Source organism: Eriocheir sinensis, chromosome 48, assembly GCF_024679095.1.
Source record: "Eriocheir sinensis breed Jianghai 21 chromosome 48, ASM2467909v1, whole genome shotgun sequence".
NCBI classification, from domain to species: Eukaryota; Metazoa; Arthropoda; class Malacostraca; order Decapoda; family Varunidae; genus Eriocheir; species Eriocheir sinensis.
Genome location: NC_066556.1, coordinates 2455939 through 2527652, shown reverse-complemented (window position 1 = coordinate 2527652; position 71714 = coordinate 2455939).

Sequence of the window (71714 nt, the reverse complement as noted above, 5' to 3'; positions counted from 1 at the left end):
GTGAATTTTTCCACTTCCTGCTCGCGTGGTGTCATTGGCCGGCTTGTGGTCATCATGAGTGATCTTGGCCAATCAGAAGTGCCGGTTTGTCTTAGTCCCGCCCACCCCCCTTCCCTCCCCGGCCAATCATCGTCAAGTGGACAGCGACGATGACTCGACGAACATAACCGCTTTCTGACAACGCGCACACACACACACACACACACACACACACATAAGGATGAAAGTAAAAAGTATAGTGTGTGTGTGTGTGTGTGTGTGTGTGTGTGTGTGTGTGTGTGTTGCAAAGTGAGGTAGAAAGTAGCTTGATGGTACAACCTTCGGGGGAAATATTAATGATAGGCAGAAGGTGTTATCACTGTCTTGGCCTTGGGTTGTGTGTTGTGTCAGGGGGGGTGGGGGTGGGAGGTCCGGGTGGGGGGGTGGGGGGTTGTAAGGGGGGGGGGGGAAGAAGTGTCGGGTATTTCCGTTGACGGCGAAGCGGGTTGGTTTACGAAGTCATCCACCTGCCGCGTCATACCTGTCCGGAAGCCGTCGTCGCCTCATTGCAGGTGTTCGCCGCGTGTTTGCGAGTCCCCTGTCATCATTTTGTTTCAGGGTCAATTCGGGTGAAGCACATGAATTGCTCCTTCTTTTGTTTTCCGGTGATTGTTTTTGTTCCTCTTCTATTTCAACAGTTTTCTTTTCCTCCTGGTGACAAAATGGTCGGTTGTTTTCCTTCCTCCTTATTATTTTTTGTGTGGTTCCTTCTTTTCATCCTCTTTTTCTCCATTTACTTATTTCTTTTTTGTTGTTGTTTTTTCTTTCGTTTTCCTTTCTTTCAATCCTCCTCCTCCTCCTCCTCACAATATGACTCATTAATGTTTTATAGTAATGACTACCTTGTTTATTCACTACAACCCTATCGTATTTTTTCACACTTCTTTCCGCATACCCACAACTCCCCGTCACCCGTGTCTTCCATATGCTCCCTTCCTCTCTTCTTCCTCCCCCAACTTTCCCATCTCGGACACTTCCCGCATATAAAGGGAGGTTTGGTAATGCTCCGAAAACGTGACCAGATCGGTGTATTTTGGGACCTGGAGGGCTGGGTGTGGCTATGTAGCCGTGGAGGTGGTGGTGATGGGGGCTGTTATAGAGTAGATATGAGAGGTGGTCAGGATGTGAAAAGTCTATAGTATGGTCAGAGTGGTGTAGTTGTGTAGTGCTGGGTTTCATGGTTTGAGTAGGTGGTGGATAGAAGGAGACAGTGGTAGTGGTATCATAGTATATAGGAAGTAAGGTTGTGGTATGGTGACTTAGAAGGTTAGTTAGGGTGACAAGGCTGCTGTGGTTTGTGTTATAATAAGAGTTAGAGAAACAGAGATAGTGGTAGTAGAATGGAAAATAATAATGGTATGAGAGTAGATAAGGCTGTGGTATGATGACTTAGGTGATTAGTGGGAAAAGTTGCTGCGGTGTAGAATGTCGTGTTTTTTAGTTGTAAGTGATGGTGGTGGTGGTGGTGGAGGAGGTTGGAGACACTGTTGGAAAGTTGGAGGCAAGGAGAGGAGAGTGAGAAGGTCAGATTGTCGCGTTTGTATGTGTGTTTAGCATTGAGCGATTTTTTCTTTGGTTTTTGTTGGTATAAATTTGTGTTTTGTAACGTATGAAAATGATGAGGCCTTGTGTGTGTGTGTGTGTGTGTGTGTGTGTGTGTGTGTGTGTGTGTGTGTGTACATCTTTCTTTAATAATATATGTAGCAAAAAATACGCCCCCCCAAAAAAAAAAATATACGTGATTTAAACTCGTATTTATATATTAAAAAAAAAAACGACGCAATTTATCTCAAAAAAAAAAAAAAAAAAAAAAAAACTGGAGATTAATCAATAAAAGAAAGAGGAAAAAATATGAAGTGATAAATAGCAACACTCCCCCCCCCCTCCCCCTTCCTCCGCCTCTCCCCACCCCTCCCCCTCCCTCCTCCATCCCGGGATCTCATTGGTCGTTAAATTCCAGGTATCGGAGGACTCGTTAGACACAGGTGGTAACGACACGCTATCGACAGACAAACTAAGCATACATCACCCGAAACGCGCCCATTTTTATGCTAAGTTCTCCCCGGACCGAAAGTTTTACTATTCCCGAGCGGGTGAGTGAAGGAGAGAGAGAGAGAGAGAGAGAGAGAGAGAGAGAGAGAGAGAGAGAGAGAGAGAGACCCTTAAATGCGTGCTAGTTTGTGTCGCTAGTAAGCATTAAACGTATGTAAAAAAAAACCAGACGATTAAAACAAAAGAAAAAATCGTCAACTTTTCTTTTTTCTCGTTCCATAATTCACAGTAAAAAAAAAAAAAAAGAAACCTTCATCTCGTCGGTCCTTCTTTTTCTTTCGTATTTTTTTTGTTTGTTTATTTATTTTCTTGTTTACTTAAGCCTCAGTTTCATGTTTTTTTTTCCCTTTCTCTTTCATCATTCTTCTGTTTCTTGTTTCCGTCTTCCTCTTTCTCAATCTTCTGTGCTCTCAGATTCTGCCTCCTCCTCCTCCTCCTCCTCCTCCTCCTCCCCTTTTCACTGCTCCCTACCTCTTCCTCCATCTTCTCTATCACCTCCTACTTTGCTCTTCCTCCTTCGACCCTCGTTTCCTCCAAACTAATGGAGAGAGGGAGACACATGCACCAGGAAGGAAGAGTCTATAGAGGAGGAGAAGGAGGAGGAAAGGAAGAAGCTCGGGAAGTGAAGGAGGGCACGTGAAGGAGGCTTAATGGAGTTGAAGGAGCGTCTTGCCTCTTTATTTGCTATGTCTCCTTTTTATTTACTGTTACGACAAGATGAGGATGTCTTTCACGAGTACGTATTCATTTCCTTGTTGGTTGGTGACTGACTCGCTGTGTGTTCCTCTTCCCCTCTCTCCTCATTATCTGATTTGTCTTGGTTTTATTTTCTTATTCAATTTTTATTTGCTATGTCTCCTTTTTAATTACTGTTACGACAAGATGGGGATGTCTTTCACGAGTAAGTATTCATTTCCTTGTTGGTTGGTGACTGACTCGCTGTGTGTTCCTCTTCCTCTTTCTCCTCATTATCTTATTTGTCTTGGTTTTATTTTCTTATTCTTTTCTTTTCTTCTTATCCGTCTAATGTCTTCTCTTTTAATTTCCGCCTTCCTTCCTTCCGGTTCTAACGCCTAGTAGTCCTCTTCCTCCTCCTCATCTTATTTCTCTTCGTTTTGCTTTCTTTCTTTATATTTTTTTCCTTTTATTTTTTTCCCTTTCTCTTCTTTCGCCCCCTTCCTTTCGTCCGGTTCTTATGTTTGGTAGTTCTCTTTATTCTCCTCATCATATTTGTTTTCGTTTTATGTTCCTTATTCTTGCTTAGTTATTTTATTCCCTTTTCTTTTTCTTTCTTTATTTTCCTCTCTCCGTCTCCCCTTACTTTTTTTTTGCGTCCTTTCCTTCCGCCGCTAACGCATGACAGTCTCGTTTGTCACTTCCTCTCGCTGCTATCACCACCATCAGTAACATCATCATCAACAACAACAACAACAACAACAACAACATGAACACCATCTCTATAAACTCCACCACCACCACCACCAACAACAACATGAACACCATCTCTATAAACTCCACCACCTCCATTACCACCACCACCAACACCACCACCACCACCACCACCATAATTAAAAACCTCTGGTGGCTGTGAATTAAAGAAATTAACAACGCATTCTCCTCAAAACTTTGTTTTAAAAGTAGTCTTTTCCTCCTACTAAAATGAGAGAGAGAGAGAGAGAGAGAGAGAGAGAGAGAGAGAGAGAGAGAGAGAGAATGAAAGAAATACACAGTCACACACACACACACACACACACACACACACACACACACACACACACACACACACACACACAAAGTCTTCTCGCCTTCTCCTTCAGTTCTGAGCAAAGAAAATAATTAAACTTGAGTCGAGGAAATTGCAATATAAATTTATACACCAGAAAATCTTAACTACGAAGCAGGAATGTACACAAAAATGAATTAAAACGCTTTGCTTGCATATCTAGTCCTCCTGGGTGTTTCAAAATAACGAGAAAAGAAGTATAATATTAATGCAGTAGAAGACACAGAAATATAAGCATCGTTACTCACAAGGATATTTAATTGAACCCCCCCAAAAAAAATAATTAAAACAAAAATACATAGATACCAACATGGGAATGGCGAACAGGACGTAGAGGGAAAAGGAGGGGAAGAGAAAAAAAAGTGTTGACATTGTAGATAGAAAAGTAATGGGTGTAGGGGAGAGGGGAACATATGGGCATAAAAATGAAGAGTGTGTCGAGGGGAACCGTTTTAAATATCTCCTGTTTATCCACTCACTCCTCCTGATTGCCTCGCTAACCACGTCCGCCCTCGTCCTCCCCGTCTTAGCGCCCAGCAATTATAGGCTTATTATCAGACATTAGCGGGAGATCAATGCTTCCCTCGAGGGGTGATAGAGGACTCGATGGGGTGATAGCGCAGGGTGAGAGAAGCGAGGCCGGGACATAAGGTGTGAGAGGGTGACTTAGGGTGACAGCGGCGGGGAGGAAGGAAGGGGGTGATAGTGTGCTCGGGTTTTGAGGGTGATGTGGTCGTGGTGGTGAATATGCTCCTGTAATGGTGGTGATAGTGATGATGGAGGCTGTGACTATGATAACGGAGGTGGTGTTGTGGAAAGGAGTCAGCCTGGGTGTTGATGATGGTGTTGCCACGTGTGTGAAGATGATTGTGGTTGTGGTGGTGGTGGTGAAAATGGGTGCTGCTGTCATTGTGGTAACGGTGCTGGTGGAGGTCATGGTGTGATGGTTGTTATGTGGTGATGCTGTGAGGGAGAATATGAGGGTGAGCAGGAGAGAGAAATGAGCCACTCTCTCATATGGGAATAGCGACGCGGAGAAGCAACGACGGTGTTAGCAGTCGTAATAGCGGTAGTGGATGTGATAGCTGTATAGGGCTGTTGATGTTTGAGAGAGAGATAAGACAAGTAAAAAATGACTAGCAACTCGGCAATATGGGTGTAACTAGCATAGCATTGACCGTGTTCGTGAATCTAATGTTTTGTTTATTTTTTTACATCAAAGGACACGGCTCAAGGGCAACAAAAAGAGTACAAAAAAAAAAGCCCGCTACTCGCCGTTCCCATAATAGATAACAGTAAAGAGTTGCCAAAAGAGAGGTCAATTTCGGGTTGATAGTGGCTTAAAGATACGAATGTGCTGTGAGGGAGAAAAAAAGAATAACAAAGTAAGCATCTCAGTAAAGGGGAAGCGAGTACATGGAATAAAGATACAAACTCTTACCTAGGATTATCTTAAGCATCAACCGGGACAGCACTTATTTCTGTAGCGAGGCAGGTGAAGGAGGATGCTGGGAGGTGGCAGGTAGCGCGGGGGAGGAAAAAAAGTCACGTGCTGAGAGGAAAATCACGATGAATAAAAACGAGAGGAAAGGATCGGGATGGAGACAAGAAGCCGAGAACCCAAGGCGCGTGTGAGAATGTTGGTTTAGTCTTTGGTATCACAGCCTCGGGATAACAAAAGGAGGAGGAGAAGGAGGACGAGGAAGAGGAAGAAGAGGTGGTATTGGTGGTAGAGAAAAGATAAAATTCGTATGAGGAGAATGAGGAGAAGAACAATATCAAGAAGAATAGGAAAACTACGAAAAATAAGAAAAGGGAAAAGGAAAAACAGAATTAGAAGACTCAGTGTAAAAAGTGGAATCAAAAGTAAGATATTTTGCCTCCTTCGTCGCACAGATCTCGGTTAGACGCTTTTCTCAACCTTTCGTAACCTTCCAACACATTCCCTTATCTGTTTATCCTCCTCATACCATCTACACTGATTTTTCCTTCCCTCCCTAGTCCTCCCTGCCATCCAAGCCTATTTTAGCATCCTCCTTCCTGCCTCCCTCGCGTTTCCTTCAATTATACATGTTCCCGGCCCTCGTTTTCGTTGTTATGCGTCGCGGGGGAAACTAAAATGTGTTTGCCCGCAGGCCTATGTGAGCGCAAATGACTAATTCTGGAGGCTGGACCAGTTAAAAGCCCCCCGGGTGCCATGTATGCCGGTCCACAAAGGCAGAAGTGGCACTAGAAAAAATATATAAAAAGGGAGAACACTAAAATCGGACAATAAAGAGAGATAAAAGAGAGATAACGGGCGTGTCGGGAGGCTGAAAAGAGACGAGAAAAATGTGAATGGGAGATGAAGTGAGATACAGGGGAGAATGACATCACTACTCTCTCTCTCTCTCTCTCTCTCTCTCTCTCTCTCTCTCTCTCTCTCTCTCTCTCACGTGGCAGAGAGAGAGAGAGAGAGAGAGAGACCACGCCCCAATAAGCACTGGCGGTGTTGGTGCGATCTTTTTTTTCTTTCTTTTTTTCAACTGTCATGATACTAATGATGGTGATGATAGTGATGATGATGATGATGAAGATTGTCGTGGTGATGGTGAAGCTTACGGTGGATAATGCCTGCAATAACACACACACACACACACACACACACACACACACACACACACACACACACACACACACACACACACACACACACACACACACACATATGGCTGCTTTCATGGCGCTGTTTTGAAAGGCTCGCGGGAAGGCACTGTTTTGATGAGGCGCGGAGCTAAGTGCATTACCGAGTTTTATTATCCTGTGTTTCTCTCTCTCTCTCTCTCTCTCTCTCTCTCTCTCTCTCTCCTGTTCGATTTTTACATATTTTCATCCTTTTTACCATTCTCCTCCTCCTCCTCCTCCTCCACCTTCTTTCTTTTTCTTTTTTTTTCTTGTCTACTTTGCTTTTTTTCTCTCTCTCTCTCTCTCTCTCTCTCTCTCTCTCTCTCTCTCTCTCTCTCTCTCTCTCTCTCTCTCTCTCTCTCTCTCTTCTAGCTAGCTGCCATTTTCACTTCTCTTTCTCCAGTTTCTTTTCTTCCTCTTTTTTTAATTCTCTTGTCCATCCCAACATCATTTTTACTTTGCCTTTTTTCTTTCTTTGTCTTTTGTAGTTTTTTTATGGTCTACCCTCCACCTTCGTTTCGAGTCTCCTCCTCCTCCTCCTCCTCTGTCCCTTTCTTTCTCGCTTTTAAAGTTTTTTGATTTTGCCCTCGTGTAGTTTTTTTTTTTTCATTTCTCTCTCTTTCCCTCTCCATACCTGCCCTAATGTCGTTGGCTTTTGTTTGTTTTTGTTTTGCTCCCCGACTGTTGTTTTGTTTTGTTTGTTTTCTGTTATTTCTTTTGATGCGGAAAATGTGAGATAGTTTTCAGTTTGGTGTTCTTTATTTCATCGTTATTGTTATTTTTTGGTATCGATGTTCGTTGCTCGTAGATAACAAAACGTAAAAGGCTTAATTCATGTTTCCTGCCTCTTATAACCGTTCTGTTTTTGTACGGAAATTTGTACATCATATTCGTATATATTTTCCTTCTTTTCATCGCGTATTTTTCACTGCAAGGTCCAGGTTTTCTCTCCATTGCTCGCCTTTCATCCCTTATTCCCTATCTGATAACTGACTTTTCTTTCCTTTTTTATATATATTTTTTACACTGCACTTCCTACTTCACATTTATCTACCACTTCCAAGCTTCCATATTTTCTCCTGTTGCCCTTTTACAATTTTTCAATATTAATGTTTCTATTTTACATAATTTTTTTTTTCCCCTGTTTGATACCTGATTTATTTTCCCTTTTTTTTATATATATTTTTTACATTGCACTTCCTATTTCACATTAATCTACCACTTCCCTCTTCCGCATTTTCTCCTGTTGCCCTTTTACAATTTTTCAATATTAATGTTTCCTTCTGGGAATTTGTTTACCAGTTCTCCCCTTCTTGCAAATGCGCTTCTCTGTATTTTCTCGTTCATTTCCCACCAACAACGAATTCCGCAATTTTTCTTTCTTCCTTGCACGTTTTGTTCGCGTGTATTTTGCCTTCCTTGTTTGATTATAATACGTTTCTTTTTACCCTATTTTTTTTGTGCTTATTTTTTGTGTGCTTCTTCCAAACTACATTCCTCTCACGTCATAATTGGATTTGCTTATAAATTTTTCGTCATGTTTCCACCTTTTTTCAATCATTTTTCGTTGGTTTCATATTCTGGGTATTTTTCGGGGGGGATTAACTTACCTCGTTTGCATTTTTTCACACTTCCTCCACACTTAAGCTCCTTCCTTTTATGCCCCCATTTTATATTCCTTCAATAAAGTATCCATGAACATTTATTATTTTTAGGTTATCGCATCCTTTTCTCTTTTGCCATTTCCTCTTTTTCGGACTCTTTTTCAATTATTTTTTTTTGCTTCGTCAGTCATTCCTTCCATCTGATATTTCGTCTGTTTTTATCATCAATTTCCATTACTTTCCTACTTCCCTCTTTATTGACCACTTTTTTTTTCTTCTCATTTCACCTCTTTCTTCACATGTCCTGCCTCACCATATTTCTCATTTCTCATCACTTTCTCTTCGTTATTTATTTTGCCTTCGTTATTTTCCCTTTTATTTTCTTCCTTTTTCCCAGTTCATCCTCCTTTCTCCTTCCTAAAACCACTTCTTTTCCTTCCTTCCCATGTTTCTGTCCTTAATCTTATTCTTCCTCCATCTTATTCGGCACTTTTCTTTCTCCTCTCTCCTCCTCCTCCTTCTTAACCATTACTTTCCCTCCCTTCCTTCACCTCCTCTTCCCTCATTTAGTCAGTTCTTCTGTGTATGCATTTCCCCGGCGTCCTCCACCACCTTGGCACCGTCGGGGCGGCACCTCCTGCTCGGGAATAATAAGATAAGTGCCAGTAATTCCAATTCAGAGAGAGCTCGTCAGCCCAGAGGTACAACAACGATAACAACAACACACTCCTTCGATTCCCACTCCCTCATTCTCTCGCTCTCCCCCTCTCACACTCCCACCTCCTACTCCCTCCACGCTCGGTCCTCTCTCTCTCTCTCTCTCTCTCTCTCTCTCTCTTTCTCGCTTTATCGCTTGTATTTCCCTATACCTCCCTGTCATTCACTTTCTTATTCTCTTTCATTTCATTCCCTTCATCCCGAAATTGACCTCTCTTTTTGGCCACTCCTCTGCCCACTATTCAGGAGCAGTAAGTAGCGGGCTTTTTTTCTTTAATATTGTTTTGTTTTCTTTTTTCTTTTTTACGCCCACGAACTGTTTCCTTTGCTGTAAAAAAAAAAAAATCCCCGACGCCTTCTGTCTCTCTGTCTTTGTCTGTCTGTCTGTCTGTCTATCCGTCTCTCTCTCGGCCTCGTTTTCTCACCTGACATTCCCTGTTTTATCACCTGTATATGTTTTTTTGTTGTTATTCTTTATGCTTCCATTCCTCAGGAGGTCGCCCTGTTCCTTCACTCCCCCTCTCTCCTCCGGGAAGCTTCGCCCTGTCATATCTTAGTGTCCGTATAAAATTTCTCCTTTCCTTTTCTCTTATTTTATACACGAGGATTCACATGGATGCCTCCCCTCCGGCCTATGCCTCTTCCTCTCACTCTCCCTCTCCTCCCTTTCCTTCTCTTCCCTCTCACTCTCACTCTCCGGCATCATCTCTCCCAATTTCTCTCGCTCTCCTGGTCCCTTTCCCTTCTTTTCGGGGTCACAAACCAGCGTATTGTCAGGCCAGGGGGAGTCTTCAATAAGCATGAAATTCTTGGCGTCGCGCAGGTGTTCCTTCGTATCAGCAGGTGTCGGTGTCTTGGGAAATTGCAGGCCTTGGTAGGAGCCCCAAAATGTTTACTCCAGACCTCTATACTCCCCTCCCCCTTCCTCCTGGTCCTTCTTCCTTTGATTAGGTGCAGGGGAAGGGCGTACTGTGCTGCTCATGTAGGGGGGAGATAGGTAAATATATAAGAATTAGTATAAGTTGAGCTTCAAAATGTTTACTCCAGACCCCCATCTATGACCTCACCTCCCTCCTCCTAGTCTCCTTTCTTTTGATTAGGTGCAAGGAAAGGGCGTATTGTGTTCCTCAGGTAGGGGGAATACAGGTAAATATATAAGAATTAGTATAAGTTGAGCTTCAAAATGTTTACTCCAGACCTCACCTCCCTCCTCCTAGTCTCCTTTCTTTTGATTAGGTGCAGGGAGAGGGCGTATTGTGTTCCTCAAGTAGGGGGAATACAAGTAAATATATAAGCATTTGTATAAAGCTCTTGGGTTTGGAAAAAAGGAGGTTCGTGGGAGCGTCTGGGATTCCGAATGCCAAGAGGGTGCCTGAAACGAGCCGCTAATTCCTTTCCGATACTTTCCCGGAGTCTCCTTACGCACGCACACACACACAAGCTTTTCTTTGGTGGGTGTTTGTTTTCTCTCTCTCTCTCTCTCTCTCTCTCTCTCTCTCTCTCTCTCTCTCTCCATCTATCTATCTATCTCGCATATATCGGCTTTGCTTATAAAATCAGACTTAGTTTAAATCAGATTAAAAAGTTTATTTATTTATTTATTTATTTATTTATTTATTTATTGAGAGAGAGAGAGAGAGAGAGAGAGAGAGAGAGAGAGAGAGAGAGAGAGAGAGGGAGAGGGAGAAATTTTCAGCGCTGAGCCTTGAGAAAAAGAAAAAAAACGTATGGTTTTATATATTATTGCAGCGTCTTGTTCTCGTATCCCCCCGCCATATTCTTCCCGCCGCTAATGGTCCTCCCCCTGAGCTTGTATTTACGTTTTACCCGGCCACGGCTTTTTTCCGCGCTATTATTAACTCTAAACGTCCGCCATTCCCGCCAAATTGCAGATATTCACGGCTTTTTCCCGCGCGGTGCCGCAATCGGGCCGGCGCGAACAAGGTCGGGGCAAAGAGTGGCCGCTTTTGCACACCTTTACCGGCGGAGTGTCGTACGAGGAGGTGAAAGTTGTCGTATTTTTTTGAGTTTGAAGTCGCTGTGATAAGATGAGTTTGTTCGTAGGTGTGTGTGTTTTTCGTTTTAGTGTTCTTGTTACTGCTTTTAAGAGGGTGGGGGGGGGGTATTTTTCTTATATTCGTGCTTTTTATTTTTTATTTTGAAGTCGCTGAGGTAGAAGGAGGGGGCGGAGAAGTGGAGGTTGTTTGTTTGTTTTTCTTTTTCTTGCTACAGTTTTTTTTTTGTGGTGGGGGAAGGGGCTGTTTTCTTATAAATCGTGTTTCCCTTGAGTGTATGTGTATGTAAATGTGTACAAATGCGGTTATTAAAAACACAAGTGCCTGTTTTTTCTTCTCATCCTCTCCTCATGTAGTCTTCTGTAATCACATTGTTTTCTCTCATTAGACGCCATATGTGTTGTTATCTCGCAATTTTCTTTACTTTTTCAGCTCTACTTTCCTAATTTATTTCACTCTATATTCACGTATTCTCCTGTAAGTACATTGTTTTCTGTCATTAGACGCCTTATATGTAATTATCTTCCATTTTTCTTATTTTTTTTCTTTTCTGTTTTCCTTTTTGTGTATATTCAGCACTTACTCTCTTCGTATCGTCTAGTTTACGGGCTTATGAGGTGGTCTTCAAGAAACATCAAAATCTGACAAGGGAACACGATACCTATTTTTCTGACACTGTTCTCAAGTAAGCCCAATGTTTTCTCTCGTTAGTCGCCATATTTGTACTTTTCTCGCAATTTTCTTCTATTTGTGCATGTTCAGTGTCTCCTATCCCTCTTCGTATCGTCCAGTTTACCTGCCCGTGAGGTTGTCTTTAAGAAACATCATTTTATGCCAGGAGAACAAGATCCACCTCCCGACCAGGCTATCTCTTGGCCCTCAGCTTTTCCATTTGCCGCTTTTCCATTTCGCTCTCGCCCGTCAAGGAGTGGCTGGAGTGCGGTGGAGTGGGGCGGCCTGATGGATTAGCGAGAAGAGTGAATGGAGGAATGGAAAAAGAGGGAATGAGGAAGGGATGGAAAGGTGGTGGACATACTGAAGGAGGAGGAGGAGGAGGAGGAGGAGGAGGAGGAGGAGGAGGGTAATAAGGACGTGGTGGAGTACTTCAGGTGGATGGAGTTGAGTGACGGTTGAGTGGAGGAAAGGGCATGGATGAAGTGAGGGAGGGATGGTAGGGTTGTGAGAGTACTGAAAGGGAAGAGGAGGGGGGTGGTTTCGGGAGGTGGTGGGGGAAGCCTGAGTGGAGTAGAGTGGAGGGGAGTGGAGTGATGGAGGTGCTGTGAGGGAGAGCGTGGTGATAGGTGTTGCGTGACTTGAATGCGTAGGTGTTGATAGTGGTAAGATGTGTGTGTGTGTGTGTGTGTGTGTGTGTGTGTGTGTGTGTGTGTGTTTGCTTGCGCGCTCGAGGGAGAAATATCGCCGTAAAAAAGCAAAGAGCTGTTCGTCTTAATGTGTGGCACACGCGGAAAAAATTACCCCAAATTAAGCAAAATTCTATGCACTCTGCAATTTTTTCTCTTTGAAGCGAAGTGGTGTTTAAGGACCATGCACTTCACCTGTCATTACCCCGAACTCACCTGTCCGGCACTCGTTCCCTTCCATTACCTATACTCTAAAACCTATTAAGCGTATGACTTCCACAATAATTACAAGCCGTTCACAAAATGATTAAGATGACCGTGCAGGCGGGCGAGGAAGGGAGGGAGGGACAACTTGCTGGCTGGTCGGTATTAGCTTTTAGGGAGAGAGAATGGACCTGCTTCCCTTTCCTGCTTCTCCTTCCTTGTCTTTCCTTTCTTCCGGCCTTAAGTGAACTCGTCCCGGACTCGGCCCCTACTTAGCCCACCAGACCCTCGGACTTAATTAGTGAAGGATGATGGCTTGGACGCGAGGGGTTACAAGGAGCTAATTGCCACGCGTTACCTGTCGCCCACCTGAGTCTGTTCCTGTCCGGCTGGGTGTCCAAGGGCGAGGAGGAAGAAATGCGCGGTCGTGGTAAATAGATTTTTTTTTTTTTTTGGCAGCCACAAGTTCAGCGGAAAGTTTGTCTCTCTTAACTTTGCTTCTTTTGGTCACCACTTGGTTTCTGTGGGCGATTTTTTTTTTTTTTAATTTGTGTGGGGGGGAGGGGTTGTGTGTGTGTGTGTGTGTGTGTGTGTGTGTGTGTGTGTGTGTGTGTGTGTGTGTGTGTGTGTGTGTGTGTGTGTTTCTACTTTTTTTTTTTTCCACTAACGCACACACGTCCAGATTGTACGTGTCCTTTCTGTGTGCGTGTTCGTGTGTGTGTGTGTGTGTGTGTGTCAATATCCAGGTATTTAAGAGGCAATAGAGCGAAGAGGTAGAGGACAACTTTTTTTATTTCTCCTCCGCACCTACATAAATTCCCCTCCAAGTCGCCCTGAGCCTTCATTACCGGCGAGCGTTATTCATTACTTAGTAGGGACGCGGCGCCATAACGCTAACGAGTTTTAACGGAGCGGCAGCAGCCCGGCGTCGAGGGTGTTACTGCCGATATAAAACCCTTCGAGTACCCTTTACGTATACGCTAAATGTACACACACACACACACACACACACACACACACACACACACACACACACACACACACACGTAGTACAAGATTACGCCGCATTATGTTTGAACTGTTTTTGTGTTGCGCCTGACATAATTAGTTTGATGTTTTGCTGTACAGGAAAACAACAGCTTCCGTCCGACGCGTTTTTCTTTTTTCGTCGGTGTGGATTTTATTATTTTTATTTTTTTATTTTAATTTTTTATTTTTGTGTTTGGAAAGAAAATATATACAAAAAATAAAAGTGATATCTAATGCGTCTCTATCCATTTTCTCTCTCTTTATCCTTTCTCTCTCTCTCTCTCTCTCTCTCTCTCTCTCTCTCTCTCTCTCTCTCTCTCTCTCTCTCTCTCTCTCTCTCTCTCTCTCTCTCTCAGTCCTAACTTCGCGAGAAAACATTGCAGAAGATGAAGAGTAAAAGGATTAACCAGCATCCCTTGGCTTCGGTTCACAAGAGGAGGAGAAGGAGGAGGAGGAGGAGGAGGAAAAAATTAGAAAAAGAATTATCCTCAGGTAAATTCAGGTGTAATAGGACGCCTCTTCTTGCGCCACCTGTGACCCGCGACATTAATAAAAGGATTGACGATATTACGATTGTTTTGCTGAGAAGTGGGCGGCGCTGAAATGACGAAAGAGAGAGAGGAAGGGGAGGATGAGGAGGAGGAGGAGTAAGAGGAGGATAGGAGTTGCGAAGATGGAGGAGGTAGTGGAAGATAAACTGGTTGAGGAGACAGAGGAGGAGATAGAGCAAGATGAAAAGGTGGAGATGAAGGAGGAGATTGTGGGAAGGAGATGAATGGAGGTGAGAGAAGAACAAGGAGTGTCATAATTCAGGTGAAAAGTAACGAAGATAAACAAAGAAAGCAACGAGTGATAATGAACGAGTGTCAGTATTTCACGTAAGGCCATAAAACGAAGCCGAATTAACACACTCCGATGATTCTTGTGTTTACGAAATAAAGATGCGTAAACACACTAAAGGAACGCAGTAATTAGGGTATAAGGGAACGAAACTAGACAAAGAAAATAGACAAAACGGAAAACAAGATTAAGAACACATAAAGGACATAGAAAAACAGAGAAAAACACAAAAATGAAATAATGAAAAATAGTTGCTGGTTCTACGGAAAAGGCTTAGAAGATGACAGAAAGTTATTCATTTGGTAAAAAAAAGAAAACAACATATATATAAAATAGAAAACAATAAAGATGATAGAAAAGCATAGAAAGAAGGTAGAAAACATTGAAAACACAGAAAAAAATAGAGAAAGGTTGCTGATTCTAAGTAAAAGGTTTTGAAGATGACAGAAAAGAGTTAATTTTAGTTAGTGGTGCTTTGATAAACTCCAGTGAATTTTACGCCATATGAAAAAGTGATAAAAAATGAGTTGCAGAATAGTTGTGCTTTTTTCTTCCGCCGGTGATGTTTGTTTGGAGTGATTCTCTTTTTTTTTTTTTTGTCATTCTAGTGCGCCATAAAATGAACCACAATGAACGCACTTTTAATAGGCCAATGTAGTAGCTGTGTGTATCTAATTCCACTGAACTATTAATGAGTTAGAGAAGGGATACAATAACGCGGGTTGCCTACATCGTAACGCTATAATCTCGCATATAATAATAACTTTGGCGGAACTTTGTGGTTATCCCTCTAAGTTCATGGGGCTGATTTGCACGTAATTAGCAACTCGAGTGTTTATTGGTAAAGCGAGGTCATTAGGGATTTCAGGGCCGAGGTTATTATCCGGAATCTCAGGTAATTAAAGACTTCGTTATAGGGGAGCCTCGAGTTCATTATAGGATTTCGTTGTATGGGTTCATTATACGGTATCCGATGTGCCTGCGTTATCTCCCTCTCTCTCTCTCTCTAAGGGTTAAGTGGAGGGGAGGGACAGGGTTTCTCTCTCTCTCTCTCTCTCTCTCTCTCTCTCTCTCTCTCTCTCTCTCTTTTGTTTTTCATTCTCATTTTTTCTTTTGCATTTTCTTTCATTTTTCTTTCTTTTTTGTTTATCCCTCGTTTTTTTCTTTTTCTTTGTTTTTTCTTTTTTTTCTCTCTCTCTCTTTTGGTTTTCATTCTCATTTTTGCTTTTGCATTTTCTTTCATTTTTCTTTCTTTTTTGTTTATCCCTCGTTTTTTCTTTTCTCTCTCTCTCTCTCTCTCTCTCTCTCTCCTCCCTTTCCTTTCCGTTCCATATCGTTACGTCCATTTGCTCGTTCCTTTCACATTTCCTCCCACGTTGTCACTTTTTCGCACGGCCATTAAACCTTTGCTTTCTCATTTTTCCCCTCTATTTTCTTCCCTCCATTACCTAGCAAACCCATTTTCCTCTCCCATCAACTCTTTTTTTTCCTTGCATCGTTCCCCTCTTTCTCTCCTTTTCCTGTGTTTCACGCCTCTCACGAACACTCACTCGTAGGCGGGGTTGAAGAGAGGGTGTGTTGTGAATGTGTGTGTATGTGTGTCTGTCTTTAGGGAGGTTGTTAGTGCAGTCTACAGCCCCCGAGGGAGTGGAAAACTAGCCTGCAGCCCCTTCCCTCCCGTCCTCTCATCAGCTTTGCCGTGTGTGGACGGGTCCCGGCGAGATGCAATTAGTCGAGGCTTAAAAGAAAGAGATGCCAGGGCGATTTAATTGGATTATATGATTACCGTTTTGTTTTCGCGGTTGAGTTCTTAAGCCTTTATGAGCCTGATTCGTCTTTTTGTTGTGTTTTTTTTTCTTATGCCTTTCTTCCGTGTGTTGGTGATGATGTTTGTTTGTTTGTGTGGAGGGATGCTCGTGTGTGTGTGTTTCTTTGTGTTTGTGTTATCAGTTTACACATACACACACACATACACACACACACACACACACACACACACACACACACACACACACACACACACACACACGCACACACATTTGATCTTTCGCTCATTTCTTTTCTATGTTCAATGTTGACATAATATCGTGAAGAGCAGGTGCAAAAGTTATTATTGTAAAGTATCCCGAGAAAAAAAAAATAGTGTTTGAAGCTTAAAATATTTCACATTCAACTGTATGGAGGAAAAAAAATGTTGTTATGTATGATTGAAAGCGCTGTTTGTACCTCATTTTTTATTATTTTTATTCCGGAGTCCATAAAATTATCCCCTCATAAAATTCAGATGCGAGGTATACAAACATTATTATTATCTAGTCTAGGCTTAGTGCAAACCTGGTTTGATACGGCTGTGACATTTCAAGCCATTTCACATTTATATGACGCATTGCCACGAGTCCAATTAATGTGCCGTTGATTTCAGGCAATAAACGGAGGAGAGGGGAAGAAAATAGCTCAGTCTCCCTCACCTCCTCACCTCACAGCCCTGCCAGACCTCCAGCAGCTCCAGCGCGCCGCCAAAACAGCGACTGGAACGACTCGTGTCTAGACAGCCTGAATTATTTTCCTCCAATTTCACTCCATTTGTACCTAATTATTACGTGTACATGTCTAGCGCAAACACACAGACACAGACACACACGCACACACACGCACACGCTCGCACTCACAAACACACAATCAGAATCCAATCCATTCCGCGCAGTGATCTCCACCCCCCATTAATGCCTAAGTTATCACCGCCGCTCCAACAAATGGCTTCAGCTCGCATCCATTAGCAAAGAAATTTCATACACTGGTCTCTCCCCGGCGGAGGAAAACTTAGAATTGAAGCGTACGTGAGTTTTTGCGTGATACTCCTGAGTCAAATTGGTTGGGTTGAAAAATTTATCATCATCGATATATAAAACTGATACCAACAAGAACGCCTTACGCAGCCCTAAGACCACCTCCTCTTCCTTCTCCATTTTCCTATTCCAGCCTCCCTTCGTCCCTCCCGCCCTCTCTCCCTCGCCTGGAAAAGCAGAGTGAGAGGGAGGGAATGTCGCCTCACGCATTCCCAAAACCGCCTCCTCTTCCTTCTCCATTTTCCCATTCCAGTCTCCCTTCGTCCCTCCCGCCCTCTCTCCCTCGCCTGGAAAAGCAGAATGAGAGGGAGGGAATGTCGCCTCACGCATTCCCAAAACCACCTCCTCTTCCTTCTCCATTTTCCTATTCCAGCCTCCCTTCGTCCCTCCCGCCCTCTCTCCCTCGCCTGGAAAAGCAGAATGAGAGGGAGGGAGTGTCGCTTCACGCATCCCTAAGACCACCTCTTCCTCCTCTTCCATTTCCCCTTCATTCCTTTCTTCTTTTTATTCCCATTCCAGCCTCCCTTCGCCTCGCACTCCTCTCCCTCTCTCCTGGAAAAGCAGGATGAGAGGGAGGGAGTGTCGTTTCACGCATCCCTAAGACCACCTCCTCCTCCTGTTCCATTTTCCCTTCCTTCCTTCCTTTATTTAATCCCCCATTTCCAGCCTCCCTTCGCCCCGCATTCCTCTCCCTCTCTCCCTCCCCTGAAAAAGCAGAATGAGAGAGAGGGAGTGTCGCCCTATAATAAAAGTGATTCAGACTCTCAGATGAGCGCGTTCGATCCGAAATTTGAAACTATTTAACGCCACATCCGCTGATTATTTGTTGATGAGCGTGGAAGGCTGTTGCGCCCCCCTCTCACTCCCCCTCTCCCCCCCCTCTATACTCTGCGAAAGGATAGTTGGGGTTGGGTATGTCTGAGGTGGAGGCAATGAGTCTCTTTGGGTGATGGGGTAGAGTGGTGCGCGTGGCTGAAGGAAAAGGGTAGGGTGCAGGATACATTTGGGTGGGTTTGGGTGTTGAGGGAAACTGTTAGGATGGTACGGGTGAGAAAGGGGCTCGGGTGAAGTGTAGTAAGTTTGTAATAAATCTTTAAAGTAACAAGCGTAACAGGTAAAAAGTTTTTCTTCTTGAGCGGAAGTTTGCTCATTGGCGTTGACGAAAAATAAGACAGAGGTAGACGAAGTTCACGGAAAATAAAACAAAAATAAAAAAAATACTCAAACTGTTCCGTATAGCATTAATTGGTAAATCTATGGAGTCCTATATATTTACGTTATCATCTGTATAGGACAAAAATAGGAGAAGAGCCATGCAAAAAAAATATAATGCTTGCAGTACTTTAGTAGGAGAAAGGAAGAAAGGCTTCATAAAGGACCCCACACAGAAGGAATGAAGATGTAGAATTGGTAAGGAAGAAGTTTTTGATGTCGTTGTTGTTGTTGTTGGTGGTGGTGTATATGAAGGCAGCAGCGTGCGCCTTAGGGACACAGATAGAGAATAAGAGCATTGGAATGTATCTGGATGGCGACGGAAGCAAAGGATCGGATACAATAGGGTGACAGCTTTGAGAGAGGGGGAGAAAAAAAATACCGCGGGGCTCGAGAGAAATGGTGATGATTGCAACGGTGGTGAATGGAACCAGTAGCATTGGTGGTGGTGGTGGTGAGGGGGCAGGCGCGTTGAGTATTGGTGTGGTGTGCATTCAAATAGCAGAGGTTCGGGGACCGTGTCTGAACGATTCGCTACAAAGTGGATATTGGGTCTGCGGGGGCGTGGATGGCGGGAATTGACGCGGCTATGGAATGTGAGATGGCGTGGGTGTTGAGGTGGAGGCGTGGGCATGGGTGTGGGTGTCAATATTTGTAAGACGTGAGGGTGTTGAAGACTGAGAAATAAGGAGAAGGTAAGGAATAGGAGATGCCATGGTTGTAGGGGTAGGGGGTATGTCTTGGGTGTTGGATAAGGGAGGGTGTGAGTGAGTGATTTTGGGGTGTAGGTGTGGATCCATTTGTAAGACGTGATGGTGGTGAGGAAGTGAGGATGGAGAATAAATAAGGTAAGAAATAGGGGATTCTGTGACTGTAGGTATATAAGAGATGTGTGCTTAGATTTGGCTGTCGATAATTGAGAGATATGAGTGTGTTAAGGCTGGTTTACACGGACGACAGTTTTGCCACGACATGCCACGACAAATGTCGTGACACAAGCTGGGCACGAGAAGGCCACGAGAAAAGTTGTCGCGCATCTATCGTGCCCTTGTCGTGCACGCCCCGTGCAGGTCGCGACAATTGCTTTTACACACACGAAAACGGGCCACGACAAGGGGCACGAGGGGCGTTTCAGGTGGCACGAGGCTGCCACGACGGGCCACGGGGCGCCACGAGGTGTCGTGCCCTTGTCGTGAAGGGCTGAGGTGGCACGACAGAATGGGCACGACAGATTTAACATTTTTCTCGTGGCACTGTCGTGACCAAATATTGAGCATGTTCAAAATTTTTCGGGTTGTCGCGACAAGGCCGCGGGGTGGCACAACAAAGTCACGAGGAGTCCACGGGCTGCCACGACAGTTGTATTTACACGGACACGAGGTGGCACGACAGTTTGTCGTGGCATATCGTGGCAAAACTGTCGTCCGTGTAAACCAGCCTTTAGGAATGACGGAGCAAAATAAGGTGAGAAATACTATACATTTTGATCTTAGGTGTTTGGTCAGAGGGATGTGTCTTAGTGTATTAGCGCACATTAATGGTGTATTAGGTATGAAGTATTTGGTATTCGTGTGTATTCGTAGTGTATTAGGGTGTAATGGTGTGGATGTCAGTGTAGATGTAAGTGTTAGTATTTGTGAAACGTGAGGTTATTGCAGGTAAAAGGAAAATGTAGTAAGAAATTGCAGACTGATTACTGTGTGTGTGTGTGGGGGGGGGGGGGGGGGGCGGGATTGTGCGTTGTTAATGCCAAAATAAAAGCATGTGTGTTATTTTGTGTGTGTGTGTGTGTGTGTGTGTGTGTGTGTGTGTGTGTGTTTAAAAAGTAATTCAGTGTAAAATTCACCGCTCAGAAACAACACACGCAAAAAAAAGTTGAATATAAAAGAAAAAAAAACTTCTGCTGTGTTTGTTTATGGTTGTTTTGATGCTTTCTCACTCGCTCCAGGACTGCTGATGTACAGATTCTCTCTCTCTCTCTCTCTCTCTCTCTCTCTCTCTCTCTCTCTCTCTCTCTCTCTCTCTCTCTCTCTCTCTCTCTCTCTCTCTCTCTCTCGCTCTCTCTCTCGCTCTTACTCTTACTCTCACTCTCTTCGTCCATTCATGACTTACCTACACACGCCGTCCTCGCCTCCCTTGTCTCGCCATTAGGACACAAAACACCCCACACAGCGACCATCACCCTCACGTCCTCTCTCCCTCTCGCCTCGCCCAAAAATCCCAACTCGGGCATTATAGTAAAAGTTTGAAGATTTAGCTCACAGGAGAGGATATTAGCAAGGTTTTGTGAGGAACAGCGCGCGAGGGAGAGAGAGAGAGAGAGAATTCCGCTGCTCTCCTTTGATGTGTGAAGCCTAATCTTCTTTCCCCCAATCTTGCTATGAGGGTTGGGCAGAAGGGCTAAGGAAAAAGAAGCAGGAAGAAGATGAAGAGCAGGAGAAGTAGGCAGGGGAAGTAAAAGAGTTGTGGAGGGATGGGAAGATTGAGTGAAGAGAGGAATTACAGGTAGACTGAGGCAGCTACTCAAGGCTCCAGGTGAAAATCTTGGATGGGTAATTGGTAGATTGTTAAGGTAATTTTCTTAATAGGCTTCATAGAGGGGAGTAAGTTCCAGGAGCCATGTTGTTTTAATGAGCCCTAATCACCTGTAATTGGTTTTGGTTATTGAGGAGGTCTTTGTCGTAGGTGATTCTTGTGATTTGGTAGTTTGTTTTTTATTTGTTTTTGTGTTTGTGTGTATGTGTAATGATTTGGCTATGTACATATTTTTACATCAGTGGAAGCAGCTCAAGGGCAACAAAAAAACGGGAAACAAATAGGCCTGCTAAGCTCTGTCATGTATGCGTGTGTCTGTGTAATATATTGTGTATGTATAGGAGTGTTCTGTGGGAGCGTGTATATGTGTATCCAGGCCAATTTATCTTGTCAGTGTATTTTCAAACTTACTTCCTCCCATCCGTCTTGCTCCCCATCCCGCCTGGCATCCACTCATCCATCACCCACCCGTCATCCAGCAGCATCTCTGTCGGTTTACTGGATATACACCGTCATTTCTCTCCGTCACCTCCTCCATCCCTGCTCTCATCCGTCTCTTTATCTCAAACTCCTCCTCCTCCTCGTCTATCTCCCTTCTCTCCTGCCAACAATGAGTTCTGCGCCTCACATGGGTCTATCTCTCCTTTCCCCTCTCGAAGTGTTGGACTGGAGGAGAGTAGGGAAAAATAAACTCCAGTGGGCGAATTGCATGGTGAGGGAGATATATAGTTTGGGTTGCCTCGTGGTGGTGTCCAGATGGTTGAGAGGTTTAATTTACGTTGGCTGGAGTGTGGTTGAGGTGTTGGGTTGTTGTGTTGGGGGATATTTGCGGAGTAAAAGTGGTTTGCTGGCATTAATATGGATGAGAGGGCTCCGTGCGTGTGTTTGTGGCGGTGGAAGTGTTTGGTTTTGCGTTGCTATTTGTGTTGTTTGTGGTGATGGTTATGGTAATGAAGGAAGTGGTGGTGATAGTGGTGGTGTATGAGTTTGAAATACTTCCTGATATTTGATGATAGGTGATTGTAGTGGTGAGCTTGCTCTTATCATTATTATTATTCATGCAACTTTCCTTTCCGTGTTGTGATTTGGAAACGATGATGACGATAGTGGTGGTGATGATGCCGGTGTGTGTGTGTGTGTGTGTGTGTGTGTGTGTGTTTAAATGATGGTTAATAGTTGGCAGATTGCGATCAGTTTAATTATCAGTTGTTGAGTTTCACCGCCAGAGATCCTGATTAATTCTGGCGCAATTTCAAGTGTCCGTGTGTCGTCAGTGAAAATCGTGTTAGTATTATGTTTTTTTTGAGTGAGTGTGTCGCGGTCAGTGTCCTCGAAAACATGAAATCTACGAACGTTAATGAGATATTGTTTAGTAATCCAGTTCTCATGCATTTGTATATTAATTTTGCTCCAAGGCTTTCTTTAAATAATACGATTTTTTTCTAACTGACATATCCAAAGCGGAGGGTCGGTGGTCAGCCCCTGTCTGCTAGTGTAGCGGGCGGATTGTATTTACAGTATAGAATGGGTGTCGTGATACATGACGCGTCTCACCATTGCTGCCCTGTCCTTTGTTTCAGTGTGACCATCTTTATTCTGACAATCTGCTTACTTCTTTGAGGCTCCTTCCTCCCCTTGCTTCCTGATTTTATGCGATTAGTGGTTGCACGCGTATTTTTCAACCTGAGTTATTAAATCAGCTTATGCCATTTTCTCTTTCGCTGTGTCTCCCTTCTGTTTACCATGTTCGTTCCTTCTCTTTAAAATCTTCCTTTATGCGTTTACCCCAAGAAATTAAATCCATATTATCTGTGTTTTACCTGCTGGCCATTACCTTCGTCCCTCACAAAGCCATTTCTTATTTCCTACGCTCCCTCAGTCCCCAAGGTCTTTATTTTTACAACTTTCACTCCCTCCTCTCCAGCGTTTTCGTCCTCTTCCACGTTTTGCTAACTTCCTTTACTCGGCGCTCTCTTTCCCTCACTTCTCCCCCCTCCTGTGCCTCTCCCTGGTCCCCTCACACTTATCCTCGACTCTTCTGCGTACCCTCTTTCCACACTTCCTCTTCTCTAGTGTTTTCCTTCTACTTCACGTTTCGCTCACTCCCTTCCTCGGCGTCCCTCGTCCCTTACATCTCTTCCCTCCTCCCCCTCTGTTCCTTTGGCCAGTTCAGTCACACAGCTTCAACTCCTCCTCCCTCTTTTACTCCCTAATCCCCAAGTTCCCTGTTTGTCTCACTCCCTTGCTGCGCTCATTCCCATTCGTCTCCACTCCTGTATTCTTCTTTCGTCTGTTTTCCTTCCTTCCTTCCTTCCTTCCTTCCTTCCTTCCTCTCTTGCTTTCTTTACCTGCGTGTTCCTCTTACCTACAGTTCCCTCTCTTTCTCTTACAATCTCCTCTTATGGTTTTTTTTTAACTTGTCAACATCTTATTTTTGTTCTCCTTATTCTTGTGATGTTTTCTTTTATTCCACCATTCCTCAACGCTTTATTCCCTTCACGCATTTCTATTTCTCTTATTTCGTCACTTGAATTATAAAACTTGCATCCTCTTAGTCATGTTCTCCTCACTCCTCTGTCTTCTTTCATCGCCCTCCAACGTTCTCTAGCATGGCACTGTACTTCTTCCCTCACTCCTTGCCCTCTCCCACCCATCTTCTCTCTCCCTCTTCTCCCTTATACTTCCCCCTTCATTGGTCACCTCCTCCCCTTGTCATCTGTCTACTTTTATCGCTCTCCACCGTTCTCCAGCTTCGCATTGTGCTCCTTCCTTCACTCTATGTCTCCTCACACCTTTCTTCTCTCCCTCTTCCCTCCTATACCTCACCTCACCTCCCCCCCCCCCCTATTGCAAAGGTATGCCCACTTGAAGACGCCTCGACCGCTCTTACCTGGCTCGTTCGTGTCTCGTGAGGTTGAAAACTTTTGCAGACGTGAGAGAGAGAGAGAGAGAGAGAGAGAGAGAGAGAGAGAGAGAGAGAGAGAGAGAGAGAGAGAGAGAGAGCAGTTTCAAAGGTTATTTTCATGTTTTATAGAGGCACTGAGTCTCTCCTTTCCCTCTTCTCCCTCTTTTCGTGCCCTTTGCGTTTCGTTCCCTTCTCTCTCTCTCTCTCTCTCTCCCCTTCCTTGGCTGTATATTTTCCTTTATTTTGGGTTCACTTCTTCCCCTCACACTCGGCTCTCCACATGTCGCCTTTCCATGACATTGCTCCATTCCTTTCCTTCCTCTCGGTTTTCTCTTTCAGTCCTTTTCCCTTCGATTTCTCTCCGTCTCCTAATGTCTCCGTAATATGTTTTGTTTTTTCCATGTAACTCACTTTTTTGTTGGCTTATTCACGTAGTTCATCTCGTTCCTGTTTATCTGTTTGTCAAATATTAGGGTAACTGTTTCTTCCTATTCTTTTTTTTCGTTGTGGGCTTGGCAAGTAGAGTCTGTAAAACGATCTTCCTCCAAATGGTACTTTTTCTCTCCTATTCTCTTCCTAAATCCTCACGCTTCAGTATTCTCCCCCTCTCCTGTTTCTCCTTTTTCCCGCCTCTGCACACCGTCTGTCTCCCTCCACCTCCCTCCCCAGCCCTGTCTCCTAATGCTGCATCTCCCTCACTTCTCTCCTCCTTCCCTCCTTCTCGCCATCGTATCGCCCCGCACCACAACATTTTCCTCGCCTCACTCACTCTTCAGGTTCACACGACGTCACTCACCACCCAGAGACCTCCCTCCGACCAAGGCCTACTCCGACCCTCCCTCCTCTTATCTCCTCTAAACCATTTCCCTCGATCCCTCCCGCTCCCCTCCCGCTCCTCCTCTTCCTTCCTCCGCCGCCCTCGCCTCTTTCTTATGCAGCACGCGAGTCCGGTCCCACACAAAACACTGCTCAAGGCATCGCTAGCGGGCAACCTCTCAATTTGCCGACCGCAGTCACGGCGTGAAGTGCGCGCGGCGACCCTGACCAGACCGCACTCCAACGCTCCTCTCCGCCTTGACGACCAGCCCGACTAGACTCTTTGTATGACTCATGAGGGGGGGGAGGAGAGAGAGAGAGAGAGAGAGAGAGAGAGAGTATTTTTTCCTCTGTTTTGAGGGTATTACTATAGTTAAACACACACACACACACACACACACCAAAAAACACTCCTCGTACACTCAACACACGTTTTCCTTTCTTTCATATTCTTCCTTTTCTTTTTTCCTCTACTCGACTCTTCAGGTAGCGCCGGTAAGTCATACACCTGTAATCACGCACGAGTCAGTTTGGTCGAGTCGGCGGTTGGTGAGTCACGTCGCTTTCCTTAAAAATAAAAGCAAACAAAAAAAAGCTAGACACCGGAAGTCGCCAGGTAACAGGTAATGGTCCAAACGCCGGAGGTCCTTGCCATGCGCTCATTGGCTAAGGGAATTCCAACCGACCAATGGCGTGGCGGCCTGAGCTTGCTACGTCATGCACTTGGCGTCTCGTGATTGGCCGCTCGTGTTGTGGTGGTGGTGGTGGTGGTGGTGGTTAGGGAGAGCTGTTATTTATTGCTGCCATTTTCGCTCTCCACTTTTATTGTTCACGTTCTTCTTCTTTTTCATCTTTTCCTTGTTTTTTCTTCTTCTTTTTTGCCTTCGTGGTTGTTCCGGGGCGCTGCACTTCCTCCTTCGTCCCTTGTTCGTTGCTGTTATTTTTTTTTATGTGTGTGTGTGTGTGTGTGTGTGTGTGTGTGTGTGTGTGTGTGTGTGTGTTTCCTCCGTCTCTCTCTCTCTCTCTCTCTCTCTCTCTCTCTCTCTCTCTCTCTCTCTCTCTCTCTCTCTCTCTCACCCCAATTCCACCCCCTTTGACATTTCGCGTATTATGCATTATTTAGTCTCCAGGGTCATGCATAAAGTCAAGCATCTGTTTCTGTTCTCGTCGCTCCCTGTCGCTCCTGTACTGCCTTGATATTTAGAGTGGTAATGAGTAAATATTGGACCACTAAAGCTGTTATTTTGGGCGAGTTTAAAGGATTCGAAAAATGCTGTATCACCAGACTGAGAGATTTTGTTGTTTTAGAGAGCTTGAGTTACCTTGATACATGGAGTTGTAATGAAAAAAAGTATCGTACCGACTCAAGTTTGCTTTGTAGGGAGCGTATTGGTTTTGAAAATATGCATCACCAGAAAAGAAAGAACTTGAGGGTGTGAAAAATGATGTACTTCCAGACCTTGACTACTATTTGCCTAACGAGGGTAAGGCTTTGAATTATATTGAACGTGAATCTTGTAAAACTGATGCCAACGATTTGAGCAAAGGACAAGTTAGGTGTGAAGTCTCGTATTCAGTCGATAATCAAGAACTTTTCAATTCGATCCTAGAAAATAAAGCAATCGATGTATTTACTGCAGATAATCAGTACAGGACAAAGGGCAAGATTTTGTTTATTTCCGACTGGTGGAGGAGGTGGTAGTGGTGTTGGTGGAGGTGGTGGTGGTGGTGATAGGCGTTTTGATGACAGTGGAAGGCGTTAGGGTGGATTTGAAGGGCGCAGCGGTCGTAATGGAAGGGTTGGTGAGCGACGGTGGTGGTGGTGAAGTGTGGGGGACGTCATGGTGATGGGCGCAGTGGAAGGCATGAAGGTGAGGCGGGAGAAGGAGGAGGAAGAGTCGGGTTGGGGTGAGGTGGAGGAGGAGAAGGAAGGGTCGGGTTGGGGTGAGGCGGCAGAGGAGAAGAAGGCCATGATTCGCGGATGTACTGAAGCCCGTATTTTTAAACCTATCGACACCTCATTTCTCCCGTTTGAAAAGCCTCTCTATTGAAGGTTGTTAGGATTTCCAAGGAGTGCTTTGTGATGTTAGTAATAGTTCTACACGACTTCTGCATCTTGAACGGGATAACTACCCATCAAAACCCGGTTAATCTTCTCTATGGCCTTAGGAATTAGTCGTAAAGGAAGACTGATATGTTTGTGAATATGTGCTTGAGAGTCATGTGTTTGGGTGTTGAGGGAAGAGTAGAAGGAGAAGCGGGTCGTGGTGAAGGGCATCTGTTGGTGTGCTAAGGAAGAGGAGGTCGTGGTAGAGTCGTGTTCTTGGAGGTAGTAGTGGGAGTCGTGGGTCGTGTTAGGGTGTGAGGGAGGAGGAGGAGGAGGTGGGGGGGGTTAAGAGAGTCGTGATGGGGTGCTGGGGAAGGGGTCGTGGTGGAGTCGTATTCGAGGCGCTGGGGGTCGTGTGTCGTGACGCGTTACCCCACCCGGCGCCCCGTATGTCTTCCGCTGATAACAGATGTGTCAATCCTGCGTCTGATCTCACTGCCACTCCGGAGGGCTGTTAGGGAGGGCGGCTGACGGGCGGGAGTGAAGGGAGAGGGAAAGGAAAGGGAGTGTAAGGGGAAGAAGGGATGTTAAGGGAGGAGAGATAAAAAGGAGTGTAAGGGGAGAGAAGTAAGGGAAAAAGGGAGGGAAGGTGAAAGGGAGGATAAGGGATGTGATAAGGATAGTGAAGGTAGAGGGAAAGGGAGAGGGAAGGAAAAGGGAGGGGAGGTAAGGGGAAGATTGGGAGGAATGTTAAAGGGAGGTATAGGGTGGAACGAGAGATAAAAGGGAGGATTGAGAATGTGAGAGGGAAGGAGAGCAAAGGGAGTGTAACAAAAGGAAGGAAAGAGAAAAAGGAAGAAAAGTTAAGGGAGGTATAGAGTGGAAAGAGAGATAATAAGAGGGAGGATAGGAGATTCTAGAGTGAAGGAAATCAAACAAAATGAAAAGGGAGAAGAAAGAAAGGAGGATAAAAGGGAGATATAAGGACAAAAGGGAGGAGTTCTATACTGATCCAGAGACGAGGGGAGAGAACTGGAGTTAGGAAAGAGAGGGGGAAGGAAAGGTAAGGAGGAGGAGTTAGAAGGTCAAAGGTAGAATAGAGGGATAAGGGGATGTAGGGAAAAAGGGAGGGAGTCTAATATGGTTCTGTAGGCGAGGGGTGGGGTGGGGTAAAAAAGGAAAGAGTTGGAGGGTGGGAAGGGAGGGAGGAAGGGAGGAAAGGGGGAATAGGAGAGAAAGGAGAGCCAAGTGCCGATCCCGCTATCAGGAAGTAAGAATTGTGGGTAGAGGAAGTTATTTGGGAGGGAGGAAAAAGAGGGGTTCAGAGTAGCAAGGAGGAGGAGGAGGAGGAGGAGGAGGAAAACGGAAAAGGAAAAAGATGAAGATGAAGAAAAAGAAAAAGGAGAATGAAAAGCAAAAAGAAAAGGAAAAAATAAGAAAAAATGGAAAGGAAAATAAGAAAAAAGAACTAGAAAAAAGAAGAACAAAAAAAACAAATACAAGAAGAGGAGGAGGAGGAGGAGGAGAAGGAAAACGGAAAAAGAGAAAGATGAAGATGAAGAAAAAAGAATAATGAAAAGCAAAAAGAAAAGGAAAAAAGAAGAAAAAAAAGGAAAATAAGAAAAAAAGAACTAGAAAGAGAAGAATAAAAAGAACAAGAAAAACAAGTATAAGAAGAAAAAAGAAAAAAAGAAAGAGGAAACAAAAAAAAATAAAAGAAGAAAGCGACTAATACTTTCCAGTCCTCCCTGTCTGGCAACATTGCTCAGGCTTCGACGGTGTGTGCGGGATTGGCAACAGTGACGAGTGGTGGTGTTTTTTTTTCTTTTTTAGATTTTGGGTTGAAATTGCACGATGAGCCGCCGGTGACTCCAGGAACAACTCAATGACAGACGAAAGCTCGACACCAAGGGGCCTTCTGCGGGGGTCTGGCAACACTGTCTGGAGGAGAAGGAGGAGGAGGAGGAGAAGGAGAAGGGAGATGATGATGATGATGGTAATGATGGAGAAGAGGATAATGATGAATAGGTAGAAATAGAAAAGAAAACTTAGATTAGGAATGAATACGTAGAAGAAGAAGAGGATGAAGAATAAATAGCAAAAAGGAGAGGAAAAATAAACAAACAAAAAAGAAAGAAAGAAGAAGAAGAAGAAGAAGATGGAGAAGAAGAAGAAGAAGAAGAAGAAGAAGAAGAAGAAGAAGAAAAAGGAGAAAGAAAAGAAGAAGAAGAAAAAGGAGAAAGAAAAGAAGAAGAAAAAGAAGAGGAGAAGCAGGAAGACAAGCAGGAGGAGGAGAAGCCGAAAGAGGAGGGAGAGCAGGTCGAGAAGGTGGTGGCGGTGGGTGGTTGAAGATTGAAGGCAGTACCAGGAAGGGGCTGGAACCGAAACCCCGTCATTTGGTAACACTGCTCTCCGGGGGCTTGGGAATAAGGGGATTTGGTGTCCCTGAATGACATTGGAAGAACCCGACGGTGATCCCGATAACGCTGACGAAGGGATCTGCTGAACGGCCTCGGCGCGCGGCAGGAGGTAAAAGAAAATGTAATAGAAAAGGTAGATTTGAACGCATCCACGAGACTCATCATAATACAGGTAAATTTATTGTTCTTCTGTTTATTTGTCGCTGCCATTGATCTGTACTTTATCAATAGGACCTGTGATGAACGGGCTATATTTAAGTATTTGTTTTTGTCTTTAAACTGCCTCCTTTACTGTAAGATAAGAACATAAGAAGAGGTATAGTTTTGTTTTGGGTGAAGAAAAAGCATTAAAAGAAAAAGAAAATGTATACCATTGTTTTGGGTGAAGAAAATAACATTAAAAGAAAAAGAAAGTGTATACTATTGTTTTTGGGTAAAGAAAAAAAAATATTAAAAGACAAAGGAGGTGAAGATTATAATTTATCGGAAAACTTCGCTATAACAAAATAAATTCTTCGTGCATTTGTTTAGTTTTCATTCCCAGACAGTTTCTTGATGCGGAAAAGAAAAGAAAAAAGAAAAGAGTGTAGAGGAAATGGTGATATAACGAATGCAAGCTAATTCAACGTTTATAACATTCACATATTATTTTCTTCCTCCACCTGTTGTTACGTAGTCTCTCTCACAGACTGCAGTTGTTTCAGGGAGAGGAAAGAATAAATAAATATAAAATTTCTTCATTGTTTGTTTGACCTTTCTGCAGCAACACTTTTTTTTTCCTCAAACAACCGCGGAAAAAACACAAACATTTCAGTTCAACGATGGATTTTTTTTTTTTAACTTTTTAACTTTTCACGCTTATGCTCTGTTGCCGGTGAAAAAAGTATAGGAAAGAATGAAAAAAAAATGTGGCCGAAAGTCAAACTCAAAGGGTTCAGCCGAGTGACTACCTTCACATCTGCATATATTTAACTTTTTTTTTTCCTCCCATCTCCGTTTTTCTCCCTATCCGTTTTTCCTTCCGTCGCGGGTTCGTAATGAGATGGAGGAGCCGTTTTTTGAGTCCTCGTGCCCGGCTACCCCTCAAAGCTCCCTCCGCCACGCTGCTGGAAAAGGGAGAGAAAAAGGCGAAGGTCTTCCCTCGCCTGAGATAAGTGAAGGAAAGTAAATTTGCCTCCGTGTTGTCTTTCTGGTCATGTATTCCGCCCCTTAATCAGCCCAATGTCGACTTTTTGCCTCTGAAAGGAACACCAGCATGGCCCGCGCCTCCCAAACCCTTGACTTAATGCGGCTCCAGGTCATGCCGGAGGTGAAAGAAAGGTTTGTTCTGCAGTGTTCACGCCCCCTGTGTCACCTCCTAAAGTGATCCCTGTTTTTCCCTCCCAAGGATTCATCGTACAAGTGTGTGGTGGCAGGTGGGAGCAGGTGGAGGGCTGAGGTGTGTGTGTGGATCTACGTTTTTCGAAAGGAGGACAAGGCGCTGCGAGGGGCGGAGTGTAGCTTTGAGGTGGAAAGTGGAAAGGGAGAATTCTTTGCAGGAGGAGAAAAAAAAATGTGTTACCGTGTCTTGAGTGGATGAGATGTAGGAGCATAAAAGTGCAGACGTTCACGGATGAATGAAACGAGAAGGCTTGGCAAATTATTACATCAGAAAGTGAGGGGGTCTTTGGTGTTAGCAGACCCTGAAATTTATTTAAGCAAGATTTACTTTAATTTTCTCCTCCGTGTCTCGTCTGAGTTTAATGCATTTTTTCTCTCTCTTCATCAGGTGAGTTGAGTTTCGAGGAAGAACATGGCAGAGGAGAGCCTTCAGCCAGATTGCGAGGGGCAGGTGAGGAGGCCCCCAAGGTGAGTGTTACCTGAGCGCGTGGGGCGGTCGAGGCAGGTGTGCTGGGTAGGGGGAGGGGGGGAGGAGGGAAGGCAGTGGCAGTGTTGAGGAAAAAGGAAGAGTAGGGAAGATATAATGAAAGAATGAAGATGATAAAGGTAGACTGCAGGAGGGAGGGAAGGAAGGACTTAGGAAAAATAAGAGAGGACAGGGGGAAAAAAAAGAGAATATGGATTTGAAGCAATGAAGGATAGAGAAAAAAAGGGAAAAAGAGTAAGGGAGATATAATGAAAGAATGAGGGTGATTAAGGTAGTATATAGGAGGAAAAGAAGGAGCGTAAAAGAAGAAAGGACAGGGAGAAGGAAAGAAGAACAGCGGAGTTGGGAGCAATGAAGGATGGGGAAAAGGGAAAAAGGGAAATGTAACAAAAGAATGAAGATGATAGAGGTAGAAAGGAGGAGGGACTTGCGTAAAAGAGAAGAGGACAAAGGTGAAGGTGTGGTATAGAACAGAGACGAGGATTAGCTCAAGGATGCAGAAAAGAAAACAAAACGGGACACAAAAGATGGAAGGACAAAAGTGGAAGTAAGGATTAGAAAACAGACAAGGAATAGCCGGTGATGAAGAGTGTTAACAAAACATTGAACGTGGGAAAGAAAACGGGCGGGGGTGATTGTGAGGGACGCAGCAACCAGAACGAAAGGAGGAGGCGGAAATTGACCAGTAAAAATGATAATTCGACAGATGGGATCCCTTAATCAGAGAGAGAGAGAGAGAGATGGCCATGATTTTGTGTTCAATTCCATGATGTTCTTTCCACAGCTTTTTTCTCAGCTATCCATATTTCGATTCATTCAAAAATAAGGAAATTATGAAGGTAAGGGAGGTTGGCTAGGATGTTATTTCTCGATAGCAGTGATTCGAACCGAGGTCCAGCAAATTACTGATACGTTGGCATTACCCACTGCACCAGGGAGACGGATAACAAAAATACAGTAACCACAAGAACAAAAATATTAATGTAGTTAAGTTAGGTAATCTAGGACGTTGCTTATAAATACCTGCGTTTGAAATTAAGACCGGGGAACTTATTTCTGCATAGACGCACAACCCACGACACTGAGGAAACTGTTGACAAGGACGTAGAAAAGAAAACGCGTCGGTAAAGTAAAAGTAAAGTGAAAAAGGAAGGAGAGAACGACGACTTTACTTTCCACAAGAAAATTTTTGTCGTGGAGTCTGGCAGCAGGTAGCAGGTAGCAGGTTGCGGGGGAGGCTCCGGCGCCGACAAGGGAAGCGTTTTAAACTTAAGGACTTTGCGGTGGCGGGGAGACCTAACGATACTTCCCAAATCCCCCCTCCCCTCCCCCCCACCGACCCTCGAGATCCTTTACCGGCCCTCTCGTATACCCTCTTCGCCTATTTTCCCCCTTCCTCTTCCCGTCTCCTCTATCCGTTCTTTTCCCTTCTTCCTTATCTTTCCCATTTCACCTCCAGACCTAATGATACCACCTCCTCCCTTCCCCTGAGTTCCCTTTCCTCCCCTCTCTTATACCCTCTCTCTCTCTCCTTATCTTCCTCCTTTCCCTTTCCCCTCTCCTCTATTCTTCCTTCTCCCTCATACTTCACATCCCCGAGCCTGATACCTCCCCCCTCTTATGCTCTCTCTCCCTATCTTCCTCCTTTCCCTTTTCCCTCTCCTCTATTCTTCCTCCTCTCTCATACTTCACACCCCCGAGCCTGATACCTCCCCCCTCTCCAATCTCCCTCCACTGCCCTCTCATACTTCCTTCCTCTCTCCTCTATCCTTCTTCCTTCTCCTTCTCCCTCATCACGCCTCCTGAAAGTTGACCATCATTCCCCATAGCCTTCTCTCCCCTTCATCCTTCTCCCTTCACTTGCCGTTCCCTTCCCGTTCTCTTCTCTCTTCCGTCTTCCTGTCCCCTCATCCTCTCTCACCTCCGCAGGCTTTTCTTTCCCTTCTGCTTCTTATCTTTTTTTTTTTTTTTTTAATTCTCTTCTGTTTTAAGCATTTTTTTCTTCGCTTCCTCCTTCCCTTTTCTCTCTCTTATTCTCCTTCCTTTGGTCGTGCCTTCCTTTGACTTTTTTGTCCTCCTCCGCCTCCTCCTCCTCCTCTTCTTCTTCTTCTCTAATCCTACGCTGCCAGTCAGTTTGGTGATTAGCGAGTCGCACGGTTTTCCTCCTCCTCCTCCTCCTCCTCCTCCTCCTCTTCCACCACTTCCTTCTTCTTTTCCTTTTTATTTCAGATGGTTGTATTTTATCCTATTATATGAATCGCAGTGTGTTGTTATTATTATTGTTATTATTATTATTATTATTATTATTATTATTATTATTATTATTATTATTAGTAGTAGTAGTAGTAGTAGTAGTAGTAGTAGTAGTAGTAGTAGTAGTAGTAGTAGTAGTAGTAAAATTAATAGTATCAGGTAATGTAGTTTACAGGTCTCATTATTATAAAAATGTGTATATCTAATAATTTTTTTTTCCGGCGTAGGACAGAAAAAGGGAGAAGTGAAAAGGAGAAATACATAACTTGTCCTCGGATCGACAGCAAAGAAAGAGAAAAAATGAGAAACAGATATTCAATAACAGAAGTGAATAAAAAGGCGACAATGTGCGAAGTGAGTACAATGATCCTTCAGGCGGTGTTATTAATGCAGGGAGCCGAACGTGCCAGGGACAAACAAAGGCGACAGACAGGCTGAAGAAGTAGAAGCATAGCGGTGGGGTCGACGGAGGGGGGGTTAAGGTACCGTAACGTAAGTAATACAAGCGACAGAATGATCGAGGTGACACAATAACCTGAGCCAGAAAGTAGTGCGGGTAACAAATCACACAGCATCAAGTTCGCAGCAGGCAATACAATGTCGAGAGAGGTTAACACAAGGGGACGAAAGTAAAACATTTGGCAAGGTGATCGGCGGAATGCAATACAAGGAGTAAAGCGAATGTGACTTGGAACACACCCACACGAAAATCATCAAGTTCGCAGCAGGCAATACAATGTCGAGAGAGGTTAACACAAGGGGATGAAAGTAAAACATTTGGCAAGGTGATCGGCGGAATGCAATACAAGGAGTAAAGCGAATGTAACTTGGAACACACCCACAACGAAAATCATCAAGTTCGCAGCAGGCAATACAGTGTCGAGAGAGGTTAACACAAGGGGATGAAAGTAAAACATTTGGCAAGGTGATCGGCGGAATGCAATACAAGGGTTGGTATTATAAGATACTTTCGCTTCTCACATCAACTATTTCTAAAGGTCAGAGAGGGGGTCAGTCGGATTGCAGTGAGTGTTTCTTTATGTTCACAATACAGAAGAAGGGTCAGACTACCACCAGGGTCATAAAACTACCCCTGGAAATGTCCCAAACACCTATGAAAGCCTTGTCAAATAGGTGAACTTGGGCTGCGAAGTGTTTAGTAATACGACCCAAGGAATAAAGCGAATGTAACTTTGAACACATCCACAACGAAAATAATACCTCTGATCAATTGATACAAGTAATACAATACCAAGAGACAGGAATAATACAAAAACCATGTGATAAGTAATACAGCTCCGGACGACACAAGGAATATACAACACCGTGAGAAATTAAAAGAAGCGTAACAGGTAGTAAGATTAATAAGACTCGTGTCATCGTGGTGATCAGAAAAGATGAAAAAGACTAATGACTTAAACAGTGTAGCAATCAAAGTAACGCTAATTATGCAACATCCACGCTAACAAAGGAAATGAAATCGTCGTTGGAGCGTCAAAAGATATACAACAGTTAGCGTGAATTCAAGATAAAAGAGAAAATAAAATGACAGAAAACATAACCAAAACTGACACAAAGGTAAACAATGGATAAAAACAACTGCTAAAGGATGTGAACTTAAACAACATAAACAAACATAAACACCAGTGATACAAACGTAAACCCAAGAAGTGTTTACAAGATGACAAAACTAACGTAAGAAATGAGGACCGAGGAACATCAAAAGAAGTAAAAGATTGAAAATAAGATATAGAGAATATTTGTGGAAGGACGAGATATTGACGGCAAAACTAAAACAAAGACTAGACCGGAGAATGTAATATATAACTTAGATAGAATATGAGAGAAGCGTAGGAAATAATTGTGGAAGCGGAGGTCAGGAAAGGCAAAGCAAATACAAATGCTACACCGAGGAACAAAGCATAATTAAAATGATGAAAACTGAAAATAAAGGAATTTCTCTGGAAGGACGCAAATAGCTAAAATATGCAAGGGGTGAAGTGAAAGAGAATGCAGAAATAAGAAACATTTTAGAAAAGATATCGAAAAGGCAAAACAACAACAGCAGCGGGAACAGAAAAAAAGAGAGAAAACTCGAGAATAACAGTGAAAGAACAGGAACTTCAACAGCAACAACAAAAATAACAGGATAGTGACACAAGTAATACAACAGCTGCAGCGAGAGGAAAGTAATATAACAGCGAAACGTCACCACGAAGCCCCAGAACGAAGTCACCCCGCAGCCTCCTCCTCCCTACATCTCCCCTCCCCTCTTCTGCCTCCCTTGCTGCCCCCTCCTTCCCATCCCTCCCACAGGCCCCCTCCTTCCCTCTCTCTGCTTCCTTGTCCCTCCTCCTTCTCTCTTCGTCTCCTTCACATCCCTCATGCCCCATCCCTCTTTCTGGTCTCTCGTCATTCCCTTTCTTTTCCTCTCCTCACTCCCTCTCCACAACCCTCTCATCCCCCCTTCCTTCTCTCTGGTCCTGTGTCACCCTCTCCCTCTTTGTTTCTCTCCCTCTCCACAGCTCTGTCATATCCCCTCAATCCCTCTCCCCTCCCTTGTCATCCTCTTTCTTCCTTTTTCTCTCCCCTCACTCAACCATTCATTATCCCTCTTTTTTTATTTCATTATCACCCTGTCTCCCCCTCCGTTCACATCCCTCTCACTATCACTCACCCCCCTCTATCTACACTCATCTTATTTCACCCCTTCCCTGCACCTTCCCACCGACGCCTCGATCCCAAGGGCCCCGTCGAACCCCCTCCCGTCCACACCTCCGTCTCCTGGTGGGTAACATTTGTCCTCCTCGTCCTCACACTCTTATCTCTCCGTCGGCCGCTGTATCGCCGCCTCCAGGTAAACGAATTGGCGGGACAGGAGAGAAAGCTTACCTCTCTTTTTCCTTCTCTGTCTCTGTCTCTATCTCTGCCTCTGTTGCGTTCCTCGTTCCCGTGCCTCCTTCACTTTTTCCTTCTCTGTCTGTGTGTCTCTCTACCTCTATTGCGTTATCCATTTCTCTGTCTCCCTCCTATTATCTCTCTCTGTATGTCCCCACCGCTGGCTCTGTTGTGGTCTCCGTTTCTCTGTCTCCTCTTTTTCTCCCTCTGTCTCTGTCTTTACCACTGCGTCTAATCTGTTCCTCGTTTCTCTGTTCTCTCTCCCTCCCTCTCTCCCTGTCTCCCTCTCACTCTCCTCCTCCTCCTCCTCCTTCTCTCGCTTTCCCTCAGGCAAAACTATATACCTGTCTCTGTCTTCTGAGCGAGGGACGTAATCCACTTTTTTCTTCTACTTCCTTTCTCTGTTTTCGCGCGAGTCATGAATTTCAAATGTGATCTGGGAGGCAGTTGAGGGAAAGGTTTTATTATGCATATTTTTCAACCATTCCTCTCCCGCCCTGTCGTCTGCCTGTCATCAGCGTTGTGTTCCTCGTCCGCGTCGTGTTTTGTTCTTCCTCGTCTTCCTCGTCTTCCTCTTCTTGTTCCCCCCCTCCACCCTCCTCCTATTCCTCCCTCCCTTCTCGTTATGTTTTCTTCTTCCTCGTCTTCCTCTTCTTCCCATTCTCCCCCCCCCCACCCTCCTCCTATTCCTTCCCCCTTCTCGTTATGTTTTCTTCCTCCTTGTCTTCCTCTTCTACCCCTGCCCCCTCCTTCCTCTTCTTCTTCCTCCTCCTCCTCCTCCTCCTCCCTCCCCTCTTCCTCGCTTTTATTATTTTTTTTCTGGCAGGTTCTTCGTTTCCTTTTTTTTCTGCTTCTTTCTCCTTTCTCCTCTTTCTGTTTTCCTTCACCTCCTCCTCCTCCTCCTCCTCCTCCTCCTCCTCCTCCTCCTCACTTCCTTCCTTCTCGTTTTTTTTGTTACGTTCCTGTTTCTGCTACATATTTTCTCTTCCTCTGTCTCCTCCTTCTCTTCTCTTCTTCCTCTTTTTTTTCCTTTTTGTTCTTTTTCTTCTGCTTTTTCTCCTCCAGTTCCTCCTTTCCCCCCACTCCTCCTCCTCCTTTACCCCCTCCTCCTCCTCCTCCTCCTCCTCCTTTCTTGACACCTATACGGCAGGTCTGGGCTGGGTCCGTGAGCGATATTTCATCTCCTTTGTTCCGTCTTCTATCATTGCTCATTTTTCTTTCCTACTCTCTCTCTCTCTCTATCCATCTATCTATTTATATATCTATCTCTGTACCCGGTTCTTCTTCTTCTTCGTCCTCTCTTTGTTGATTCGTCTTCCCTTCATCACTTTTTTTTTCTTTTTTCTTTTTTTTTTGCCTCCTTTCTTTGTGGGTTCTTTCGCTATTTTTATCCCTCGCTGCCTCGTCTTGGTGCAGCGAACGTGGTTTTTTTTTTTTTTTTTTCCACGTTGCCGGAGGGAGAGGTGGGTGGGGAGGAGCCTTCATCTATTCTGTCCTGTTCTACCACACGTAGATTACTAGTAGTAGCGGTAGTAAACAGACACCCTCGCCATAGACCGATAGGTCTTCTGGTGTCTGTTCTTCCTATGTATTCCTATGTATTCTTCTTTCATCTTTTCTATTTGCTCGCCGTTTTCTTTCAAGGAGTGTTTTAATGCTCTGAATATGCCTCCCTTTTTTTTCTTTCTCTCTTTCATGTGTCCTCGATCTTGCTCAGGTCTTGGTGGAAAAAAAATATATATACAAATGTCACAAAAATAATTTGAAAGAGACATACGAGAAGTGAATAGGCGTCGCAGATGCCAAACAGTTGGTAACGAGAATGAATAGGCGTTGCAGATTACAAACAGTTGGTAGCATTGACATAAACACAGGAAGAAGATAAGGAACAAAGATAAGCAACTAAGATATTAAAGACAGTTAAGCTGGTGATACAGAGATGAAACAAGAGCAATCCCAGAGCGTTATAGAAATGATAGGAGACTCGCACTGCAGGAACATAAAAAGGCCGAGCAGGGGCGTTAGTGGGGGGATGAAAGAGCACTGAAAGGGCGGCAGCAGAGGCAATATAGGCGGTACTTTCACAGAATTTACACAAGAAAGATACAGAAGCGATGCTCGTCCAATACATGAACAATTTAAACGTAAACATGGAGGCCGTAATAGAAGCAATACACGAGGGGGACACGGGGAAGCTGAACGGTCTATTATTAAAGCATTTTGTGTGCGTTGGTTTCGACAAACTAATATGACACGCGAACAGAGTATTGCGTCACCCCCCGCACCGCCGCCGCCGCCATCCCCTGGAAAACATGGCTCAGCGCGGAGAAAAAGTCGTAATTCATATCGCAAAATATTACAACACCGCTGCTCATTAAGTAACCTGATTATTATTCCAGGAACGGTTTGCGTGATGTATCTTGTTATTACAAAGGCGACCGCAGTTACGACAAATTCTGACACTTCTACTGGGTGGCGCTACAACTACTAATATACTACTACTACTACTACTACTACTACTACTACTACTACTACTACTACTATAATCATTGTAATCGTTATAACCGCACTAAAGCTGAAACCTAACCTAAAGTTTTGATGGTATTTAAAGTAATTGTAATATTTTTTTTTAATAATAATAATAATGACCATTGTTATTATTATAATAATAATTATTGTTGCGTATCCAACAACGAAATGTGTCCCGTAGAAAAAGTTGAAAATATTAGTCTGAACATTGTAACAAATCACTCCGTTTTTTCACGTGACAGAGAGAGAGAGAGAGAGAGAGAGAGAGAGAGAGCGCAGTAACCCTTTTAATACTTTCATGTCGTGTTATGATACAAAACAAAATCACTTAATCAAACCAATCACGGAGCCAAACAATGTTCTCGCGTAAACACAACACAGTCCATACACGGCCGTCACTAACACCAGTACAATGGGCTCCGCCACCACCACCACCACTGCCTCACGCTTCCACACGCACTCACGGACCATGACACACACAGAGACCTATCGAGGGGATGTCTGACCGCCTTTATCTATGTATTCCCGCATGATAAAGGAGGAGGTCAGACGGAGGTACATTGTAAAAGTGTATTGGGAAGCATGGGGACGGTTCAGCGCCATCTGTTAGTGGATTATATCAAAGCGGTGATCTAGTTTGTTCGCTTCTGTATATGTAAACGTGTCCAATCATGTCTCAATTATAACAAGTGATCCTACTGAGGCGTGGATAAGGTGTTTGTGTGTGTATGTGTGCGGTGAGAGAGAGAGAGAGAGAGAGAGAGAGAGAGAGAGAGAGAGAGAACGTAAAAAAACAAAAAAAACAACATAAAAAACAAATCCTTGAAACACTAACACGCACGAAAGCTTGAAACGAACAGTAAGCTAAGCCGTAAGTTGATTATTGGACGAGTGTGTGTGTGTGTGTGTGTGTGTGTGTGTGTGAAGCCTGCGGTAGAAGCCCAGGCTGCACATTTTCAGGTCCTCCCTCTCCGCTAACTCTCCTTGCACCGCGGTAAATATTCTCGCCCAGTGTTTGCTCTGAATATTAATCCCCGCGTTTTCCCTCTCCTTTATTTAGAGTTCCGCGGCAAGTCTATTGTGATCTTAATCTTAATATCGCTCGCGGCCTGAGAAAGATGAAAGCCGGGTCGGGTTAACACTCATTTTCTGCTCACCTGCCCACGTGTGTTAATTACATGCGTGGTACCTGACTTGCCACTAATTCCAGTTGCTTTCAGAATGATGAATGCCGCGATGAACGAACGAAATAAATTGTTGGGAAGTGCTGTAATTTTGAACGGATTAGAGGCTGGAGGTTGTGAGCGCGGGGGAAGAACTGTAATGGGAAGAAAGGATGAAAGTAAAGGTGCACCGTGAAATACCCGGACGAGACCAAGTTAAGGTTTTCCGGCAATAAATATGAACTTTCGCTTTGAATGAGTGCAAGTCTGCCGGCGATCGTTGTTTTTCCCAGGGAGAGAAAATGCAATAGTGGCTTGAAGGAACTTGCCCTGAAGAGGAGGAATTGGATGAGGGGGGAGGAGGAGGAGATGAGGAGAAATAAATAGAGGAGGAAGAAAAGGAGGAAGTGGAGAAAGGGTAGCAGGAGAAAAAATAGGAGGAAGAGAAGGAACAGCAGGAGGAGGTGGAGAAAGAAAAAGAGTAGGTGGAGAAGAATAGCAGGAGGGGGTGGAAAAGGAATAGCAGGAAGAGAAAGAAAAGTAGGAGGAGAAAAAAATAGCAGAAGGAGGAAGAAAAGGAGGAGGTGGAGAAGGAATACCAAGAGCAGAAGCAGGAAAAGGAGGGCCACAAAGAGGAACAAGAGGGGCGTGAGGGGGATGCAAGCAGGGGAAGTGAAAAAGCAAGGAGAAGAGACCTGATTGATGGCGCCTGGAGCGAAATGTGGAGGCCAGGATTAGAGTGGAGAGGCAAAGGCGCAAAACAAACGCCGGGAGGGAAGCGTCGGTCCAAGAAAGGAAGGAAGGAAGGGAAGACAGACAGACAGGCAGAAGAACAGAGGCAAGGAGAAAGAAACCCTTTTGTCTAAGCTTAACCAACACTGAGACCACTTGTGACGCTTAAACGGGCGGGGATACGCTTAATGGAGGGGATATTTCCGTGGTATAGGGAGCCGATGAGGGAGTGTATGCGCGAAAACGACCTGAAATAAGACACCATACCGTAGTTGACGTGGAAGAATAACGTGAGAACCCGAGGATGTAACACGACTGGACTTAAGGTCAGAAAAGGAGGGAGAGGAGAAGGGTTACCATGCGTGTTAGTTGACCAAGAATGATATGCCTTTAATTTGTTTCAATCTGGACCGCGGAAAGCAGGGAGAATAGGTCCTTAATGGGGTGTAACGTAAGGCCCTGCGCCCCATAAAGGTGATGTATGCAGCAGGCTCCTATTTACCGCGCGGGGAAACAAGACACAAAGCCGCAAGGGTGAGGGTAAGGCGCTTCGGGGCCCGTGTGTGGCCTTTGCCCTTCTTTATCCCGTTCATGAATTTCCCAGACGCAGGAAAAGGTAATTTTGTAGAGGGGGAGCGGCCGTTGTGTAGGGAAGTCTGCCTCTGCTACTTTGGCCTGTGTTGGTTCGTGTGTGTGTGTGTGTGTCGCTTTATATAACTGTCTGCCTCTGTCTCTGTGTCTTTGTTTGTGCGTTTATTTGTCTTTTCTTATCTTCCTGTCTCTGTGCCTGTCTCTTTTTTTGTCGCTGTCACACTGTATATTCATTTCTCTGTCTTTTCCAGTCTCCCTCTGTCTCTTAATGTATGTTCGTCTCTGTCTGTCCTTGTTTTCTGCATATACATCATTGTTTATCTCTGTTTTCAACTCTGTTTTCACCTCTGTCTATTTCTGTGTATTCCTCTTCCTTTGTTTCTGTATATTCATTTTAGTCTTTGCATATTCATCTTTCTTTGTCTCTATAAATTACCCTCTAAGTCTGCTCCTGTCCCTGCTTTTTGGCCGTGCATCTCTCCGTCTGCTTATATGCATATGCGCTCGGTGTTCATATGCATTTTTACAAACTCCGCTTGATTTAGTGCATGGAGAAAATGAATCACTGAAAGTTTATATTATGACACGCATGACTCCGAAAGTTCCCTAATATTTCACGGCGCGCTAAAACGAAGGAGTTATGTGACATGTCTCTCAATGGTAAAAAAACAAAAAAAGGAAAGAAAGAAATAATAATAATAAAAGAAAAGAGAGAGAGAGCATATGTATTATTTTGCAGGCATGTACGTTTCTAACAAACATATAACTGAGATTTATAGATATCTACGGTACTGAAATATACATGCGGTCGGATACATACTAGATGGGCGGATTACGCGACCATGATGGCATGCAAACTGAAAGCCAACTTGTGACAGGAAATATTTCACAATCACAAACACTGAATACTCTCTACCTCATATTGTATCTCTCTCTCTCTCTCTCTCTCTCTCTCTCTCTCTCTCTCACTCTCTCTCTATATCTATCAATCACTCTATCTATCTGTCAATCTATTTATCTATCTATATCAATTTACCTACCAATCTGTCTATCTGTTGATCTATATAATTTACACACACACACATACACACACACACACACACACACACACACGGACACACATACACACGGACACACAACCACACGGACACATACGCAGACAAACTTTGAGGTAAACACATCTAAATCAATTTGACGATAATAAAACACGCGCGCCAATCGCATAACCAATGGGCGGGCGGGAACGCTTGCCCACGAGGCGGCGGAAAATAAAGCGAGGCGGACGCGAGCAAACACGGAATGAAAAGGATAATTAGATATAACAACTCAAACAGAAGCGGGAACTACCTACCACCCCCTACCAACCCCCCCACCCCACCCCACCCACCCTCTTCCCCAACTCCCCCTCACTCACACTTTCAGGCATACACCGATTCAAACACTTTTTTTTTTTTTGCACACGCCACATGGTAAAAAAAAATGAAATAAATACAAAAAATCAAAATAAAATGAAACAAAATAATAAAATAAGCAGGAAATATGTTAGAGAGAGAGAGAGAGAAAACAGCAACAAGAACAACAACAACATCCTTCCCCCAAAACGAAACTGATCAACAAAAGATTCAAATTTCGACGCTGATTCACACGCGCGTTAATAATAATATACAGACACGCGAGATATATATTTTAGTTTTTTTTTTTTTTCGTGGATATATTAATTCAGTGTGCCGTCTGTGTGTCCGGAAAATGCGGCGGCGGGCAGAAGGGGGCGAGGCGGACGCGAAAAGTATCCCTTTGATCCCCCCGCGTGTGTGTGTGTGTGTGTGCTCTCCGCCTGCCCATCAGATTTATTAATTTTTGGCGCGTCCACGGTACAAGGAAGAAAAAAAGGAGGGATGCGAGGGGATGAAATGTGCCTGTTAAAAAGGTGAGGTAAGGAGAGAGTAGATAGGCTTGGGGTATGGAGGGCGATGGTGTGTGGAGGCCCAGGGGAGTTGAGGAAAGGCTTGACAAGGTATCGATAGCAGTGGAAGGGAAGGGGAGTTCGTAGGAAGGTGAGTTAAGGGGGGAAAGTGGAGAGAGGCTGGAGGAAGGGTGTGGAGGTCAGGGTTAAGTAAGGAAAGCTTTGACAAGTTGTAGATGACAGAGGAAGAAATGTAGAAGGGAGTTGAGAATAGGGTGGGAAAACTGGAGAGATAGAGAAGGAAGGGATGTGGAAACCAGAAAGAGGTGAGGAATGTGTTGAATAGGATGCAGATGGCAGTAGAAAGAATGGATATGAGGAAGGTGACTGACAGAAGGATGCAAAGTACGGGGGAGATAAAGGTGATGGGGGGAGAGGTGATGAAACGATGTGTCGGGAAATAATGCAGAGAAGATGACGCCACTATAAACACTTGCCTGCGCCATGACGGGCTGGGGCCAAACACCGTCCAGGCCCCTCAAGCAAGCCTACCGGCGCTATAGGCGTACACGTAAAAGAAGAAAAAAAAGCGGGTATGTTTTTTTTATTGTGATCCTTTGTATTTAAAGTTTGTATGTCTCATTTAAGCTTGTGTGTGTGGGGGGGGGGAGTGTGTGTGTGTGTGTGTGTGTGTGTGTGTGTGTGAGTGTGAGTGTGTGAGTTAGTGAAATAAGCAAAAGAGAACGAATTTTACCTTTCCGTCACATCAATCTAGCGAAAACGAGTCGTGTGTTGCCTTATTCGCTTCCTTCCATCCGAGTCGCTATGACGCCCGCCTGGAAATCACAAATTTTCCCTCTTAATAAACTCCTTCATCAGCTACATTCTCTCTCTCCACGTCTTCTTTCCCTACCTCCTCCTCTTCCTCTTCCTCCGTGAGCCATGTCAAATAAAAAGTCTCACCTTCGAGTCTAGATTGGAAAATAAAATGTTGCCGCTTTTTTTTTCACTCCGAGCTAATTGGCGTTTGAGGACTTGAAGGCAGAGCGATCAATAACGTCATTACTGTTGTTATTCTTTCCGCGTCTGCAGTGTTCGCTTGAGTTCGGGTGCGTCTTTAGTTTCTGCTGTTAATCTTGTTTGTTCTGTCCCGTTGTTTCTTCCGGGTGTCTTTGAGTGAAATAACAAGAAGAGAACAAGGAAAACAACAAGCACCGATGGGATGAAAGGAAAGGGAGAAGAGAGAGAAAAGAAGAATAAGAGAATAAAAAGAGAATCGAGGAAGGAAGGGAGGAAGAGAAGAAAGGAAATACAGAGTTAAAGGGGAGAAAAGAGGGAAAAGGAAAGGAAAATAGGCAGCGAGAGAGAGAGAGAGAGAGAGAGAGAGAGAGACCTCCACTGCGTTTGTATTTCTCGATTATTGGCAGATAAAGAAAGATGGAAGCTTTTACTTAAAAGAAATAAATAAAACATAAATGAAAAAAAGTCCCAAATAATAATAAGCTTTGATCCTTCATAATGATTAGATAACTTTTATTTTTTGTTCTTTAAGTTTATTTCACATTTTCGTCTGCGCATCATCGCAGACTCAAAGGTGAACTGAACATCGATTTTGTCATCAGCTGTTGTCATCGTGTTCTGTTGTCTCTCCTCATCCTCATTTTCCATTGTTTTCCATCTTCTCTCCCTCATTCTTTTTCGCCTCTTGTTTCTCCCCTCCTGTCTCATTTTCAGCCCCCTCCTGTGTTCTTTCTATTTTTTTCTGTTTCTCTTTCTTCCTCGTCTATTCTGGTTTTCTTCTCTTTCCTCCAGTTCTTCTTTTCACCACTAACCCCTTAACCTTCTTTCATCTTCCCCTTCCTTCTTCCCCGTATTCTTCTTTTCCAACTCCTTTTGATCTCTCCCTCCCCCTCCGTTTCCTTGCCTCTCCCCCTCCCCTCCCCCCTCCTTCCCATCTCCCTCCTATCTGCTTCATCCATCCATCTCCTTTGACCTGTTTTCGCCATTGTAACCTCTTAGTCCCCTTGAATAACATGTATCGATTTCTCATCATCTGATTGGTCCTCGGGGTTCCCTTAGGGTGGTCAAGCCGTGACCTTAACTCCCCCTACCCCCCCACCCCCTCAGGCAGGTCCCCCCCACACCTTTGACCTGCCTCGAAGAAAAAGAAACCCAAAGAAAAGAATCCAATACTTCGATTCTGCACGTGTTGCCTTTCTTTATCCTGATTCGCATCCTCGCTGTCGTTCTTCTTTTCTTTTCCTAGACTTTCTTCTCTCCTCCTCCTCCTCCTCCTCCTCCTCCTCCTCCTCCCCGTCGCCCGGAGAAAGAAGTGCTTATCGGTGTTTCCCAGTTCGAGTCTCCATGTCACCCCGTCAGCCAGGCGACGAAAAAGTTTAAATAATGAAAAGAAACATGATGCATCCGGCTTTTCCCAAGGAGAGAGAGAGAGAGGGAGAGGGAGAGAGAGAGAGAGAGTTAGTATGACGTCACGAAAATGGCAGTCACTCAAAACTACTATTACACGAAGTTATCAATATTTCCTTTAATGCGGTTGGACTCGATCATTACGGTGCTTTTAGGTACATTTCGTGATATTATGTTGCTTAGGTGTGTCGCTTTTAATGTCCTTAATTTGCTAACTGGTGCTTCATCCCGCAGTTCAGGCTAAGCGGTTACAGACGAACTCGTTAATTGTTGTTGGTTTGTTGGTTCTTGTTGTCAGTTAAATTGTCAAACTCCTGGGCGCGTTAAGACCCAGACCAAGACTCAGCACCACTCAGTTGTCAGCGTGCCCCTCGGCGTTGTGCGGGGTGGACGTTTCTCGTGTGTGTCTGTTTCCTGTGCCGTGAATCGCACCTAATCCGCCTCAAGGATGATCCGAGGAGCCGCCCTTAGTCGTCGTCATCCATCGTCATCCTTGCAACGAATAAGGTAAATAGATGAATGTCCTTTCGGTGTTAATTAAGGTCACTGAACTTGCCTGTTTGTGCTTCATTTGTGGTACTTATTTTTCGCACCCCAAGACTCGTTAACGGAGAAACTTGAGAATTTTGAGTCACGTAGGAACAATAATGCCAGTCTGAGGTGTATTTCGAAGCAGTAAGAAGAAGCAAGTAGGTAGATAAGTAAGGGGGGAGAGGTGGTGTCGGGGGGGGGGGAGGTAACGGCCATGTTGGTAGTGCTGGAGGAGGTGGTTGGGGTGGTGTCCGTGTGGGTGGGGGTGGGGATTGGCCATGGGGGTGGTGGCGGGGGTGGGGGGGATAATGGCTTGTTGGTAGTGCTGGAGGAGGTGGTCGGGGTGGTGTCCGTGGGGGGGTGGGGGTGGGGATTGGCCGTTGGGGTGGTGGCGGTTGTCGAGTTTGTCCTGGGGGTAGAGGCAGGGGTGCTGTCCATGGGAGGAGGAAGAGGAGAAGGTGGAGGTGGAGGTGGAGGTGGAGGAGGGGGGCGTGGTTTTTGTTTACATCAATTTTTCATCATGTGACGCCCATTTTTGTATTCGCCATTCAGGGTTTGAGTATTCAAGAATTGACCTTTTATTTTTTGCCTAAATCTTAAGTCAAATAAGATAATGACTTCTTTTCTGATTTCCTGTAAAGTAGAAAATAATGACTTTGGCGGTTTGTTTACGGTGACGATATGCTCCCTACAGTATAGTCAGACTTCCACAGGTAACTCACGGCACAGGTACTCGCGATGCTTTCCACAGGTAGTTCATTAACCCGGGAACCCCCAAACGAGTGATGGACAGGCGATTAAGCGTGTGTCAGGTGCGCGTGTCAGGACTCGAACTCTGGTGCACTGGATGGTTAAGAGGCACCGGTGAGCCGCTAATCACTTCATCAACATGTCACGCACATCACGAAAAATGCTAATTACAAAACGAACTAATCTGAACCGCCGGCCGGAAATCTGAAAAAACCGCCAGTAATTCACCAAACTTCTTGAATGCCAACGAAAAAAGGAGAAAAAAAAATAACATTCCACGTGAAATTTCGCAACACGCCAAACTTTGCAGCGTGTAGGAGTACCTTAATTACTCGCTCAGGCATCATTATATCGCTCGCTCATGTGTGTGTGTGCGTATTTTTTTTCGCAACGCATCAAACTTAAGAGGCGTATTAGCACCGTCGTTTTTTCGCTAAAGTATCACATCGTTCGCTCAGGTGCATCGACGTTCACGGTTTAATGTGTCGTGTTTTTCTTCTTCCTCTTTCTTTTTGCAACACGCCAAGCCTTTGAGATGCAGCAGTATTACATTAACTTATTTTCTACCTGGTGTCATATCGCTCTCTCAGGTGTGTCTCTGTAGGTAGGTGTTTGAAATGGTCATGGTGTAATGTATATTTTTTTTCTTCCTTTTTTTTGGCAACATGACAAGCTTCAGAGGTGTATTGGTAGTGTTTTTTTTTCTTCTCAGGTACAGTATTGCTCTTAGGTGTGTGTGTGTGTGTGTGTGTGTGTGTGTGTGTGTGTGTGTAAGTGTTAATTGTCGCGTATATCTTGTTTTTCATTTTCATAACTTCCCTATCAGTTTATTTTTTGCCATATTTCTCCCTCAGGTGTATGTGTTGGCAGGTGTGTGTGTGTGTGTGTGCGTGTGTGCGTGTGTTGACGGTGTAATGTATCTGCTTCTTTTCGTCTCCTTCTTCTTTTCGCCCCGTCCGCTGCGACACGAACGCTTCTTCCCTTTAATTATAACTTTCGACACACTTTCCCGACGCATAATTCCCAGTCCCGGAGTTTTACATTTGAGCGTCGATGAAGTTACATTATTTTCCACCTTTTTCTCGCTTGTTTAATGATATTTTGACAGGCACACTTTTTTTCATGCCTTTTACATCCCAAATACTCCCCCCCCCCCTATCCCCCTCCATCCCTCTCTTTTTCTTTATTCTTTTAACTCTTTCTTGTTCTTCTATTATCCTCCCATTCCTACTCGACATTCCTTCTTTTCCTCTTCTCTTTTCTTCTTCCTCTTCCATGTTATTCACTCTCTAACTTCTCCATATTCTTTTATTTTCTTCTATCTTTTTCTTCTTCTTCTTTTTACTTCTTTCTTTTTCCTTTTCCTTCATATAACGGCTACATTTTTTTTTTGCTTTCTTTATTCCCTTTCTTCTTTTCCTCTGTTATATCCTCCTTCCCTCTTTCTTTGTTTCATTGCGTTTTCATCTCTTTCCTCTCTCCTTCACTTTTTTCTTTCCCTTTTCTTCTCTCAAGCTCTTTCTTCTTCATTCCCTTTCTTCCCCTTCTTTTGTTATCATTCTCCTTCCCTCTTCCTTGTTTCTCCTCCTTTTCCCTTATCTCTCCCTCTTTTCTTTTCTCCCTTCTACCTCCCTCGTCTTTGTTACTCTTCTTCTCCCCTTATCCCTCCCTTTCTCCCTCCCTTCCTCTCTCTCCCTGTCCATCATTGTCCCCTCACTCCCACCCTTACTTCCCTTCTTTTCCTCCCTAACTCCCTTTTTTTTCTCCTCTCTCTCTCTCTCTCTCTCTCTCTCTCTCTCTCTCTCTCTCTCTCTCTCTCTCTCTCTCTCTCTCTCTCTCTCTCTCTCTCTCTCTCTCTCTCTCTCTCTCTCTCTCTCTCTCTCCCCCCATCCTGCATCTGCCTCTTCCTCCCTCCTTTGCCTGTGACGTGGACGGAAGGAAAAAAAAAGGGAGGGAAAGACGGACTGAAAAATTGGATGAATGGAAAAGTGAATGAAAAGTTTTTTGGAATAATTCATATCTCTGTGATGGAGAAATACAACCGTGTGCACCCGATCTCTCTCTCTCTCTCTCTCTCTCTCTCTCTCTCTCTCTCTCTCTCTCTCTCTCTCTCTCTCTCTCTCTCTCTCTCTCATTGTTTTTTTTCCTTGTCTTTTCCATCTAAATCCTCTTCTTCACCTCTTTCGTTTTATTTTGTCTCCTTGTCTTTTTTACCTTCTCTTTTTTCTTCTTTCTTCTTTTTCTTTCACTTTGTTTTCTTTCTTTCAATGCCTCTTTTAACTTATTTTCTTCTGCTCCTTTCTTCTTTAAGGATTTTAGTGTCTCTCCTCGTCTCTCTCTCTCTCTCTCTCTCTCTCTCTCTCTCTCTCTCTCTCTCTCTCTCTCTCTCTCTCTCTCTCTCTCTCTCTCTCTCTCTCTCTCTCTCTCTCTCTCTCTCTCTCTCTCTCTCTCTCCATTTTCTTTTCTTTTTTTGTCACGATCACTTCTCTTAATTTTTTCTTATTTTCTTTTACTTTCTCTATTTTCTCTTATTTTCTTTCCCCACGTGTTTAGTTTTCTTCCACGGACTTTCCTTCCTCCCTCCTTTCTCCTTCTTTTCTTCCTTCCCTCCTACCTTCCTTCCTTCCTTCCTTCCTCCGTCCCTCCATTCTTTTTCCTGCTTTCCCAGTTAATTACATTTCCTAATCTTATTTCTTCTTAACCTCCCACCCACCTATTTTTTTTCTCTCTTCCCCGGAGTTCGTTAGTAAGAAAAATGAGGGAAGGTGAGAAATGAAAGGAGGAGAGAGAGAGAGAGAGACGTAAATGTTTCCGTCGTGATAAATAGAAAACAAATCGCGAACTCAGATATGAAAAGAATTATTTAGTATGCAACAATTCGTTACTTGTCGTGTATCACTGAAACATTTTGCTGAGGTTGCGAAGCTGGAATTTGTTTTTGTGTTGCAGTTCCGAAAATTAGTGAAAAAGAAAAGCGTGTGGGGGGAGAGAGAGAGAGAGAGAGAGGTGAAAATTGAATGTTAGGAAAATGTTGGGAGAGTGAAAACAAACACGAATTTTGGAGTACGTGTCGAAATAGTAAAAAAATAAAAACAATCCCACGAGAGAGAGAGAGAGAGAGAGACGCGGCAAAGATAACATGGAGCTTGATTGATTATTCTCTCCTACTTTCTATTCCCTCTCCTTACCCACCTCCTCCTCCTCCTCCTCCTCCTCCTCCTCCTCCCTTCTCGTACACAACCTTTTCCTTTCCCTTTCCTTCCCATAAAAGAACATTTGCTCCGCGGAGGAGTGATGGAGTGACGCGGGTGTGGCGTTTAGTGATGCTCCCCTGAAGAAGTTTGGGAGAGAGAGAGAGAGATGGTTTAATAATGGCGGAAGATGAGGAAGGGGAAGACGGGGAGGTGGGGAGGGATGTGTTGTATCGTAATATCTCTTACATTCCTCTTACTTTAACTTTTTTTTCCTATTCTAACTGTATGATTTTGCCTCTGTTTTGGTTTTCTTTATATTGTGTAATTTTTTTTCGGATTGTTGCATATCGTGGTTCTCTCCTTTTGTTCCTTTTCATATTTTATTTCGTCATTCTTTCTTTGACCTTTTTTTATATTCTTCTTTTTCCTTTCGCTTTGTTTGTTTTGTCTCGGCATTATTTTATCATTCTTTTTTTTTTTTTTTTTGTTGTTGTAGTATTCCTTCCGTCGGGTTTGTCTCCTTTAAATAATTGTTCACGTTTCCTCGTACAGTTTAATAATATTGTGGCTGTTTCCTCTGTTTCTCTTTTTTTATTTACTTGTTCCATTTTTTTATCTGAGGTTCTTTAATATTTTTCTCTTGCCTTTGTTTTTTTCTCTATTTTCCTCTTTTTGGTGTTTTTTTTTCCCTGTATTTTTCTTGTCTATGTGTACAGTGTGTTTGAGTGTGTGTGTGTGTGTGTGTGTGTGTGTTTCCCTCGGTTTCTATTTCTGTATGATCTGTCTGTCTTTCTGTGCCTGTTCCTATCTGTCTGTGTTTCTTTGTATGTCTGTCTTTTTTTATATCCGTGTTTTAGTCTATCTGTATGTGTCTTTCTGTATGTCTGATTTAGTCTATCTGTATGTGTCTTTCTGTATGTCTGATTTAGTCTCTGTGTTACTCGGTTTCTATGTCTGTCGTCTTTTTCTTCTCTCTCTCTCTCTCTCTCTCTCTCTCTCTCCTGTTTACCCTTGATGCGCCCTTCACCCCGCTCTATGGCCTTGTTTTTACGCAGTCTCCCCTTGTTATTCTACTTGCCGTGCCGCGTCTGTCTCCGTTTTTCATTCGCCCGCAAAATAGTTGTTTACCCCGTTTTCATTACAATACGGGACTCATGTTGTTATCGTTCTTTTTTGTTCCTTTGTTGTTTTTGTTCTTTCTTCGTTCTGTGACTCAAATGTAAGGATTCGTAAGTTTGTTTTTTTTCCGTTGTTTTCGTTTGTGTTTTGGTGTGATATGTTTTTTTTTTGTGTGTGTTTTTGCTGGTTCGGTTAAAGATTCTCTCTCTCTCTCTCTCTCTCTCTCTCTCTCTCTCTCTCTCTCTCTCTCTCTCTCTCTCTCTCTCTCTCTCTCTCTCAAATTCGAAGTGGAACAGGAAATTAAAGTTTATTCACGTTAAAGCCGTAATGGATATCGTCTTATAATGAATATTTTTACGCTCAAGATTCCCCGTGCGGTTCTTCCTTCTTAATTCTCTTTTCTTCTTCTTTCGTTCCTTTTTTTTTCTTTTTTTTTTAGTCTGTCGGGGAAACTCCATTTTTCTCCCGTCTTTTTTTTTTTTTTTTCTTGATGTTTTCACTGTCGAGAACAATTTTTCTTACTGTCTTTTTTTTCCCTCTCTTCCTTTCCACACTCGTCTTTCTTTGCCCAATTATGTGTTTATCCGCATTATTTCCTTATTCCTGCTCTGTTTTCTCTCTTACGTAAGCGCTCTCTGTTTCTTCCATATTTCCTCATTTTCTTTATTTTTTTTTCCTTCTTGTGAAATTTACTCGTCTTTCTTTGCTCTGTTATATTTTTTATCTGCATTATTTTCTTATTCCTGCTCTGTTTTCTCTTTTACGTAAGCGCTCCCTGTTTCTTCCGCATTTCCTCATTTTCTTTATTTTTTTTCCTTCTTGTGAAACTGACTCTTCTCTCTTTGTCCCGTTATGTTTTTTATCAACATTATTTCCTTATTCCTGCTCTGTTTTCTCTCTTACGTAAGCGCTGTTTGTTTCTTCCGCATTTCCTCACTTTCTGTATTTTTTTCCTTCCTCCGAATTCCTATTTTTTGTGGTGTTTGTTTTCCTTTCACGCCGTCTGGCCGGGCTTTCCCTTCCTCCGCGATTTTTGCATCATTTTCTCTTTCTTCCTCCTATTTTTTTTCCCTGCCTCGCCCCATCTTTCACCCATCACTTTTTCCTCTAAGAATTATGCATCATATACCAACTCCTCGATTATTCATCTCTCTCCCCCTCTCTCTCCCCTTCTCCTTTCTCTTCCCCCTCCTTCTCCTCACACGTTTCTTTTCTCCCTTCCCCTTATTTCGTATCGTCCCGCCCCTCCTTCCCTCCTTCCATCAATTACTGAGGCAAACCACATACTGTATAAGCTCAGACAGCCTTCAATAATAAGAGGGGAGAACTCAATAAAGTGAAGAAATACCTCTCCCTTTCCTCCCTCGGTTCTCCTTCTCCCTTTTCTCGATCCCTCGTCTCCCACCCTCCCTTCTTCTTTCCCCTCCTTCTTCCCGGCTTCCCCGATCCTCCCTTCATCCGTTCATTGTGTAAGCTAATCTGTGTCTCGCATATTGATTGCTTGTGTATCTAGCCGCGGGTGAAGGAGCGAGGGAGTGTGTGAAAGGGATGGAGGAAGTGTAGAAGGAGATACGCCGCGGAGGAAATGGAGGAAAAAGTGAGGAAGGCCGCGTCTGTGTGAAGGTTCATTTTTCCCCGACCCAATATCCTCTTATCTGTCTTCCTTTCCCTCTATCTGCCTCTCCCTTTCCTCCTTTCCTCCCTCGCGTCCCTCCAAACCGCCTTAAGTTGATCCTAATACGCTTCTGGAGGCTTTGCGTCACACCAATTCCCCGCGTCAGCCGCGCCTCTTTCTTCCCCCGGGCCGCGCTTCACCTCCTGCCACACGACATGGCCATCCACCTCTCATCCCTCCACCTCCACCTTTGTCACCCACTCCCATCGCACTTCACCCCTCACCTTCCACCTCCACCCTTTATCTTCACACCCATGGCCCTCCACACCTTACCTCCCATGACCTGCGACCTTTCATGTAACCAAAAGCTTCACCTCTCACCCTCCATCGTTGTCATCCACTCCCATGGCACTTCACCTCTCACCTTCCACCTCCACCCTTTATCTTCACGCTCCTGGCCCTCCACACCTTACCTCCCAAGACCTCCAACCTTTCATGTAACCAAAGATCCACCCCTCACCCACCTCCTTGTCATCCACACCCATGGTACTCCACCCCTTGTCTACCCTCATCCACTGGTAGCCACATTCATGACCCCAAACCTCACTATGAAACAAATAACTCTCGTCTTCACCCCTTACACTCCACCCCTTACATTCTACCTCTCTAGCACCACCCCATATCACACCCTTCCCCAACGTCTTCCCCTCCACCCTGAAACCCACAACCTCATGACCCTCCCACTACTTAACCCCACCCACCTGTACCCCTCCCATGTTACCCCAGCTTTGACCCTCTATCCCTGGCCCTTCCTCTTCCTCCTCACCCTCCTCCTCCCTTCTGATCCAAGTCCTTCCATCCCTCAAAGCGTTCCCACCTCTGGCACAAGCAGCTTTGGCTCTCCTCCTCTTCTCCATGGCCCCCTCTCTCTTGGATCACCTTCTTTCCTCCTTTCTTTGGCCTCACACCTCCTCCTTCGCCTCCTCCTCTTCCTCTTCCTCCTCCTTCTTCTTGTGGTGCCTTCAACCATGGACCTGACACCCTGGCATCTTTCCTTCTCCATCTTGGCCTCCAAACCGCCTCTTTTTTCCTCCATCCTCCTTCTTTACCTCTTCCTCTTTTCCTGCCTGCCTCCTCTCTTCCATGTTCTACCTCCCTCCACCCCTCCTTCCCTCCCTCCCAGTCTGCCACCGCTCGTCTCTCCCTTGTTTATCCTCTCCTTCCCCTCCTCCTCCTCCTCATTCTTTCCTCCTTTCCTCTTCCTCCTCCTCCTCCTCTTCCCTCGTTTCTTATACCACGTTACCACTTGCTGGGGTTGAAAATATAGCAAGACCCACGACGAAATCATTCCCCCTAAAGTTAAAATAATATGAGATCCGGAAAATAAATTGACGGGGTTTTCTTTTTTTATATATTCCCTCTCATCCCATATTGCCTTTCCGCGTCTGTGAGTGTGAGTGTGTGTGAGTGTGTGTGTGTGTGTGTGTGTGTGTGTACTCGTTCCCCCCGCACCAAGTTAGCATTTTGTGGCACTTGGTTCCCCGACTTCCATCAGACATAATATATTTCCCCCCTCATCCGCGCGGCCATCTTCGCCCCATCACCCGTTCCTCCCCATCACGCAGACCCGAGGAAGGGGCGGAGGGATGGGCTGCCGTGCTGTTTTTGGCCATTTTCACACTGCTGAGACACGCATGGACCAGCTGTGTTACCCCCCCCTCCCCCCTCTCCTCCCCCTCACCCCCCTATCTTTTTTTTCGTCTTCTTTGTCTTCGTTTCCGTCTTTGCCTTTGCCTTTGTGTTCTTCTTCTTCTTCTTCTTCTTCCTCTTCGCCTATCAATTCCATCGTCACGGTAGCGTTCTAAGAGGGTTTTACTGTTCATTCTTTACTTCCTGCATAGTTTCTCCCCCTTGTAATCCCTCATCCAGGTAACAGGTAAGAGGAGGATTTAGCACCTGCATTGATTAGGAATTCCTGGAAACACACACACACACACACACACACACACACACACACACACACACACACACACATTCGCAACACCACCCTTGATTTTCCCTTTCCCTCTCTTCCCTCGCTCTCCTCCCCCCTTAGAGAGAAAGAGAGTGAGAAGGAGAGAAAAGAACAAAAAGGAAAAAAAAAACGTATTTCTCTGTAAAAGTGCTGAGCTAAACTTGGAGTCGAGGAAAGGACAAATGTATTAGACTCTGTTTTGTCTCAGCGTTTTCCAGGAACTATTTTTTTGATCGATAAGAGAGAGAGAGAGAGAGAATAACGAAAAGGAAAGTAATAGTATTGGAAAATTGTGAAAGTTTGATACGGTAGGCGACTTTTCCATATCTTCGATTTTTTTTTTTTAATCGTACAATCTTTTTTTTTCTCTCTCTTGTTTTGAACGCTGCGTCGCCTCCTGTAATCTTTCTAACATCTCTCGCTTGTCTGTTTGTCTGTCTGTTTATGGCGTGGGAAGTTTTATTTGATCGTGTATCCTCGCCTTTCTGTTTTGTCTGCCTTTTTTTTTTTTTTCTTTTTCTAGTGTTCATTCAATCGTGTTCATTTTTTTTTGCATCTAGACCTTCACCTCCTTACCTGTCATGTTATCCATCCGTCTATCTGTCTCTATCTATTTATCGGTCTATCCATCTATTAGTTCATCCATATATACATCCATCTCTCACTCGCTTTTTTTATTAACTTTTTTTTTTATCATCAATGACCTACTTGGTTTGTTGGCCTGTCCACTTAACCACTTGCCCTCCAGTATTTTCTTCTTCGTCCTCCTCCTCCTCCTCCTCCTCCTCGACCTTCTCCTCCTCCTCCAGGTCACCCTTTGGCGCCTTGTGGTCGTACTCGAGGCAACTTTCAGGAACTCTCGCTACTCCTCAGGTTCACTCGTCGACTACAAACTATAGGACGACCCTCGACGACCTCTTCTGCCCTCTTTTCTCCCTTCCTCCTTCCTCCTCTTCACCTCACCCAAGCTCACCTCACCTTGGCTCACTTCTCTCCTCCTATCCTGTCTTCTTTTACCTCTTCTCATTTTCTCTCTCCTCCTCTCTGTCCTCTTCACTTAACCTAAGCTCATCTCACCTTGGCTCACTTCTCTTCTGTCCTGTCTTCCTTTACCTCTTCTCCTCTTCTCTTCTCTCTCCTTTCCTCTTCTCTGTCCTCTTCACCTCACCCAAACTCTCCTCACCCTGGTTCTCTTCTGTCCTGTCTTCCTTTACCTCTTCTCCTTTCCTCTTCTCTCTCCTTTCCTCTCATTTCCTCTCTTCTCCGTTCTTGGCTCATCCTCTTATCTCTTCCCTCTCCTCACTTTCCCCCTTTTTTCCTCTTCGCCAATATTCTCCGTTTCACTCCTCTATCATTCTCTGTTTTCTCCTCCTGTCTTCTCTCTCTTTCTCTTTCTCCATGCACCCTTCGTCTCTTCTTCCTACTCCCTCCCGTTTCCTGCTCTTCTGCCATATTCTCTCTTCTCTCCTTTGCTCTCCTTTCTCCTCCTCTTCTATTCTCTCTTCCCCTCTCCTCTCCGCTTTTGTCTTACCTTGTCCTAACCTAACCTCTCATACACCTTTCACATTTCTCCCTCCTAACCTGTTCCTTCCTCTCTCATCCCGTATCCTCTTTTCTCTTCTCTCTTCTCCTCTCCTCTCCTCTCCCATTCTACCCTTCCTCTCCGCTCCTATCGTAAGCTAATCAATCATACAAACACATACGTACAAGAACACACACACACACACACACACACACACACACACACACACATACACAGAAAGAGACATACCCAGACGGACAAACATAGAGAGAAGCAAGGATAAGATTAAGGAAAGGAACCACAAGGACAGAGAGCCGCCGGGTGCCTGCAAATCACCCTGAGCCGCAAATTCAAGGAACAAGGCAATTTCCGGCCTGTTTTGGGTTAAAGACGCTCCCTCATTAAGGCTAAATACCCGCCCCGCGCCCCGATGATGGCGTCGTTATATCTATTAGGCCCCGCGTCACCTTCAAGGGGCGGGGTGGTGATGGGGCGGGGCGGGGCTGAGCGGGGTGAAGTGGATTGGTTTGAAGTGGATGGACAGGTGGAAAGGGTTGAGATGGGGAGCTGAAGAGATTCCATATACACCTGTTCTGTCTCCTTTCTTTTTTTTTTTTCTGTTCATTACTATTTTTTTTTTCATTCTTTCTTTCCTTATTTCTATCATTCATTCATTTTTTCACACACACACACACACACACACACACACACACACACACACACACACACACACACACACACACACACACACACACACACACACGAAAGACTGATGACCATGGACTACTCCCCCCTCCCCCCCCCCCCTCCCCCCTTCATTACCTGCCGCTGCCTTACCTGCCACACGTAACCTCATAAGCTTCAATTTCCGGCACAGCCTATTTGCCTGCCTTTCATCTACCTTACGTTCTTCTTCCTCAAATTCTGCGGTTTCCCTCTCCTTACCTTTCATTACCTCACCTACCTCACCTTCTTACCTTCCTGTAACTTCCTCTCTTCTTGGGTTCTTTTCTCTCTCTCCCTCTTCTTACCTTCCCTTGCCTCACGCTTTCCCGTCACTTATTTCTTCTCATTTATCTTCATTTTGTCTTATTTTTCAATCTTCTTTTATTTTTACAACCTATTATTTTTCCTTTTCATTTTTCGTGTTTTCCCTTCTTACCTTTCCTTACCTCACGCTCCTCCCTATTTATTATTCTTGTTTTCTTTAGTTTTATATATCTGTATGTCTATCTATTCATTTATCTATCATCTATCTATCTCTCCTCTTCCTCACATTCCCTCTTCGTTATCACTAATTTGCTCTTTTGTTTTGAGCTTATCTACATATCTATCTTTCTATCTATCTTTGTCTCCCTCTCCTTTCATTTGCCTCACGTTCCCTCTTGGTTGTCACTGATTTGTTCTTGTGTTTTGTCCTTATCTATTTTTCTATCTATCTATCTCCTCCTTTCATTTGCCTCACGCTCCCTCTTGGTTATCACTCGTCTGCTCTTCATTCAACGTTGTTTATTTCCCTTCCAGTTTGTTTTTTTGTTTTCCTTCTTCTTTTCGTTCTCTTTTTCCAGTGTTATTTCATTTAGTGTCCTCGCGTTTTCTCGCCCTCCATTTCCACGGTTTCTGCTTTTCATTTACATTTTTCCCAGCACGGTTTGCTTTCGTCTTGCACTCAATGGTTTTTTCCCTGGTTCGTTTTTTTCTCTCTCTCTCTCGATTTCTTTCTCTCCGGACTTTTGCTTTCATTGGTCCTCGATTTTTTCTCTGGTCATTTTTTTTGCGTTGCTTTTCGCGTCGACCTCCTGTCATTTTTTTTCCATATTTTCTTATTCGTATTTTTAAGTCCTTTTCTAAAATGCCTTGTCAGTTTTTTTTTTCTTAGGTTTTTCTTTCTCTCATCGGCCTCTCTACACGGACTCGAATTTAATTTTCTTCTTTCAACAAACTAATTTTTTTCTAACTTTCCAGAAAAAAAATAGCGCTTGTCAATTTCCTGCTTATTTTATACATTTTCTTCCTATCCATAAAGTTTCGTTTCTCACTTTTCTTTCTTTTTTTAATCGATTTTCCACTTCACTCTCATATTTTTCTCTCTTGTCGCTTTTCTCCAATTCGTTTCAACCTTTTTATTACGAACTTCCATACTGACAACCTAATTACATCGCCAGCTGATGAAATATACATGTAAAAACCAATCTTTCGTTAACCTTTCTATCATAATCTTTAATCTGCGCCCTTTCTTTGGTTCCGGGAATGCGTAGTTACTCTGACAGGCTTACGTCGAGGGCATTAATATATTGTACTTTAATAACCTTGACTTTTGTGGTGACTTATTAGCTTATGAAGTCGTTGTTGTGGCCCTTCTTTTTCTTTTGTGGCCGATAGTGAGAGAGATTGGGCCGTATTTATTTTCGTCGCCAAAAAACTCACATTTGACAAGGCTTTTATAGGAGTTTTGGGCATTTCCAGGGATAGTTCAATGACTCTGGTGGTAGTTTGACCCTTCTTCTGTACCATGAGCCTAAAGAAAACTCAATAGAACCCGACTGATCTCATTTTTGGCCTTTGAAAGTAGTTGATGTGAGAGCGGAAGCGTTTAAGTACACTAACCAGACAGAGACCTATGGATGCTGCGGTGTGATTGATCTCTCCTTTCATCATGCTCATTATAATTCTTCTCTTCCATCTCCTCATCCTGTTTCTTCCTCTTCATCCTCGTTATTTGCTTCTTCTTGCTTCCCCCCAAATTATCTTCCTCTTCTTCCTCTTTACTCTTTCTTCTTATTCTTCAACTTTTATTCTTTTTCCTTTTTTTCAACTTTTACTTCCTCCGCCTCCGCCTCCGCCTTCTCCTCCTCCTCCTCCTCCTCCTCCTCCTCCTCCTCCTCCTCGTCACGACCACCGTCAGACAGGAAGCCACTTGACCTCAGAAAGTACGTTGAGGGGATGAAGTCATTATTTTAGGAGGCAGATTATTATTATTATTATTATTATTATTATTATTATTATTATTATTATTATTATTATTATTATTATTATTATTATTATTATCATTATTATTTTCCTTATAACTCTTACTATCATATCGTATATCAACGTAACTTTCTTTCTTGTTAATTCTATTCTATTTATAAACTTATCGACTCGTCTTCCTCTTCTTCTGCCTCCTCCTCCTCCTCCTCCTCCTCCTTCTCCTAATCTCCACCACATAAGTAGGTCACACTCTTCAGCGGCTCCAGTCAGTAAAAGGGATGGAAAGGAAAGCATTTTTTTTTCTTTCCACGGAGCAATAGATAACGCTCGTGTGTGAAGGGAGAAAAAGAAAATAAGAGATAAAAAGCCACTTCTCAGTTTTATCGATGCATCGCCGCGCGGCTCACAAGAATTAATTAGCGGTAGAATACTGGTGGAAAAATACTGATCTTGTGATTGTTTTGTGATGGTAGTTTATTGTTGAACTGGACGGTAACTTGATTTTTTTTTTCGCTTGAGTCTGCTTGTTTCTTTTTTTTCTTTTTTAGTTCGTATTGTGAGCTCTTAAGAAAGGTCTGGTTTTTAGTACTCTAATTTTGGGGGCTCAATTTTTTGGGGGGGTCTTAGTTTTCAGGTCTTAATTTTTTTTAGTTCGTATTGTGAGGTCTAAGAAAGGTCTGTTTTTTAGTACTCTAATTTTAGGGTCTTTATTTTGGGGTCTTAATTTTGGGGTCTTCGTTTTTTGGGGGATGGGGTCTTTATTCTGGGGTCTTAATTTTCGGATCTTAATTTTTAGAGGCTCTCTTCTTTTGGGTCATTTTCTGCATATTAAGTGTTTTCTAATTATTCTATTGTTGGGGTCTTCTTTTAATTTAGGCTCCTACTTTTATGGGGGACTTTTTGCCTCTTTTTGCTATGTAATTTGTTTTTGTGTATGCTTTTTGGTATGTAATTTGTTTTTGGTATGTTTTTTGCTATGTAATTTGTTTTTGTGTATGTAATTTGATTTTGGTATGTTTTTTGGTATGTAATTTGTTTTTGGTATGGTTTTTGGTATGTAATTTGTTTTTGGTATGGTTTTTGGTATGTAATTTGTTTTTGTGTTTATTTTTATGGGGGACTTTCCCTTTTTTTGGTATGCAATATGTTTTTGTGTGTTTATTTTTATGGGGGAGTTTTTTCCTCTATTTGGTATGTAATTTCTTTATCTTGGATCTTCCTTATCTAGTTTGGCCTTTTTTTTACGTGTTTTTGGTATTATTGTTTCACTGTTATTAGGAGCTTGTATTAACTTTTATTATACCACCGTACGTTTTATATTTCGACTAAGTTTACTTATTTCCTGCATAATTTGGCAATTTTTTTCCTCTCTCTCTCTCTCTCTCTCTCTCTCTCTCTCTCTCTCTCTCTCTCTCTCTCTCTCTCTCTCTCTCTCTCTCTCTCTCTCTCTCTCTCTCTCTCTCTCTCTCTCTCTCTCTCTCTCTCTGTGTGTGTGTGTGTGTGTGTGTGTATGTTCTCAGCTCCTATTTTCACCCTCCTTATTCTTGCACCCGCTCCCTTCTTTCGTGCCTCTCTTCTTCTCTCCCTCCTCCTCCACCTCCCTCCTTTCCTGCCACCCTCCTTCCCCGCCACTCTCCTCTTCTTCCTCCCACTGGCAAACTTAGAATATCGGAAACCAATGAGAATATCAAGGAAGCTGTGGACCGCGAGAGCCTGCAAACCTTCCTCCTCCTCTCCTCCTCCTCCTCCTCCTCCTTATCTTTCCTTTCTTCGTTCCTTCTTTCTCCTCCTTTTCCTCTCAATTTCACAAGCGCCCTTTTCCTCCCTCGTTACTATTACACCTCTAAATCGTGCCTCGCCCCGCGCCCCCACAATATCTGCCTCTCCCTTCCTCCTTCCTCCCTTGTTCCTTGCTCCCTCCGTCGTTCTCCCTCACCTTCCCTTTTCTCCCTTCCTCTCTCGGGACCAAACACGGCTCATGGGTCTCCGGGTCGCTACCTTCAAGTCCTATTTCTTGGGTAATTTTGGTCTTGTTAGTTTACGTGGATAAGCCTTATGAACCCCCTCCCCTTAAGGATCTATTTCTATCTATCCCTATCCTCAGTTACCAGTAGAAATAAACGCCTAGGAATTGAAGTAAGGTCGAAGCTGTCCGTCAATAAGTCAGGAATCGTGAAAGGCCAAGGAGTGACATAAAAAACCTGGAAAAGGCGGACGTGACCTTTGGTAAAGTACGAGTGTGATGCCTAATGTAGGAAATCCACGAACAGAACGCCCTAAAAGACTGGACACAGCCGGATTAGGAGAGAAAAGAGAGACAGACAGACAGACACAGAGAGACAAGTGGACACATAGGGTCGTATTTTAAGACATTTCATCGGCCAAAAACACTAATTTGACAAGGCTTTCGTAGGAGTTGTGGGCATTTCCAGGAGTAGTTCTATGACCCTGGTGATAGTGTGACCCTTCCTCAGTACCATGAACCTAAAGAAACACCCATTAGAACCCGATTGACCCCCTCTTTGACATTTAGACATAGATAATGTGAGAAGCGAAAGTGTCTTGCAAAACCACCATACACAGCCAGAGTAGAGCAGAGAGAGCTAGACAAACAGACACACGCGTACACACATATATAAACACACACACACACACACACACACACACACACACACACACACACACACACACACACACAGTAAGAATAACAAGAGAGACGCACACATGCACAGTCACACACACGCAAACTGGAAATGTAAAAGGGGAGGAATGTAAAGAAATATACAACGTGCGACAGGTAAGGGGACAGGTATGCATGTGGGAGTGACCTTATTCCTCTCATAAACTCGTGTGTTGCTGACTATGAGGTGAGAAGCCCCTGAGCGCCGCCTTACCCCAATCCACTTCAAGAGAGGGAGAGAGAAGGAGAGAGGCGGGAGGGAAGGAGGATAGAAGGAAGAGAGGAACAGAGCACGTATACAGGAAAGGCGAGAGAGAATGAATAGGAGGAAGAGAAAGAGAATAAAGGGAGTCTTTCAGCACTAGGGAAAGAAAATGGCGAAAAGGAAGGATGGAGAGAACTGCGGAAGAATTTAGTATGCGGGAGGGAAGGAGAAAAGGAGAAGGAGAGAAATATAGCACGTAGGGACGGCTAGAGAGAACGAGTATGAGGAGGAAAAATGGGAGAAGAGGAGAGAATGAGGAAAAGTTTACAGCAATAAGAGAAGGAAATGGAGGGAAAAGGAAGGAGGAGAGAACAGTTGAAGAAATAAGGGAGGGAGAGAGGAATATATTGCTAGAGAGAACGAAAAGGAGGAAGAGAAAGAGGAGAGGTTTACAGTGCTTAGGAAAGGAAATGGAGGAAAATGAGGAAGATGAGAACGATGGAAGAAAAAAGAGAGGGAGAGAGGGATAGATCATGTAGAGGTGACTAGCCAGAACGAAGAAAAAGAAAGGAAAAGAGAGATAAGAGAAAGAAAGTTTACAGTATAACAGGGTGAAGCAACTGGAGGAAGGGAGGAAGGAGAGAACTGAGGAAGAAATAGCGCGTGGCAGAAAATAGCCGCCATGAAAAATGAAATCGAGACTACAAGAAAAGAAGGAGAAAGCGAGGGGAGGGGAAAAATAGAATGACAAAGAAAGGAGAGAGGGAGGAGGAGGAGAGAAACGAATGGAAGAGAGAGAATAAGGAAGCAAGGAAGAAGGGTGAGGGCAAGGATGTGGAAAAATAATAGCGAGGAAAACGAAGAAAGAGAAAGAAGGAAAGGAAGATGGAGGAGGAGAGGGTGAAAAAGGAAAAGACAGACAGACGGAGAAAGAATATATACGAAAAAAAGAGAGAGAAGGGAAGGAGGAGAAGGAGGTCATGAAAAAGAAATGAAAGAACGAAAAAAAAAGTAGAGCAAAAGAAAAGGGAGAGAGAGAGAGAGACACGTATTAAGAACAGTTTAAAGAGAAAGAGAATAGGATAATGAAAAAAGGGAAAGAAAGAGAGAAAAGAAAGAGAAAAACGATAGAGATATAGAAGGATGAGGAAGTGGAGGTTGAAGAGGAAATACTATAAAGAAAGAGAAATGGATGAGAGAAAAAAGAGAGAGAGAGAGAGAAAGGAAGAACAGGAAGCAGAAGGTGAAGGAGGAGGAGGACGAGGACGAGGAGCAGGAGAAGAAGAGGAGGAGGAGGCGGAGGATGCTGAAGCCCAGTATCTCAGGCAGCGTCTCGGCACTTACCTGTGAGGAATGAAATCTCCGCGCCAGTGTCACTAATCACAGGTGTCTCCCTTTGGCGGGGCGTCCGATATCTCGTTGCGCCAAGCCCCTCATAACACCGCCGGGAGAGAGGAAGGAGGAGAGATGGCGTTGGAGGAAGGGAAGGCAGCTGGGAAGAAGAAGCAGGCGAGGGGAGGAAGAAACATGAGAGGAGAGGGAAGAAGAGAAAGAGCAGAAGGCGAGTGAGGGATGGAGTGGAGGAGGAAGAGAAGTAGTACAATGTGTGTGTGTGTGTGTGTGTGTGTGTGTGTGTGTGTAGGGAAGGTGGAAGGATTCTGTGTTGGGTATAAGATTATCTCTCTCTCTCTCTCTCTCTCTCTCTCTCTCTCTCTCTCTCTCTCTCTCTCTCTCTCTCTCTCATCCAATTCAGTTCAATTCAAATAGTTTATTGGCCATATGTATACATTGTGCTATTAATTACACTACATTATTACAGTGAATTTCATGATTAGGTCTATTGAGTGACATTTTTGTGAGGTTCCTGTGATCCCAACTTTACCTTCACTTATCATGAAAATAATATAATAATCAAAGAGCCACCAGTGAAGCAGACACTCTACAGTATATTTTGCAATGCGAGTTAAATACTGTTGTGTAATATGATTATAGCACTCACTCTCATGCAGTAAAATCTAGCTTGTATATTTGCTAGTTATACCCCACGAAAGACGTAATGTATATAAATGGTATTGTCAAAGATTTAACGCGTTCCATTATATTATTCCTGGGTAATGCGATGAGTTGTCAAGATAATCAGAGTATCCCCGAATTAAGCCGAATTAAATATATTACTACGTGCGTTTCACAACTCAATTACACTCGCAAAAAAAGATTACCTCACCCTCAGCCAATGACCTTTGTACTCCCACTATACCACTACCACTACTACCACTACTACTACTACTACTACCACTACTACTACTACTACTACCACCACCACTACCACGACAACACCTCCACATCTAAACACGACACCCACGGAGATGACCCACGATAGAGTGTTGACCCGCCAGCTCGATACGCTAAGATAAGGTCTCGTAAATCGCCCGGGAACGTGTCTGCAGTCAAGGTCAGGTGCCCCCGCTATGACGAAGTGGCTCGTTGCTCGCCCTGACGCGGCCAACTTAATGTTATGGGCCAAGGCGAGTGTGTGAGGGGGAGGAAGGATGTAAGGGGAAGGGTCAGAGGGGGGGGGGGGCATGTAGGTCCTGAAGGCGTCCCAGATACCACGTCCAACCTCTCCCTCCCTCCACGTTCAACACATAACCTGCCTCCACATCCCTCCTCCTCCTCCATCACTGCCTCCTCCTCCACTTCCTCTTCTCTACCACATCTCTCCTCCTCTACTACCCCTTTGTATCACCACTATCTCTCTCTTCACCACCACTGTCTCCACACTAACAATACTTCTCTTACCACCAGGATCTCTTCTCCACACTCTGCTCCTTTTCCACCACTAACTCTCTTATCTACTCTTCCTTTCACTCCTCTTCTTCAACAACACTATCTCTCTCTCTCCACACTAACCCGTACCTCTCCACTACGATGTCTTCTCCACACGCTACCTCTCCTCCACCAGCTCTCTTCCTCCTCCTCCTCCTTCTCCTCCTCCTCTTCCTCCTGCTCCTCCTTGTCTTCCTCCACTATTCAGGGGCGGTCCAGGGGGTCAGGCTCGGCACCTTGTCACCCTCACGTGTCCCTGACTCTCCCTGACACTCCCTTTGTCCTCTGCTCGCCCTTCCTTCACTTCCTCACCCTCCGCTTCCTTACCCTCACGACTCGCCCAGGTTTTACTTCATCAACAAACTTTTGCTCTCATTTCTATTACTTTTTTTCATGTTAATCGCCTTTGCCTTCCTTTTCCTTCCCTCATCCTTCCTTACTCTCCCCTTTCTTTCCTTTTTTCAATTGTTTCTCTTTTCCCTTTCTTAAACTCGTAACTTTTCTCTCTTTCTTCACTCTTTCTTCCCTTCCTTCCCCTTCTCCTTCTTTTCCGTCTCTTAACCCCCTTACGCTTTTACCCTTCCTCTCCTTTCTTCTTTTCTTTATCCTTTCATCCCTTGTCTTGATCCTAACCCTTTTCTTCTTTATATCCCTTCTTTATTCTTTTTTTCCCCTATCCTTCTCCTACCCCCCCCTTCTTTTCCTTCTCTTAACCCCCTTACACTCTTACCCTTCCTCTCCTTTCTCTTTTTCTTTACCTTTTCATTTCTCGTCTTAATTTCCTAACCCTTTTCTCCTTCCTATCCCTTCCTTACTCATTTTTTTTATTTTTTTCTCCCTCTCCTTTTCCTACAATCCCTTTTTTTATATCTTAACTCCCTTACTCTCCTCTTACCCTTTCTGATCGTCCCTCCCCCCCCTCCCTTTCCCTCCCCTAATCACCCTACTCTCCCTACCCTACAAACAACAGCCTTGCACCCTTATTAACCTCTCACCCGCCCTTTCCTTATTAATTCTCCCTTCATGTCCACCTTCACTAACGTTGACCTTTGACCTCTCTCTTTCTTACCCTCCCTTATCACGCCTTGCCTCTCCTCTCTCCCCCTCTCTCTCCCTTCCTCTTCCTCCCTTCCTCCCTTATCACCAGCCACTTTTCCTCTGCCTAATTTCATACTGACCCACTTTTTCTCCTTCCCTTCCTTCTCCCTTACCCCAATTTCCTCCTCCTCCTCCTCCTCCTCTTCTGACCTCTCCCTCACCACCCCTCCCTTCCTTTTTCTTTATACCTTCTCTCTCTCTCTCTCTCTCTCTCTCTCTCTCTCTCTCTCTCTCTCTCTCTCTCTCTCTCTCTCCCCACTTTCTTCCCTCCCTCCTCCCTCCCATATGAGTTATAATTATTATCCACCAAGCTCATTATAGTCCCCCCTCTTAGTAACACCCACACGCTCTCTCTCTCTCTCTCTCAAATAATCAAATACGGATCCATATACACACTAACCCAGCTTGTATGACCAACCTTTTAGCCTTTTTTTTTTTTTTTTTTTTTTTTTTACCTGCATGGCGCCTGTTGAATTCACGGATTATTATTTTTTTTTTTTTACTGTTATATGGTGAGAGTTTTTTTAGTTTTTAGTTTTTTTTTTTTTTTTGTTTGTTTGTCTGTGCTTTTGTTTTGTGTGTGCGTGTGAAAAGTGTGTATCGCCTGAATATATGTGTGTGTGTGTGTGTGTGTGTGTGTGTGTGTGTGTGTGTGTGTATGTGGAGTGAATGTGGATGAGCCCCGTCTATTTTATGATAGTCGCTTACGTTCCTTTATTAAACATTTTCAACATTTAAAGGCCTTGTGTGTGTGTGTGTGTGTGTGTGTGTGTGTGTGTGTGTGTGTGTGTGTGTGGCGCTATGGTAAGCTATATGTCACGCTGTCATTCTCCTGTTACACACACACACACACACACACATACACACGTAGCACAACGCACAGGAGAACAAGGGATGATGTATGAAAGGAATTAGTGTCTACATGAGACTGCTGGGAACTGGGTACAAGGAGAGACATATCAGGAATACCGGGAAGAACATTCATACTGGGGCATACATACATACATATACATACATAGACATACATAGACATACGTGGATATACCTACTGTTGCGGCCAAAAATGTAGGCGAACTGTACTCTAAACTGGTTATCTATGACTTGGTAACCCTTTTTCGTGTAGTATCTCATGTGCGGCAGAAGGTGAGAGGATGGAAGGTAAGATTAAGTGGCCTCTGAACACCTTGCATATCAGATTAATTAAAGTAAAAAGTCCTACATCATACAACTGTTTTCCTTATAACCCGCCGTCTCTTCTTTCTTTACTTATCCACTTCCTCTTCTTACTTCACTCTCGATTACAAAAGAGAGGGATAAGGAAAGGAGGAGGAGGAGGAGGAGGAGAGGAAGGGGACTTGCTAAACGGGAATAGGCTATCTAATTACAAGGAGTTTAAGAGAAAGATAGATCGATTTTTTTATATCTGCAATTGAAACACACACACACACACACACACACACACACACACACACACACACACACAATAATAATCATGGCAATCTTACACGGGATTATGGTAGCTTAGTGCCATACAATCTCCCATTTACTCCCTCCCTCCCTTCATTGCCCCTCCTCCCTCCCTTTCCCCTCCCTTCCTCTTTGCCCCTCCCCTCACATCTCCATCCCTTCTCATCTCCCCCTCTCACTCGATACCCTAAATTCCTCCCTCCCTGCCCCCCACTCTCCCTCCCTCCCTTTTCTATGCCTATGCCTCCCTAAAAGACCTCCAGCGTGAATGGTAATGAATTGGTTACGCTCGCGATTGAAGTTTAGAAGGGAATTTGCGATGGTGATGGTGATGGTGGTGATGGTGGTGGCAGTGGTGGTGATGGTGGTGGTGGTGATGGTGGTGGTGGACGAAATACAACACCTGAATAACTTGTAGGTATTGATGGATTCGGATTTGCGACAGTGACATTAATACTGGCCGCTGTGATGGTGAGCGGCGGAGGTGGTGATGGATAGTGACGTCAGCGAGGGATTAAAGATGATTGTGTCTTGTGAATGAGAGTGATTACGTTAATGATGCTGTAGTGGGGGGGGGGGGGGGGGAGGAGAAAGGGTCCAGTACTGCCCAAATCTATTATTATTATTATTATTATTATTATTATTATTATTATTATTATTGTGGCCCATGCTGCTGTCATTAATACTTCCCTCATTCATTAATATTCCAATGTTCTTAAATCGTTTTCCCCTGACGTTGATTCATTCACTTTCATTTGCATCTAACATAAAAAAAAAATCACAGTTCCTAAAAGTATTCCCATTATAATTTATTTTGTGACTATTTTTATGGTCTCGCATCAAACATGAACGCAAGCAGTAGTAGCTGTAGTAGTAGTAGTAGTAGTAGTAGTAGTAGTAGTAATAATAGTAGTCGTAGTTGTAGTAGCATATGTGGTGGTAGTGGTAGTAGTAGTGGTGGTAGTGGTAGAAGTGTTAGTGTTTCTAGTGGTAATGGCGTCTCGGTAGTGGTAACGGGGCTCGAACCGGGACACACATACCTAATTACTCCTTTTTTGTGGGGCGAGAGTGTGAGGGGTGAAGGATCCTTGGCCTCCCTTGGTTGCCTTTCTTCCTTCCTTGATGTTGAAAGGAGGAAAGGTCTCTGGGTGATTGGAAGGTCAAGGACGAAAAGGAAGTGAAGGGAAGCGAAGGGAAGGGAATAGGAGATAGGAAACAGAAGAAGGATGAAGAGGGAAAGGGAAGTAGAAGAGGAGAAAGAGATAGAAGGGATAGAAAGGGAATAGGGGATAAGGAAACAGGAGAAGGATGAGGAGGGAAAGGAAAGAAGAATAGGAGGAGGAGAAGAAGGAGAGGGAAGTGAAGGAGAAACGAAGGTTATTGAAGGTTGAGATAAGAAAACAAGAGAAGGATGAGGAGGGAAAGGAAAGAAGAATAGGAGGAGGAGAAGAAGGAGAGGGAAGTGAAGGAGAAACGAAGGTTGTTGAAGGTTGAGATAAGAAGGATAAAGACGTTGAAGGGCGTTGAAGAAAGAAGAGTAAAGTAATAAAAGGCAAGAAGAAAGAGGAGGAAGAGGAGTTTAAGAGAGAGAAAGGTTGAGAGTGAAGTGAGGAAGGAGAAAGGAAACGAGGAGAAGGAGGAGGAGGAGGAACTGAAGGAGGATAAAAAATGTACGAAGAGAGGAAGGTGAACCGAGGAATGAAAAGAAAGAACTGTGAGAGAGAGGCATAAAGCAAAGGAGAAGAGAAAGAAAGCACAGAAGAATGGAAGAGAAGAAGATAACGTAAGGGAAGATGTTGAAGGAGGAAAATAAGAAAAGGATTGATACGAAACCCAAAGAAGAAGAGAGGAAGAAGTGAGAGAAGAGAAGCGTGAAGGAAAAAAGAAGAGAAAATAAATACAGAAAAATAGGAGATAGGAAGGTAACATAAGGAAGTACATGAAAGGAAGAAGAAAATGAAGGGTTACAGAGAGGAGGGAGAAGAGGAAGAAGAAGAGTAAGGAAGAGTTGGAGATAATTTAGTAGAAGGGAAGAAGAGGAGGGTGAAGTAACGAATGGAAAGGGAGATAAAGAGTAGGGAGGGGATGATGAAAGGAGCAGAAATGGAGAGATGGAAGAGGAGGAGGAGGAGGAGGAGGAGGAGGAGGAGGAAGGGGGGGGCGGTGGGAAGGGCGAGACCCGTGACTAATAAAACTTACAACCGTTTAAAAGGACACATAAATGAGATGTTATTCTACTCTCTCTCTCTCTCTCTCTCTCTCTCTCTCTCTCTCTCTCTCAAGTTTTTTCTTACAACGCTTCTCTCGCCTTTCATTCTTAGCAACATTTTCTTCACAAAAACGTGGCGCTGAGAAGAGGAGGAGGAGGAGGAGGGGGAGGAGGAGGAGGAGGAAAAAGCGTGGAGTTAAAAGAGAAAAAAGGAATAAAATAAAGAATACGCCGGAAAGGAGGAGGAGGAGGAGGAGGATAAAAAGGAATGACTGAGAGGGGAGACGGAGAGAAGGAAAGAGGAGAAGGATGAGGAGGAGAGGAGGGGATGGAAAGAAGGAGAGGAAGGAAGAAGAGGAGGAGGGGAAGGATAGGAAAGAAGAGGAAGGGGTGAGTAAAGGAAAGAGGAGTGGAAAGAAAAGAAAAATAGGAGGCCAGAAAGGAAAGAAGAAAAGGAGAAAAATAAGGAAAAGGAATTAGAGGACAAGCAAAGTAAAGGGAAGGAATTGAACTGGTATTGGAGAGACGGGAAGAGGGAAAGCAGGAGGGAAAGGAGAGGAAAAAAAAAAGAAAGGAAAGGAAAGTGGAGGAGAACTGCACCGAAGCGAAGGGAAGGGAAGAGAAGAGAAGGGAAGGGAAGGGCAGGGAATAGGGCGCCGCCTGCTCAGCCGCGTGTCAATTGTAACTCAAAGACGCTATTAAAACTGTTTCGGGTGACGGCGGCACAAAAAACACAAAGGGAACGACGTGATCCCTACAGTGACCCCGGGGGAGGAGGGGAGAGGGAGGGAGGAAGGAAAGGGGCAGAGGGGAGAGGGAGAGAGAAGGGAAGGGAAGGGGCAGATGAGCGAGGGAGGAGTGAATAGGGAGGCAGGGAGGGAGGAAAGGGAGGAAAGGAAAGGGGGAGGGAGGGGAGAGAGAGAAGGGAAGGGAAGGGGCGGAGGAGCGAGGAAGGGAGAAAGGGGCGATAGAGAAGGGAAGGGAAGGGGGAAGAGAGGGAGGAAGAGAAGAGAGAGAAAAAAAAGGGAAGGGAAGGGGGAAGAGAGGGAGGAAGAGAAGAGAAGCGGGAAAAAAAAGGAAAGGGAAGGGGCGGAGGAGCGAGGAAGGGAGTGAATTGTGAGGGAGGGAGGAAGGGGCGATAGAGAAGGGAAGGGAAGGGGGAAGGGAGGAAGGAAGAGAAGAGATTGAAAAAAAGAAGGGAGGGGGGCGGAGGAGCGAGGAAGGGAGGAAGGGGCGATAGAGAAGGGTAGGGAAGGGGGGAAGGGAGGAAGGAAGAGAAGCGAGAGAAAAAAGGGAAGGGAAGGGGCGGAGGAGCAAGGGAGGAATGAATAGGAGGTGGGTATGGCAGAGGGTATAAAAATAAATCAGTCCACGGTAAAGAAATCACTTGTGCAAACCTGAGCTGAATTATTGATATTACTCTGGGTGGACGTGATGGAGGGGAGTGGCCGGGAACGGGTAATTACAGACGACGCACGTAATATAGTGAGGTAATGTAAATCTCCTCTCTTCTTTTTATTCCGCCACAAAATGAAATGAGTGAAATAAATAAAAAAGGTGGATCTGGAAGACGCGCGGTAAATTTGGTCTGAAAATTATGAAAAAAAAGGCGGAATGCATTAGAGAAAGCCTCCTCCTTGAATATTATAGATAGACGGCCATCATTACACACACAAAAATAAATAAAAAAATTAAAAAAATCAGTCGATACAAAAAAAAGTAAAAAAAAAAGAAAGAAAATAATAATAAAGAAAAAAAATAAAGGTGACACTTCAACATAAAAACACAAGAAGAATAAAAAAATATAAATAAAAACATCGAAGGCAAATTCAAAAAAGGAAAAAAAATAGAAAAAAAAATCGTAATAAAGGACGGAAAGGAGGTGGAGGAGGAGGTGAAAAGTGAAGGTCAGAAGGTGGAATAGAGACGTGTTATAAAGGGCCGCACAAAGGGAGGGAAACCGAGGAGCAGGGAGAGAAGGAAGCTACGAAGGACAAGGTGGGAGGGAGGGAGATAATCTATGGAGAGAGAGAGAGAGAGAGAGAGAGAGAGAGAGAGAGAG